Source organism: Zingiber officinale, chromosome 5A, assembly GCF_018446385.1.
Source record: "Zingiber officinale cultivar Zhangliang chromosome 5A, Zo_v1.1, whole genome shotgun sequence".
Taxonomy (NCBI): domain Eukaryota; kingdom Viridiplantae; phylum Streptophyta; class Magnoliopsida; order Zingiberales; family Zingiberaceae; genus Zingiber; species Zingiber officinale.
This window is the reverse complement of record NC_055994.1, coordinates 143,883,463-143,955,551: the sequence shown is the minus strand read 5'-3', so window position 1 is coordinate 143,955,551 and position 72,089 is coordinate 143,883,463. Positions and strand designations below refer to the sequence as shown.

The window sequence follows — 72,089 nt, the reverse complement described above, 5'->3', positions numbered from 1 at the left end:
GTCTGTCAGAAGGGCCATGCCCAGACATGGATCTGTCAGGAAGACGTCCATGAGGCCATACTGCTACTGTATCAACCTTTCCATGATGTGACGGCGAGATCTTCCATCGTGCAATCTTGTGTACGGCCCAACCATCAGACATGCCTTCTCTGACATCCCAGATCCCGAGACAAGCGAATAGGCCGCTCGACTACCTTTGTACCCTCGCCCTTATCTTGGCCGAACGGGCGACCCGCTCGGCCCTTCGATCCTAGCCGAGCGGGATACGGGCAACCCGCTCGGCCCTTCGATCCTCCTGCCTTAGCGTCGGAAACCCAAGCCCATGGATGGGTTATCTCTAGCTCCGCTCGGACCCTTCAGAGGGTGGGCCCCCCATTCTTACCGCCGGATCATTGTTTATTTGGTAAAGTAGAGAAAAATTCATAATGACAATTTGAATTTTGCATGTAATTTCCACTCATAAAAAAATTATGTTTTCACTTTCTGCATGTAAAATTTTATTTGCTTAACTCCCTCATACAAATATTGTGACTTAATTATCCCTTAAATTTTTAAGTACAAAAGGTCCAAAATAAATATAATTTCTCTTAAATTCAGCATTTTACATTAAAATCGATTATATTTTCTATTAAATTGAGTATACTTTTTTCCTGTTTTAATATAATTATTCTTAAATTCAACATCATATAAAAAAAATATAATATATTTTCTATCCAATTAAGTATCATTTAAATAAAATCTAATATATTCGAGTATATTTTCCATTAAAATTATCCTTAATATTTTTTAAGTATAAATAATTTAAAAATAAATATAATTCCTATTAAATTCATCATTAAACTAAAATTGAATATATTTTTTATTTAATTAAGTATAATTTTTTTTTCTATTTAATATAATTCCTCCTAAATTCGATATAATTTGAAAAAAATTTAATATATTTTTTATTCAATTAAGTATCATTTAAAAAAAATTTAATATATTTTTCATATAATTGAGTACCATTTAAAAAAAAATTAATATATTTTTCATCCAATTGAAATGGAAAAAAATTATACTCAATTTAATAAAAAATATATTAAATTCTAATTTAATGTACTAAATTTAAGAAGATTTATACTTATTTTTAAATTTTTTATACTTAAAATATTAAAGACAATTAAATAAGTATATTAGATTAGGGAGTGAAAACAAAAAATTTTGCCAATGAAAAATACATGTAAAATTATGTTTGTCAATAAGAACTATATACAAATTTTCCCTTTCTATGAATGAGATAAAGAAAGCCAGTAGTAATATGATTTCCCTTTTAGTTGAAGTTAAATTTTTTTTTTTACTATATATAAAATATAACTTTAACTTTTTACTATATAATATAAATATAATTTGACTTTTACTATATATATAATATATGGATTTATGAAATATGATTGAATTACATAATAGGAATAAAATTTCCTAAGTAAAGTATATGCCGGTATAGCTATCCACATATCTCATCTCATCTGTTTTTTTTTATTTGATAGATATCCCATATTGAGATTGTAATTCAAGAAACAACCAACAATAAATTTGTCCTGCATTCTTAGTTTTAAGTGTGAATTCTCAAAAAATATAATAAAATGTATAATAGCAAAAATATAATTCGGGCAATGCTTACTCCCAAATGTCAATAGATTAGAGACAGCTTTATCAACTCTAGCAATCAAGTATAAATACCAAAATTCTATACCAAAACGCTAACACAAAAACACTGAAAGAAGAAGAATAAAAAAAACAGAGAATTTGTAAACCGGAGAAAGATCATCTTCAGAGTTCAATTCACCTTTTTCCTTCTTTGAAAGTAAGCCTGAGCTTATATGGTCAAAAGCTAGCACTAAGGCGAGTAAGGCTTGAAGAATGAAGGCATCTCTGAAGATGATTTCTTCAAGAACAGTTTTCACTTTTTTGTCAAACAAAAACAAAAACAAATCAGAAACATACCTGAGGCTCGTGTAAAATCTGACGAGGAGAGAAAAGAGAGAATTTTTGACGGAACAAAAGGCATCATAACTGAAATCAGTTGTACATTCATTTAATTGTGAAAGAAAGAAAAAGCAATCACGAAGCATCCCAAAAAATGTCGATGAATGATGAATATAGCAAGCAAAGAGATGTGGGCAGCATAGCGAGCCGAGAACCCACAAAAAGGGCACTGGCTTTCTGTGATGCCATTTTTGATCTGCGATCTTCTTTTTTTAGCAGGATTTGGAGTGGATCCGACTCGACATGTCTCGTCTCGTCTCCAGAAACCCCAAAGCGGCGGAAAAACGACGGCGGAAGAAGAAGAAATCTCCTAGAGCCGCCTCGCAATCCGCCGAGATAGAAAGATCGGAAACTTTAGGGATTTCTGTGACCCGGGCCGTCTTTTATATCCATCCTAATGCTTTGTTGACCGTCCGATTGGTTCCTTCTCTTCCCTGCAGTAATTACATTAATTAGGAAGGACTCTAGAGAATTTTTAGATTAAAAAAAGGGAAATAAGTTAAAAAATCGTTTCAAATTTTATTTATTAAAATCTTATGATATGTATTTTCCACTAGTTTAATATATCTAATTTCTCTTATATTTTTTGTTAACTCCCTAGAAGTTAAATAAAAATTTAGCTCATTAATTTCATTTTGAAGATTTACATCTAGTCGATTTAAATGGGAATGAGTGAAAGATCTATGTCCGTGTTGTTGGGAATCAATGCTTCCTTCTAGTCGAGTTTGAAAAATATTGTTTGATCTATTGGCAATGCTGTTTAAGTTAGGTTTTACATGAGAGTTTTGAGAGATTACAAAAGTGAGTGCAATCTTATGATTCTAATCTTTGAGCAACATCATTGTAAATAATGTGTGATATAGCTAGCTAGTAGAAGATATCCCATATCTTAACAAAAACTCTTATAAGCTTTAGAAGATATTGATGCAGCATCACATGAGCTAGTTCTCTTACCAACTATGTTTCCTAGTGCCGTTTCAGTTCAAGAGGTAATGTGACGAAAAAAGGTTGCAATTGCAAATCATTGAATGATAGGGTGATGAAAATCAGTAAGGAATTCTAACGGTAATGAAAAGATAAAAGGTCGCAGAAAATATTTAAAAGTTGATAGGGACTATTACAATTGTAGGTAAAGTCACCTCGGTAGAGTCTGAATCAGACAGTACTATCTTGTGGCATATGCGACTAGGGCATATATATGGGTGAACAAGGGATACTAGAACTTCACAAGGCGGAGATTGTTGACGAATGACAAATGTGATAGATGTCATAAAAGAAAAATCTATTAAGATTTTTCATAATAAAATTCTGTTACGATTTTATATAACAGAATTCTGTTACGATTTTTTATAACAAAATTATTTATGATTTTACTAGATCTTGGGTTTATGCATTATTTATAGAGATCATTGTAAACATATTGTACAACAACAATCATAAGAATCATGGAATATGATTCATTTGTGTAGAAAGAATTCTAATAAAACTTCGACTGTTTTTGTGAAGTAGGCACGCCGCCGAACCACGGTAACTCTTATTCTTTCTTTTCTTCTTCTCCTTCCTCGTGTTTGCTCTCTTTTTATGAGTCTTTGTCTTGTTGCTCCGCAAGATTTTTTTCTATATTCCTCTTCTTCCACATTAAAGGTTGAGAGGTATTGTCCCCCTCTTTGCAACAATGGAGATCGAGAGAGGAGAACGAGAGCCATATTATATAGTGGTGTTGATTTTCAGATGAACAGTAATAGAGGAGGAGGAGAGTAAAATGGAAAATGAATTTAGTGAGGCTAAGTTGTTGGGATAATTCCAAAATCAAGTACTTAAATGGTAAAAATACAAAATCATCTATGAGTTTGGGTAAATTGCCAAAAATGTAAGTCTATTACCACTTTTACCAATTTAATGATTTAATTATTTTTTTAAGGTGTACGTATATTTAATAAAGAAAATGCTTAATAATCTAAGTAATTTTTCGAGAATATTAAATCATAGTTTTCTACCAATATTATTCAAGAAACACACGTTTTTTCCTATTTTGTCTCGGTTCTAAATTTTCTAAGTTACTAGATTTGAATAGAAAATAATAATAATTATTATTAAAGTATACGGTAACAAATCTAGAAATTAATGTTAATTTAGAATTTGAAAACTGACAAACTTTTGATCGAGACATTTATGACATTTTAGAATTTCAAATAATAATAATAATAATAATAATAATTATTATTATTAGTTTTAAAAAAACTACAAAACTAGAAATATTTCTAGAAAAATATATGTTCCGAGAATCTAGATCATATTCCTAATCTAGTTCTTATTCCTTAAATAGCATAGCAATATATCTGAATGTTTGCTGATTTTGTTGGATTTACAGGACATGGCAATGGTATCGATAGCACATCCTCCACCCGGTTTTGAGAATAAAGGAAAGAACTATTACACTATCTGGCGAACTGTATTTGAGATTGATACCAAATATATGCCTATCGAGCCCATCGGGAGAGGCGCTTATGGCGTCGTATGTTCATCGATCGACCATGAAACAAAAGAGAAAGTTGCTATCAAGAAGATAAACAACACCTTTGAAAATCCCATCCGTCCATTGAGGACTCTAAGGGAGATCAAGCTTTTGAGACGGCTAAAGCATGATAATATCATCACGCTAAAGGATGTCATGGTACCTCCCAACAGCAGATCATTCAAAGACGTTTACCTTGTCTTTGAACTTATGGATACGAATTTGTGCGAGATCATCCAATCACCTCAGCCTCTTTCCGATTACCAATGTCGATACTTCCTCTTTCAGGTATGCATTCACTACGATAATTTTAATCGGAAAAAAGACTATATATATAGAAGAATTTATTACCAACAATATAATCAATAACAATGAATTAATTTTCTTAATGCAGTTGCTTCGAGGACTGAAGTATCTTCACTCGGCTAACGTAATTCACAGAGACTTGAAGCCAGAGAACCTTTTTGTCAATGGCGTCGATTGCAAGCTTAAGATCGGTGATTTCGGACTGGCTCGTTCCATGACTCGGAGTGGCCAAGGAATGAGTTCATATGTTGCTACTCAATGGTATCGAGCACCAGAGTTGCTCGTTTGCTCAAATAGATATGATACTTCCATTGATATGTGGTCTGTCGGTTGCATTCTAGCTGAGCTACTTGGGCGCAGACCTCTCTTTCCCGGCACCGACGATATCAACCAGCTCGAGCGCATTGTCAGTGTTCTTGGCGTTAAGGGCGATGCTGATCTCAACTTCATTGACAATGAACATGCTCGTAAGTACATCAAGTCACTGCCACATAGGCTCGACATTCCTTTAGCTAGCGTATACTCCCATGCCAATCCCTTGGCCATTGACTTGCTGAAGAAGATGTTAGTTTTTGATCCATCAAAGAGAATCGATGTCACTGAGGCACTGCAACATCCTTATATGACTTCATTCTACGACCCCCTGTTTGAACCTGCTGCCGATGGCCCCGTCGATCTTGGTTTTGATGACGATGTCGAGGAAGACGCGATCAGAGAGATGATGTGGGAGGAGATACTTTTCTATCACCAAGAAAGAGAAGTTGCTTCCAGAGCCTAAATATTCTTTGCAAGTGATCTTCACACAACATTAGACCGTGTTATGAGTATTTAGCACAGAACTTACTGCTTTGATTCTCTACTGTGACATAACCTTGAAAATAGTTTTGATTGTGATTTCTCACTTTTTTTGTGTATGAATTTGTTGTACATGTAAAAAGCTAATTAATTTCTGTTGTAAGATTTGCAGAATGTGTGTATTACAACCAATTCAAGTTTTTGATGCTCAATTAGTAATTGATAAACTGTTGATTTTTGCGTAAATGAAAAATCTTAATTATGCTTCATAGTCGATGAAGGTTAATCAATTATACTGCTTACATTAAGGTGGAGTAGCCTAATTATCATATCGTCTCCAACTTTATGAAGGATGCATATATATGCTTATTGGGGTGGGAATGGGTTGGAACTTCAATTTACTTCAAACTTTGTACCATGACGTGTGGGCTCGATCAAATCATAGTTGAAATATTCCTCAATGGAGCACGAGTCCGTCCAAATCAAACCACATTCTAAGCTTCTGTGGTTTCAATCAAGAGGAGCTAACTCATACTTTATTTCACCCTGGATAGGTTTGACTAGATTGTGCTTGTGGGCCTTGTGTTTATAAACATGTTTTACCACCACAACATCACAATTGTATAGAAAATACTACTGATCTTTCACGTGCCATCAAACTTGGTTACAATATAATTCATTGTAGTAGATGAAGTCCTACAATTTCTCCTTCATCTTTATTCCCAATGGTCCATTTTTAATGGCTAAGCTTTATGACTTTAAATTGGGCTTAGTAAAGTAAATTCATCATAGCACATACGATCCCATATGAACAACCGCTGTAAACGATGACATATGAACATCACGATAAATCTGGATCAAAAATGCCTAATTAAATAGATTGTGTGCCTTGGTTGACCATTGATGTTAAAGGAGTTTTTTGACTGGTTCTGCAACAATTCGATCTCGTGGCAAGCAAATAGACTAAGTATACGGAAATGATAAAAGTATGAATAAAAATAACAAGTGCTTCAACCTAAACGAAAAAAATAAAATAAAATTTAGAGCATGAACCAGTTTCTTTCATCCAACCAATTAATTGTTGAAAGATTTTGTGTCCTATTTGCATCGACAGAGTTTATCCCCTCATCAACCGTCCGCAAACTGTTAACTAGCAAATCTTCATATTGATGGACAAACTTGTACAACCAACGCACAATTTGATCCGTGAGTGATCCTCTAGATTATAAGCCTGGCATGATCCTTGTAGCTAATTCATCATTAAGTCTCATGACAAAAAAATTAAATTTAAAAGTACTAATCCATTTTGAAAATTATAAATTATAGATTTGGTATGTGTGTTTGTGTCAACACTGCATAGAAATAAAATGAAAGAGCATAGTATTAAGTCCTAAGATGAATCGATAGCAAAAGGGTTGTGTAATTTTCTTCTCAGCTAAGAATAATAATACCAAAGTAGTTTGATTGACTTCGATGGACATTGTAATATATGCAATGTTTGACTTGGGGTATTTTAGAGCATAATGTAGCTTTGCCACTGATGTTGTGTTTACTTGGATGGATTTTTAAAAGAGCAGGATAGCATGATCTCCAAGCCTACACTACTCCACTCCGATGTTTACCTACCTCAAAAGAAGAGGAAAGATTGTATTAGGAATTGATTTTCTCGACATCTTTTCCTTTTTTTGTTGTCGTCTCAACCAAAAGTCAAGAAAGACATAAATAAGAATTCATGAAAAAATATGGATTATTAACTCATGCAAATGAGTCGAAAAAGAAAAAGCCTTGATATAATTGCTAACAAAATAATTTGAGGATTAGTAAAGTTCTTAATGACTCAAGGGTTTGGGATAAAAGATCATATTTTTTTTATTCAAGAGGATATCCCATAGATCACTAGTTGGGTTTGGGTTAGTTGAATCGAGTTGATTAATGTCTGTCCAACTACATGAATAGTCTTGTAAATATAAATGTATTGATTTCATCCTTAACAACTTGAGCTTTTGGATAAGTTAAAAGTAATTCAGTCAATTATATTTAATAAATTTGTTAGGACAGAAAACCAACATATACATCTATGATCTTAACAATATGTTCTATAGAATAAAATACAGAACCAAATAGATGAATGCTTGGGTTCTCTAGAACATATTGCTAATTTTAAATATTTTTTATGTAAAACAGTGCACAACAATCTTTGCTAAACTTTAGAATTATGAACATTAAAAGAGGGAAAAAAATACACCATGAAAGATCTTTGCATAATCTCAGAAAATGCTGCTCCAATTAGCATACAAAGGATCATCAAAAAGCTTTAAGAACCACCTGTACAACTTACTAACAAAGGATCATTGACTGAGGTTATTGTTTACTAAACAAAATATAGCAATTATCAAATAGATGTTAGGAGAAAATGTCAGTAGTACACAAAATAAAAAAAATTCTGGTGGTTTTTTAAAGATCGGTATTTCTAATAAGAAGAAACTCAGACCTGAAAGATCTTTGCAAAATAGAAACTAAAGGAGTTGTTGGTCCCCCTTGTCAGTCATGCTTATGATCTTAAGCAACTCAGGGGCATTTTCTTCATTTGGGAGAACAAAATTCTTAATAAACTTTGAATTTGGCAATATCAAGTAATTAAGCATTCTGAGTTTTGCACACAACCCTTTGGACTTCAAAATCTCCACAGCACGGAATCAAGGAATTATCCTCTTCTCCAAACTATACAACAGATGTGTTGGTTGATGCGCAATGCAAGAAGGCGTCAACCCAACTTCATTGATGAAAAACTCCATTTTTTGTGTAATTCTTTCTGGGACACGCATAACAAAGTCGATGCCATTCTCACTGCAGTAAGAATCTCTGACTCCGTCAATCCAAACTTCATCAGGAGCTTGAACTTAGTGTTGACTATATCTTGACTGACCTTTCTAAGTGAATAAAGGGTCCATAAGAACATCTTAGAGTGTCGAGGAACCCTGAACTCATCAGCTCTACGAACCAAAGCCCGTAGTGAATCCAGGCTCTGTATGATGAAGCTGGGATTACTTCGCACAACAAGAGAAACTCTTTCTTGAGTAATTGCTACATGAAGGGACATCGTGATTTGGACGAGGGGTTGGCACTCGCCACGAGAGAATAGAGGGGAGTGCTCCATCGTCTCCACTAGTCGTCTCCACTCCACTCACAACCACCGCATATCATCCATCATCCACTAACACAAGAGACAAGGATTCCCTTCCTCTCGACAATTTCATCTCCGACAACTCACAATCAGCGAGTGCGACAGAGGAATAGGATTGTTGAAACAAAGGGATCACCGGTCTCAATTCACCACCACAACTCCACTCTGACCGACGAGATTAGATCACTGGAGAAGAAACGGGTACCTTCCTTCTCTGGATTCCGATCTCGAGCCTCTTTATTCTTTCTCTAGCCTCAACATCGGCATCGGACCTCCACCCATTTCCACTACCGCCGAATCCATTCCAGCCTTATCGGAGTTGTAGAAGACAAGGACTCCCTACACCTTCAACAGATTCAGTAACACCTCCCACTTATCTAATTGAGCCTTAATTTACTCATCCACTAAGCCATTACTAATTGCATCATCGTCAAGCTGTTCTTCTACGATCCAGATTGATCTAAGCTTGGGGTCGTCATATCTCATGCTATGAGAATCCTTTATCATTAATTTTCCCCCATTTAGTTTGCATTTTGAGTTTCTAGATATTTCAAGTATTAATTTCAGTTGGTTAACATTCTACTTGTTCTTGTTATATGGATGTTAGACTGTGAGATTTCGATACTTAGCTATTCTTGCCTTTCTAGGGTTTGATCATTGCTTACTTGAGTTTACTTTAGTGCAGTAATTTAAATTAAGGTTGATGTGCGCATATTATATATATATATTTTAGGTATTTTTTAACATACATTTTATTGTATTTCATAAGTATAATCTATATTTATTGCATCATATTTCATTATTATATCATACTTTCATTGTATTTATTCGGAGATCTTTTCTTTCCTTGTCTCTTCCCAGGGCCATGAGGCAGGGTTATGTCTCTTCCCAGGGCCATGAGACACATCCATGTCTTTTACCAAGGCGATGAGGTAGGGCCACGTCTCTTCTGAGGGCTATAAGACACGGTTGTATGTCTTCCTAGAAGCAGGTCATGCCCCCCCCACTAGAGACAAAGTAGGCTCCAGTCTTGCCTTAAGGCATGACCGTGTCGCCCAGTAGTGGTCGTTCAAAGGGTAGTCGTGTGAAACCACACGACCGTACTCCTTCACTAGAGAGCATTCTAGGGCAGGCCATGTGAAATCACATGGCCATGTCCCCCATCCAGAGCTTATTCTTAGGGGATCGTGTGAAATCACACAACCATGTCATCTTTCTCGAGTAGATTCACGCTCAGGCCGTGCCAAAAGGCACGACTTGGGCAGAGAAAACAAGGGGGCCATGTGCCCCATGTATAAAAGGGGATTTTCTCACCTTTTCTCATTATCTTTGGATTGGGGCTCCACCCCCATTCCTTGGAGAAGGGTTCTCCCCCTTGGGGGAGCCCTAGATCATCTATCTTCATCGATTCATCCACCTCTAGAGCAATGATTGTAAGCAAGAAGACCGATGACGCATTGATAAGCTTTCTCCTTTCTTTATATCTTGTTTATTAAGTTTTACATTGCTATTTTATTGTTTCTTGATTATAAATCCTCCACAATGAAGTAGATCCTTCGATTCTTAGGATGTAGGGAATATTTGTGATGCGATGTTGATGTATGAACTATGTATTTACTTATTTTCTTATTCAATGAAGTGTTTATGACTTATTTTGGTATATTGTGTCTTGTACATGTTTGACAAAATGTATGTGTGGTATATGCGTATGGATTGTGGTAGCTTTATCACCTTGTAGAGGAAAAGTACTAGATTGTATGACCGTGGGGCCTTGTGATAGGTGTAGCCCTTTAAGCGGATTTTCTAGGACGATCCTCTTGAAAGGAGTCCGATTCACTACAAAGGAGTGTCTAATTAGAGTTGAGAGAGTTTCTTCTAAATTAATGTTAGAAGTGCTAGAATTGTATGACTAGGGGTCCCTGTGATAGAGGATAATCCTTTAACAAAACTTTTCATATTTCCTCTTCTACTTAGTTGCACTAATCTACCATTAGGAAGTAAATTGAATAACTCTGGATTGTATGGCTGGGGGGCCTTAGAGTAACTCTTTAATTAGAGTTTCTAGAGTTGCTTCTTTACTTAACAACATTAGAACTTAGGTAAACTCTTCGGCGTGATCTTCGCGGGGTTGAGCCAATCTTTAGTTAGAAATCCTACAAAGTGTAGACATTGAGGTAAAAAGATGAATAATGCATAAAGACATTAACTAACATCATAGTGAAACTAAACTCCTAGAATCATTCCCCCAATCACTCTCTCTCTCTCATTCTCTCTTGCCTTCAAGCTTTTCCCAGCCTTCAACCATCTAGATAATTCACCATGCGAACTCAACTAGTGTTTAATCAATAGTGTCTGTGGGATCGATATTTTTATTACTTGACGACAACCGTGCACTTACGGATTGTATACATCAAGTTTTTGGTACTGTTGTCGGGGACTGTTCTGATTAACATTAGTTGATTAGCATATGAGTTACTCTAGACTTGTTAATAGATATTTCATTTACTTGTTTGATTTTATTTTTGTACCTTTCTTTCTTGCCATTCAAATTCTATATTTTCTTTCTTGTTTTTCATTATATATTTTATTTCTTGTATTTAATTTTGTATTTTTGTTTTTTTCTCATAATTTTTTTAGATATAATAAGTTTTAATATGTCAAGCAGACCTTTAATAGAATTTTTCATATCCATGATTGCAAGATCAAGATCTCCCATTGATAAAAATTATGATTCAGATGATAATAAATTTGAGTACCTTTGTAGAGTGTATGGTAATGGTTTCATCCAGCCGTTATTTGTCACTTCTTACAAAAAGTTGCTAAGTACACTCCTACAGAACTTTAGTGTTTGACATAAACTCATGAATGATCTAATTTCTAGCACTGATAGCTATGATTTGGGCAATCGTCAGACTCAAAACTTTCAACCCCAAGAAATTCCCAAGCAGTATGAGTATTTCCAAATACAGCAACATATCTTTGACCCACCTTAGCACTACAATTAAGATTGGGTAGTTCATCAAAATTTTGATTATAGAAGCATGCAAGGTGTTGATCAATCTTTTCAAGCATCTCAGAGTCTGTCAAAATTTTAGGATGATTTAACACTAGACGGACTACATTAATCTCAACATATTGAGATGACTTCCTGGGAAGAATCCCAAGACTTTGAAACTCTTGCTCCCAGTCAGATGAAGACCACAACACAATTTTCTGAAGAGTTAATGGTGTAATAGGGGATCTGGTTTCTATGGACATTACAACAAATTGATGAAGATTTTTCTGATGAGAATGATTAATTTAAAATTTTTGATGAAGTTGTCAATCCTTTAGTTGATAATATTGATGTTAGTAGACTCTTCACCACTTATGATGATGATGTGGTGGATAAAAGATTAGGGACATGTACAATAAAAGAAACGTCTCGAGAATCACTTTCTTTGATCACAACCAATTGTCATTATAGAATTTGTAAGAATGAAATTGGTTGATGTTAAATATGTAGGGTCTTGTGTAGTAGAAGCAAAGCCCCAAGAATTACCACCTTTAGAGGCACCACCACTTGAGCTAGAGCTAGAGCCACTATAGACTATGAGGAAATCACATCCACATGTTTTGAACTCTTTGGTAACTCTCAGCAATGCAAGGTTAGCATTTTTAGTGATATTTTAAAAAAATTCATAGATGTACATGTAGTTGATTTTATTGAATGTGATTCAATTTTTGATATATACTCAATTCAGTATAATATGATTCTTGTTCTATCTTATATAGCATGCTTATGGGAGGTTTGTTTTTCCTTTGGGTGTGTAGGTCTTTGTGAGGCTAAAAATTGGAAGCTCAATCTAAATTGTCTCTGTTCGCCTAAATATTCTTTTAAGGAGACGAAAATGGAGAGTGTGATACTTCACTTTATAGCTCATGTGATGAAAGCTCTCTCTATAATAAGTGTAAGTACCCCGAGTTGATTTTAATGTGATCAACCAAGTTATGTTGGGTTATGTTTATTTTTGATGACTTGTGTCTAAATGTGCATGAGCTTAGGAAAACAAAAAGTCGAGCGAAAGATGTAGTAGACGAGAAGGATGCCACGGGAAATGAGTCTACAGGCTCGGTGCATTTGAGAGACGAGAAGCTACAAAAGAGTACACTAGTGGCGCGAGAAGGACGCGCACGACGGTTCGAGGGATGAGAAGCCATGTAGGAAGCTTAGTCGAGGAGAAGATCAGAGTTGGGTTTAGGTGAGTTCAACTCTGGACGGTCGGAAGCATAACCATAGGAGTAAAAGTTCGGAAGAGGTCAACTCTGATGTTGACCTTGGAATGAAGGGTTCTGCCATAAAAATCCGAGGTGCGTAGGTGGACTGGAGGCGCCTTGGGTGATTTGGCTTGCTTCTGTCGCTGAAAGGCGCTGAGGCGCCTCAGTTGAAAAGGCGGGGAGGCGCCTTATTTGAACTAAGGCACCTCTGTGCAAAACTCAACCATAGTAACAGCTACTCACTAGAGGCACATGAAATGGAACATAGGTGCCTCCATGCATCCATAGCCGTTGGACATATAATATTTGATTGGATAAATTTTGCTAATCTGGAGGCGCCTCAAACTTAACTAAGGCACCTCCAATGCCACATCAGCCAACAATAAAAAGTGTTCTGAGCACTATAAAAAGAACGAATGTCCTCTAGCTCAAACACAATATTTGTATTCGATTTTCAAGTTTATTTTGCAACTTTCTGAGCTGTAAATCAATATACGAGGCTTCTCTACCTCCGACCATGTCAAAGAAGGAGATTCTTGCTAGTGGTTATTTCTGTCTTGGATTAGCAACCTCCCCAGTTGTAAACCAAATAAATCGGTAGTCTCATATTTCTTTTTAAGCTTTTATTTTATATTAATTTACAAGTGTCTATTAACTAAAGTCGAAAGATTGAGAAAGATACAATTTATTTTCAGGGCAATTCATCCCCTCTTACTGACCTACATGGGACCAACATTAAGAGCCCTTAGTAAGAGGGTGTTGAAATAGCTTACCCCTCTAAGATTAAGATGTAGATAAATCTAATAAGGTAGTTGAGCTAATGACCTAAAACCAGTACTTTTTGGAAGGCAACCCAAGTTTTCTAGTTTCTATTTAAGTTTATTTTAATTTTGTTTTAGTTTTTTAACCTAATCTCTCTATTTAATTTCTCTTGTCTAATTTCTTTTTATAGGTTTCAAAGTGTGGAGGAATGTAAATATCAAATAGAGGAGTATTTTTAGCACATGAATGCCTCAACCATTTAGAGTTTATTACTTGGTAACTTCTATAACTTCAAAATCTCCTCCATGTTATATTTCTAGTTTTCATTGGGATAATAAAAAGTTTAAGTCTGGGGATGTGTTGAGTTGTAGTTTAATTTTTTTATATTTATAATTGCATAATAAATTTACCTAGTTGCATCATACACCATGTTATGATTGTTTGCTCCTTAATACAATTGTTCTAGATTTCTTGTGGTATATTGTTGACTTATAGTGCTAGTATATTTAGTGATTTATTATTTTTTTTTATCTATGATAGTATAAAGTGAACAATATTTTTACTATAAAAGTTTAAGTATTGGTCTTTTTTTAGGATCTCTTTACACATTGTCTAATTTTGATGGCAGATAACTCTGAAAATAATTATGATTCATAGAACTGGACTGGTACTTGTGTTTCTAAGGTGATCACTTAATTATATTTTGGTTATTAGATGATCTCGGATCATGACAATTCACTTTGAAAAATCAAAATCCCTTTATTTGTATTTATATATTTACATATGTGTTAGTGTTATACTTTTAAAGCACAAAAAAAAAATTATATGAATAAGAAATAGAAAATAGTTGTCGTGAGTGGAAATTAACAATTTATCCCTTTGAAATCGAGTTGGTTACTAGGGTAATAATATCATGTTTCTCTTAATTTCGTGTAATTTTTTGAGACCTTATGTAGTTTGAGAGATATGAACCATGTGAATGACAGGTTAATGTTTATCGTTGGGAGCATTAGAAACTATTGTATTGAGCACGGAGAATTATTACTTAGGTCATACTCAAACAACTTTATATCTTATTTATCAGTGAAATCATTTGATAGGATTCTACTGATTTACTAGATATTATAATGTACTATTTAGCTATAGAAATCTAGATTATAATTTTCGCTTAAGGGTAAATAAAAGTTTAAAATTTTTTCAGATGTCATGGATGGATTTACAATTCTAATTTAGGTTTAATGGAATTGTCTTTAACAGAATGTTTCATGTTTGCTTTCTTAAGGTACTTTTAGTTGTTCATTTTCTTAATAACAAAATTCCCTGTGAATGCTAAAAATCCAAAACCCTGAAACATTCAATTTACGATAAATCGATTATAAGATTTAGGACTCCTCAACTATATTCCTGGTGAAAAACGATTTAAGGCATCCCTCAAGACGGTACGATGGTTAAGACATAAGGTATTACCATATGAGGTCTTGGGATCGAAATTCGGCGTGACCAAGCATAACCTCCCCCATGTCTTGGCCATTTGCACTAATGGCTAGTAGCCACCCGTGATTTACCTCCTCCATGTTGGCCTAGGGATGGGTTGGCGGGGGCTGACCTAGGGACGGGTTGACGGGGCACTGGGGACGAGTGAATTGCCTTTTGCAACATGGTGAAAAAAGATTTAGATCATTTCTTATGTTATATTAGTATAATTAAGGAATTTGATAATTAATTATTTGTAAACATATCACGACAAATACGTTCTATCATCCACCAAATCAAGTTGTTGAAAATAGAAAAATGAGATTAGTTGATTGATTAATGAAGAAAAACTCAACCATCACCTGGGGCCATGGTTTGCGGTAGGATATCCAGATTATCTCCCAGACATCCGCGGTTCGAACTCCAACTATGATGTATTTGTACGACTTTTTCCTCCAAATGGAGGGTGTAATCAAAGGATGTTGGGCTTTTGGGTTGATCGCCGCATGTGCTTCCTGATTTACCCTAGTGGTCGGTGGGAAACTTTCGTGGGACCGGGCCTGTCACCCCAGAGATAGTCAATGAGGCTAACTGGGATTATCATTTTTTTTAAATCATTGATATTTATGCAGTGGTAGGGCATCCAGATTATCACCTAGGTACCCGCGATTTAAGTCTCAGCTATGACGAATTTTCAGGAATTTTTCCTCCAAATGAGACATATTGGGCTCCTGGGCTGGCCGCCGCAAACGCTTCCCGATTTATCCTGGTGGCCGGTGGGAAATTTGGACTGGTCATCTCAGGCTCGACGTTATCCATCTGATTAATTATTTTTATTTTTTTAAATCATTGATATTTTTATCCTAATAGTCAATGGATATTTTTAACAATCAAATTGATTTTATTTGATAGCTCAATTAACATTACCGATTAAATATATATTTATATTTACAGACTAATTAAAAAACTATTAATTTTTTAAAAATGACAGGTCAAACATATATGTGACAAGTTGCCAACCATAATTATAATTTTTTAAAAAAGGAATTTACTATCAATTTGCTTGGCTTATAATTTTTTTTAAAAAAATACTATATTTTTTTGACCCGTGAATGATATTTATTGACCATAATAATTTCTTTTATTAATAATTTATATTTACCAATTAAAATAAGATTATAGGAGATTCTGGATAAAAACTTTTACTAAGTAATCCTTTCTTTTATTTGTAGACATGAATTATCTTAATTATCTTATAGAGGAAGTTGGTAATCCTTAAATCTCAGACGTCGATGGTGAAACGGAATCCAACTATAATTATGTTGCTCCATCATTTTTTTCTGCAAAAGTTGTTTATGAATTGCATTCATCCGATTAAGCTGTTGAAAATAGAAAACATTCATTGATGAATTCACTGGTCAATGAAGAAATTAAACCTTGATTGTTTGTGCAAATTCACAAGGGTTATTTTGGGAGAAGAAATATGAGATATTGCGACAGCAAGCAGGTCTACTGTCAGCCTTGTAAAATCAGAATTGATGATTCACAAATGAAATCAAATTGAATTAAAGAAAAACTAATCATCAATAAATAATTGCTGAAGATTTACATAGATCTCATGGAAATGAGAGATGAGGGTTGACCGATCAATTTACTTACTTGTAATTGAAAAAATAATTTATTAATTTTGAAATTAAACGTAGTGGGCGCGCGAGGGTGGACAGTGGAATCTACAATTCTGATATAAAAAAAAGTCAAAACGTAATTTTAATAATTGATTAAATAAAAAAAGTCACCTTTTAAAACAGCAATTTAAGTTTTCTAAAAATAAATTAATATGGATTTTAGATAATGTTCTTCACAAATATTATTTTAAATAGTTAGGAAAATACTCTGGGCATGTTAGTTACAAGTCATGAAAGAGTAAAATCTTTGAAACACGTATAATAAATATCGGGTTAGCATTCATGTTTGTCTTAATCTATCCTTTCGGCTAAAACTATTTTTAACGCTCATGGATCGATTTACCATTCTAATTTAGGTTTAAAGTAATTGCCTTTAACAGAATGTTTCATGTTTCCCTTCTTAGGGTAGTTTAAGCTGTATATTTCCTTAGTAATAAAATTCCCATGTGAAATGTTAAAAATTAAATTAAAATACTAGAACATTATATTTACAAATAAATCTATCATATGATTTATCATTCACCAACTATATTTCCCTATGCTATATTAATAGTTTAGAGATTCGGTAGTTAATTTTTTTTAAACGTATCAAGACAAATACATTCTATCATCCACCAAATCAAGCAGTGGAAAATATAAAAATGAAATTAGTCAATTGATCAACGAACAAAAATGCAACCATCACAAAGTACTTTAAATCGTTGTCACCTGCTCCGGGGCTATGATGTAACGACAGAGTATTTAAGTTATCATCGGATGTTGGATTCTTGGATTGTCCGTTGCAAGTACTTCTTGATTTATCTTGATGGCCGGTGGAAAACTTCCGTGGGACTAGGGTGGTCATCTCAGGCTCGATGTTACCCAGCCTGGTTAATCAATTTAAATCATTGTCACCTGCCCCCGGGGCTATGGTGCAGCGGCAGGGCATCTAGATTGCCACCCAGATACCCACGGTTCGAGCCTCAGCTATGACGAATTTGTAGGAATTTTTCCTCCAAATGGGGCACGCAACTAAAGGATGATGGACTCCTGGGCTGCCCGCTGTGAGCGCTTCCCGATTTATCCTGATGGCCTGTGGGAAACTTCCGTGGGGTTAGGTCGGTCACCCCAGGCTCGACGTTACCCAACCTGGTTAATCATTTTTTTTAAATCGTTGTCACCCGCCCCCGGGGCTATGGGGCAGCGGCAGGGCATTCAGATTGTTACCCAGGCACCCGTGGTTCGAGCCCCATCTATGACGAATTTGCAGGAATTTTTCCTCCAAATGGGGCATGCAACTAAAGGATGCTAGGCTCTTGGGTTGCCCGCTGCGTGCACTTCCCGATTTACCTTGGTGTCCGGTGGGAAACTTCCATGGGGCTAGGCCGGTCACCCCAGGCTCGACGTTACCTAGCCTGGTAATTTTTTTTTTTAATCGTTGTCACCCACGAAATTAGTCAATTTAGCCCCCGGGGCTATAATGCAGTGGCAGGATATCTAGGTTGTCACCCAGGCACCGAGGTTCAAGCCCCAGGTATGACGAATTTGCAGGAATTTTTATTCCAAATGGGGCACGCAACTAAAGGATGCTGAGCTCCCGGACTGCCTGCTGCGAGCACTTCCCAATTTACCCTGGTGGCCGATGAGAAACTTCCGTGGGGCCGGGCCGGTCACCCCAGAGATAGTCAATGAGGCTAACTGAGATATCGTTTTTTTTTTAATCGTTGATTATGTCCCCGGGGCCATGGTGTCGCAGTAGGACATCCAGGTTGTTACCTAGGCACCCGCGGTTGACGTATTTGTAGAAATTTTTTCTCCAAATGGGAGGCATAACGAAAGGATGCTGGGCTTCTGGACTGGCCGTCGCGTGCACTTTCCGATTTATCTTGGTGGTTGGTGGGAAACTTCCGTGGGGTTGGGTCGGTCACCCCAGGGATAGTCAATGAGGCTAACTGAGATTATCATTTTTTTAATCGTTGATTAGGGTCTCCGGGGCTATGATGCCGCAATAGGACATCCAGGTTGTCACCTAGGCACCCGCAACTCGAGCCTCAGCTACGACGTATTTGTAGGAATTGTTCTTCCAAATGGGGGGGGCGTAACCAAAGGATGTTTGACTTTTGGACTGGCCGCCACGTGCACTTCCCGATTTACCCTAGTGACCGATGGGAAACTTCCGTGGGACCGGGTCGGTCATCCTAGAGATAGTAAATGAGACTAATTAACTGAGATTATTATTGTTTTTTAAATCGTTGATTAGGTCCCCGGGGCCATGGTGCCGCGGTAGGATATTCAGGTTGTCATCCAGACACCCGCGGTTCGAACCCAAACTACGGTGTATTTGCAGGAATTTTTCCTCCAAATGGAGGATGTAACCAAAGGATGTTGTGCTTCTAGACTAGCCGTCGTGTACTTCTCGATTTACCTTGGTGGCTGGTGGGAAACTTTCGTGGGGCGGGGCCGGTCACCCCAGAAATAGTCAATGAGGCTAACTGTGATTATCATTTTTTTTATTTTTATTTTGTTTTTATTTTTTTTTAAATCGTTGATTAGGCAGTCCCCTCAGGGTAGTGTAGTGGTTGAGACATGAGGTGTTGTCATATTAGATCATGTGACCAAACCTCGGCGCGTCCAAGCATGCCTTCCCTCGTGGCTTGACCACTGCACCAATGACTAGTAGTTATTCATATTGTACCTCCTCTGTATTAACCCAGAAATAAATTGATGAAGGTATTAGAGTGAGTAAATCATCTGTTACCACATTTAAATCGTTGATTAGGGCAACGAATTTCATTTTTTTTTACCGAATTTAAATCGTTGATTTTTTTTGGTCAATCTGGGATGTGCTACTGGGTGAGGAGCTACTCACGTTTCCGGATTTATCTAATGACCCATCTGACCAACCACCTCCAAGATTAATCACTGAAAACCCTAATACCTAAATTATAAAAAAATAATATAATTTTTGTTAAACTCATTATTGATTTTTTTTACAACCAAATGTATTTTAGTTTACCGATTAAATATATATTTATATTTACGGACTAATAGAAAAAACTATTAATTTTTTTAAAAAAAATGATAGGTCAAACATATATTTGATAAGTAATTACCAACCATGATTATATATTTTTATAAAAATTTACTATCAATATGTTTGGCTTATATTTTTTTTTTAAAAAAATACTGATTTTTTGGCCCGTGAATGATATTTATCGACCATATATCGCTGATTATCACCCGATAACTAGTGATTTATATTTAGCAATAAAAAAAAAGATTGTTGATAAAAGTTTTTGATCGGTAGACATGAATTATCTTGTAAACTAAGTCGGTAATCCTTGAATCTAATTAAGATGTCAAAGGTGAAACATAATACAACTATTTCTATGTTTCTCTATCAATTTTTTCCGTAAAAGTTATTCATGGATTGCAATCGCCTGATCAAGTTGTTGAAAATAGAAAACATTCACCGATGAATTCATTGATCAATGAAGAAAACCTTGATTATTCATTATTTGTGTTTCGTTTACTTACACTGACCAAGTTAAAAAGGGTTAAGTGTAAATTCGCTAGGGTTATTTTGCGAGCTGAAATATGAGATAAAACCAACCTTTTTTTCTTGGTAGATACCCGGCTTCGCCCAAAGAATTTGTCGGTGATCTACTCAGTGATGCAACAACAAGTATGTCTGTCAAATGAAATCAAAGTGAATCAAAGAAAAACTAATCGACAATAAATAATATATTGCTGAAGATTTATATAGATCCTTTGGAAATGAGAGATGAGGGCTGGCGGATCAATTTAATTACTTGCAATTGAAAAAATAATTGATTAATTTTGAAATTAAACGCAGTGGGCGAGTAGGTGGACAGTGGATTAAGTTTAATATGTAATTTTGATTAAAAGAAAAGTCAAACCTTGATTTTAACAATTGATTAAATGGAAAAGTCACCATTAAAATTAAACAACTTTTTAAGTTTTCTAAAAATAAATTAATACGGATTTTAGATAATGTTTTTCACAAAAATTATTTTAAATACTTTGGAAAATACTCTGAACATTTTAGATAATGTTTGTCTTAATCTATCCTTTCAGCTACAACTATCTTTAACACTCTTGATCTAACACATGTAAATGATTATTTTGTTTGTGTTTATACCAAGTGCATCATCTATGTTGGATATAATTTTGCAAAATAAAATCTTGGTGTCATCGATCGTTGAAAGTCAAGTTTGACTTCAAAATCAAAATCAAAATCAAAATCAAAATAAAGTCAAGTTTCGCGTAGATAAATCTGGATTATTAATATGCTCAAAATTGATTACGGATGAATGAGAAATTAATTGTTTAAAAATGTACTCAAATTAACATTAAGGTTAGTCCCACATCGTTAACCGGCGAGAGCCAGTGTTTCCTTATGTGTTGCTGTGTTAATGTTGTTAATACAAAAGCATAGGTGCTGTCTACCCTTGGGCGAGCAAGAGCTCGCACTTGCGAGCCCACCACCTGCCACGTGCGCAATAAGCACTTTGTTGGCGCATTGGGAGTTTTAATTTATGCTCCACATGGCGGTAACATGGCATGGTCGGGTGACACCACGTGGCGGTGACATGGCATGTCAGGTGACGAGGCAGTGCCTATGTGTTGGTGCAGCGGAGACCGGCAAGAGGGGGGTGAATTGCTGAAAAACAAAAACAAACGGCAAGAGGGGGGGTGAATTGCTGAAAAACAAAAACAAACTATACCCTCTCGGATTTCAACTCAGAATTTAAATCAGCAACTAAATTAATGAAACAGAAAAAGAAACACGAATGGAAAAGACTCAGAGATTTAACCTGGTTACAACCAAGGAGGTTGTTAATCCAGGACAGTAGAAAAGCGTAGTAAGAAAAATCTCCTTCTCTGAAGGCGGAGAAGCCTTTTACACTTTTGAAGCTCACTAGTTGCTTAGGAATTGCTAACAGATTGATTGCTTGAGTTGTTCTTTAATTCCTAGCTCCAGGGGCCTTTTTATAGCTCCTGGAAAGTCTATCCCGAGGGTCCAAGGCGCCTCCAACAAGGTTTAAGGCGCCTCCAGCTCGGTCAGCGGATAAAACTTTATCCGCAGCGCAAACGGTCAAAACAGATTGTTGAAGGCGCCTTCATGATGGAGGCGCCTCCAAGCCTGCTGGAGGCGCCTCCAAGTTGGCAGCACAGTTTCCAACTTGATTTTTCCAGCTTCCGATGCTCCGTTCTTTTGGGTGATTGCGGCCAACCGGAATAGGGCTCACCCGAACCCAATTCCCGGCCTTCTCCTCGAGCAGCCTTCCGTCCCGGCTTAACGTCCCTCGAATGCCGCGCACGCTCTTCACGCCCACCGGAGTACTCTTCCGCAGCTCTCTCGTCCTTCGGACGCACCGAGCCCGTCGGCTCCCTTCCCGTGCCGTCCTTCTCGCTAGCTGCGTCTTCCGCTCGACTTCCTGTGCTCCTAAGCTCCTGCACACTCAGACACAGGGATCAAACACAGCAGGACCTAACCAACTTGGTTGATCACATGAAAACTACCACGGGGTCCAACAATCTCCCCCTTTTTGATGTGCATCAACCCAAGTTCAAGTTAGAGTTAAAATAGACATAAAGAGTAATTTTAAAGAAAAAATTACTAAACTAACAAGTTAAGCATAATTTTTACAATTAGTAAAATTGCAACACTTTTTATAAAAGTAATAACAGAAATTTTAAATTTTTTTTTTTAACTCCCCCTAAACTTGTACTTTTCTCTCCCCCTTTGATCACAGCAAAAATGGGGTTAAGAAAATATGAAACAAATAAGTTAAGTGAAATGCATAGAATTTTTTAAAAAAATTCTAAGTTAAAAAAAAATGAATTTTTCCCAAAAGAAATTCTAAGTCAAATTTTTGAATTTTCAGAAAAATTTTCTAAGTCAATAAAAATTTCTAAGTCAATAAATTTTTTTTTTTTAAAATTTTCACAATCTGACGTTTTAGAATTTTAAAAAGATTTAAAAACTTTTAAATCATTATTTGATTCTAGTTTAATGCTTATTCAAAAAAAGTTAATTAAACATTTTCTTCCAATATTTTAGCTTCCAGGTCGTGGCGAGGCACTAGACCTTCTTGGTTATTGGAGCAACAATCACTTCCTTAGACAAAGCTTCCATAAAGAATTTCAATATTTAATTCTCTCATTTTAAGCTTTTAATTTTTGAAAAGTTAATTAAGCACAGATTTTGGAACCCAATAGAGGTTCCTTCCTTCAGGATTATTTAAAAATCTAGGGGGTACATAGTTTCTTGGTATTTTTCTAAGTTGACCTTGATGCTTCCTTATATACCAATTTAATTTACCATAAGTTCTAATTTTTTACTTTGGAAATTTCTTTAAGCATGCATCATTTTTCAATTTTTCAATTTCTAATTTTAAATTTTCATTTTCTGATTTTAGATGATCATACATTTCTAACGGGCATGCTCTTGCTAAGTTCAATTTAAGTTCAGCATTCTCTTTTTCTAATTGATCTAACTCTTTAGAAAGAGACTTGATAAATTTGAAAGATTGAGTTGGGGTTAGATTGCGTACCTTACGTACCTGGTCTGGTGACGCTCCCCCTTCACTGCTGCTTTCTTCTTCTGATGTTCCTCCCCCTTCATCGATGCTCATCTCTGAGCTGGACGTTTCTTCTTTCTGATGGTTGGCCATCAGTGCTAGTCCCGAGAATTCTTCGACTTCCGATTCGGAGGATGACGAATCTGACCAAGTAGCTTTCAGATTCTTGTGCTTGGAGGGTTCTGGTTTCTTGTATTTTGGCTTTGCCTTTTCTTTCTCCTTTCTCTTTAGCTTTGGACAGTCATCTTTGATGTGTCCCTCTTCGTTGCAGTTGTAGCAGCGAACCGTCCTCTTCTTTCGATGATGCCTCTGCGATTTAAATTTATTAGTACTAAAAAACTTATTGAAGCGTCTTACCAGTAGTGCCGCTTCGGATTCGTCGACTGAGGCTTCGGAGTCAGAACTGTTCATCTTTGCCTTTAAGGCAATGTTCTGACTTGTCTTCTCTGCTCCGTCGGGTTCTGAAACTCGAGATTCGTGAAGTTCAAAAGTTGAAAATAATTGTTCTAACGTACTTACTTCGAGGTCCTTAGAGATGTAGTACGCATCTACTAAGGAGGCCCACTCTGGAGTTCTCGGGAAGGCATTGAGCGCGTATCGGATGGAATCCCGGTTGGTTACCTCTTCTCCAAGGTTCGTAAGTTGCGTTATTAGCTCCTTGATTCTCGCTTGGAGTTGCGTTACCTTCTCGCCTTGGTTCATCCGGAGGTTCGTTAACTGGTTCCGGAGGATGTCGCGCTTCGCTAGCTTCGCTTCAGAAGTACCTTCGTGAAGCTCCAGGAATTTCTCCCAGAGATCTTTCGCTGAGTCGTAGCTTCCGATCCGATTTACCTCCTGCGGCGGCAGCACACTGAGCAGGAAATCGGCTTGCTCCTTCTTGCTCCATGTGTTTTCTTCTTTGTCATTCGGTGCTGCAAAACCATATTTCATTGTAATAAGAATATCAAAATCGGTTTTAAAAATACCTCCATTTTGCGCTTCCAGGTGGCGAAGTCTCCGTCAAACTTCGGGGGATGGATGTTTGCTCCGGCCATCGTCTTGATCGTAGTGCTTCAGTTGGCGGTTAGTCCTTCTGAGGCGATGCTCTGATACCACTTGTTGGTGCAGCGGAGACCGGCAAGAGGGGGGTGAATTGCTGAAAAACAAAAACAAACTATACCCTCCTCGGATTTCAACTCAGAATTTAAATCAGCAACTAAATTATTGAAACAGAAAAAGAAACACGAATGGAAAAGACTCAGAGATTTAACCTGGTTACAACCAAGGAGGTTGTTAATCCAGGACAGTAGAAAAGCGTAGTAAGAAAAATCTCCTTCTCTGAAGGCGGAGAAGCCTTTTACACTTTTGAAGCTCACTAGTTGCTTAGGAATTGCTAACAGATTGATTGCTTGAGTTGTTCTTTAATTCCTAGCTCCAGGGGCCTTTTTATAGCTCCTGGAAAGTCTATCCCGAGGGTCCAAGGCGCCTCCAACAAGGTTTAAGGCGCCTCCAGCTCGGTCAGCAGATAAAACTTTATCCGCAGCGCAAACGGTCAAAACAGACTGTTGAAGGCGCCTTCAGCAAGCCTGAAGGCGCCCTTGGAGGCGCCTTCAGCAAGGCTGGAGGCACCTTCAATCTGGAGGCGCCTCCAAGCCTGATGGAGGCGCCTCCAAGCTGGCAGCTCAACATTCCAGCTTGTTTCTTGCTCCACTTTGACTTCCGATGCTCCGATCTTTTGGGTGATTGCGGCCAACCGGAATAGGGCTCACCCGAACCCAATTCCCGGCCTTCTCCTCGAGCAGCCTTCCATCCCGGCTTAACGTCCCTCGAACGCCGCGCACGCTCTTCACGCCCACCGGAGTACTCTTCCGCAGCTCTCTCGTCCTTCGGACGCACCGAGCCCGTCGGCTCCCTTCCCGTGCCGTCCTTCTTGCTAGCTGCGTCTTCCGCTCGACTTCCTGTGCTCCTAAGCTCCTGCACACTCAGACACAGGGATCAAACACAGCAGGACCTAACCAACTTGGTTGATCACATCAAAACTACCACGGGGTCCAACACTATGTGGCACGTAACTGTGTAGAGAGCAATGATTGAATTGAGCGAACAGATGGTGATAGTCGGATCAAAGATTAGGACAGATCACAAGTAGATGCGATCTAGAGCGTCGGATTCTAATCATCAGTATTCTCATCCAAAATCTAAAATTTAGGGTAAAAAAATTACTTTATTAAATTTAGATATCCATTTTTCACTATATGATACATCAGCTTCCCTATAATTTACCAAAAATATATTTTTTTTTATTATTTTTTATCTTTCCTTCATATTTTTTATTATTAGATGGAGGAGAGAGACATTTTTTATTATTAGAGGAAGGAGAGAGAAATTTTTTATTATTAGAGGGAGCTAGTAGAGAGAAATATTATTTTAATGTTTAGGGAATGGAATCCATTCCCTAAATTTAAAAAATTACTATTCATAAAATGTATATTTAGGGAATGAGTAGGGTACCTGATGCGGATTGTTTTTAATGCAAAATGTAAAATTTAAGGTAATAGTTTAGTTTAGGGTAATTGATGTGGATCAAGATGAGAATATGAAGAGTTATAATCAAGGGACGAGATCATATCAGAATCTGAAGAGTTATATCTCTTATGGCTGAAATCAAAAAACATTTAAAGGATTATATCCTTTCAAAATGAATGATCTAGATCAGTCCAATACTTACCTCTTCACCCAATATAAATAGATCCCCCTCTCATTCTTGGAAATCATTCAGTTCGAAAAGCATTTGCATTCAAACCATTAATCCATCTCTTACATAAGAAGAGTCCAAAAAGCCTACGAGAAGGTTCGTCAGTCTCGAAGTTTGAAGTGCTACTATTTCGAGACGTCGCCGTTGTATCTTGGGAACGAATTACTGTTATCCGTAAGCATCGTAGCAGAGCAATATCGTTTTACGGAGATAGTGTCGAACACTAGCCTCGACGATAATAAATCAGTTTACTTCCTCCCAACAACAACCTCCCAGAAATCCCGACAGTCGACTAAATCGACTATGTCAAACACCGAGGAGGAGCTAACAATCTATTCATCCATCCCTCTAGCCAAAAAGTCCAACTTCCCTACCTATAAGATTCTACTTGTTCTTGTTACATGGATGTTAGACTGAGATTTCGATGCTTAGTTGTTATTGCTTTGCTAGGGTTTAATCATTGCTTACTTGAGTTTACTTTAGTGCAGTAGTTAAAAGTAAGGTCAATTGTTGTTCTTTTCTGATATTATGGATCGATTTACAATTCTAATTTAGGTATAAAGGAATTGCCTTAGAGTAGGGTAGTTTAAGTTGTTTATTTCCTTAGTAACACAATTCCCATGTGAAATACTAAAAATCAAAATCCTGAAACATTCTATTTACAAATAAATGGATCCTATGATTTATTACTCACCAATTACATTCCTTGTGAGAGACACTTTGGGTCATTCCCTATACTATACTAGTATAATTAGAGAGTTCGATAATTAATTATTTGTAAAAGTATCACGACAAATATGTTCTATCATCACCAAATCAAGTGGTTGAAAACATAAAAATGAAATTAGTTGATTGATCAATGAATTGGGATGTTGGCTGTCGGACAACGAGCCACTCATGTATCACAGGAAAGAGAAAAGGTTAAACAGAAAGCCCAAGGTACACCTTCATATAAGAAGTAGTAGACGGGTCACAAAAGAGGAAATAAGAGGCAAGGTTCACCGGCTACTTTTGGGGAGTCCTCCCGACCTCAGAAGTCAGGATGCTCGTCAGCTAGTTCTTCTCGTCCTTTTCAGTAGAACTAGAAGAATTATTCTAGTGTGCCCAGTTATTACTGGTGTGGGGTTAGTGGTCACACCAAACCCGATTGCCTTTTGGACTAGGTCGTATGTTACTATTGTAAACTTCTAAGGCATGTGAGTCGAGATTGTACTCTGAAGACACAGATGGAGGCTGCAAATGTTATTGCTCAGGGGAGTCGTTTCACACAGACATGACATCCGAGAGGATCTAAGACGACACATGGCGCTCCACATCAGCAGTGATGACCACCTTCTTGGGCTCAAGTATACCATATTCAGGGTCAAGAGCATCCAGTGATACCAACAACTATGCAGTATGCCACTGCTGCCTCGTCCTATTAGGCATATCCGACACAACAGGATTTTCCACTGCCACCTCAGTCTTATTCGGTGGTCCAGCCTTAGCCTCAGCCTTAACAATCGACTACCGCTCCTCCGGTTCAACCTTAGATTATTTCGGGGATACCACCATCGTGCCCGGAGGTGAGACGTGTTTATGCTATTACACGAGAGGAGGCATAGTGGGCCGAAGGATTAATCTTTTTGAATATTATTTCAATTTATTTTATTTTCGGTTGATCTATTAATAGATACTAGCTGTTTCCATTTTTTTATTTCTCGATTATTGGAGGTGGGGTCAGACCATCCGATACAAAAGACCTTGATATCTAAATTATTAAAAAAAAAAAGATAATTTTTGTCAAACTCATTGTTGATTTTTTTTAACAACTAAATGTATCATGTATTTAACAATTAAAAGGACAGATTAAAAAATATTTTTTTTTAAATGACAGGTAAAACATACATTTAACAAGTAATTACCGACCATGATTATAATTTTTTTAAAAAAATTTAATATCAGTTTGTTTGGTGAATGATATTTATCTATCATGTATTTCTGATTACAATTCGATAATTTTTTTTATAGTAATTTATATTTACTAATCAAAATAAGAGATTGTCCGTAAAAGTTTTTAGATAGTAATCCTTTATTTTGTTTTAGACAAGAATTATCTTAATTATTTTGTAGAGTAGGTCGGTAATCCTTAAATCTAAGACGTGTGAAATATAATACAACCATTTTTATGTTGCTCCATCAGTTTTTTTTTCCGCAAAAGTTATTCATGGATTGCACCCATTTAATCAAGCTGTTGAAAATAGAAAACATTCACCGGTGAATTCATTGATATATGAAGAAACTTTGATTGTTCATCTGTTTCGTTTAGTTACGTACACTGACCATTTGTGTTTCATTTACTTTCGCTGACAGTTAAAGAGGGTTAAGTTAAGTGCAAATTCACAATGGCTATTTTGGGAGCAGGAATATAAGAAATGTATGGAGTATAGGAATAGAGGGTGAAAGAAAGACGAATGGATAATGAAACGATTGCCTCCTCTCAACTTAAACATATATATTTCGTCCCCTCAATATGAAATTCCTAGTTCTGTTCCTGGCCCATCTAAAGAATTTGTCGGTAATCTACTCGGTAATGCAAGCAGGTATGGTGGCCTTTGTTGAATCAAAGAAAAACTAATCAAGAATAAGTAATTGTTGAAAATTTACATAGATCCTATGGAAATGAGAGATGAGGGCTGGCCGATGAATTTACATACTTGCAATTGAAAAAATAATTGATTATTTTTTAAATTAAATGTACTGGGCGAGCAGCTAGCAGTGGATTAAGTTTAATATGTAATTTTGATAAAAAAAAAAAAGTCAAAACGGTAATTTTAACAATTGATTAAATAAAAAAGCCACCATTTAAAACATCATTTTAAGTTTTCTAAAAACAAATTAATACAGATTTTAAATAATGTTCTTCACAAAAATTCTTTTAAATAGTTAGTAAAATTAGTTATAGGAGTAATCTTTGAAACACTTATAATAAATACGAGCATGTTTGCATTTATCTATCCTTTATTTTATAACCATCTTTAACACTTTCGAAAAAAATGATTATTTTGTCTCAACATTATCCAATCTGGTTAATCATCTTTAACACTCTCGAGCACACACATGCAAATGATTATTTTGTCTGTGTTTATTTGAGGAATTGGCGAATTCTAAGTGCATCATAATATCATATATTCATCATCCACCCCTTTAGCCAAAAGTCCAACTTTCCTACATATATTTACTTCTGTCTCTAAGGAAACATCAGAAGTTCATTATAGTTTAGTTGTTCTTGGTCAGCTATAGCTATCTTTGATCATTCAATTTCAGGCACCTCTTCATCAATTTCAGACACCAATTTCTCCATTGAATAATCCTTGCTCCCAAACAAAGAAAGTAATTGTTACATCATTTTGACGTCTTTCTCCTTACATTCTTGGCCGAGGGTGTATGTTGTATGTGACTTTCAAGTAGACTATGTGTAAGTTGGAGAAGAGATGCATGAATCAAAAGTGAGATCATCATCAAATGGAATAATTGTCCTTGGTGCCAAATTGTAGATTGTCGTCCTTGGTGCCAAATTGTAGATTGTCAAGTGCAGAGTGGTCGGAAGTTGAGTCTAGGTGCACGGGAGAATCTGAATGCCAAATGCCATGGTTGTTGAGTTCCGAGTTGGTCGAGAGTTCGAGCTACCTCGGGGGACTATGCTAAATGCCGTTGTCGATGGACTGAGTGTCCTGAATAATCCGAGTCCGAATGGATTTATGTACAAGCGTCGTCCAAATGTCGAGTCAATCGAGTTCGAATGAGAAATTATTAAGATATATGTTTGATATAATTTTTTTAAAATAGATTCTTCCTTTTACGACGAAGTTAAAAGGTTACAATGAATATGATAGACATCTATTTTTCAGGATATAAAGATAAAATCATAATCTCAATCAAAGTCACGTGAACAACAAGATCCAATTCTAATTTTATACCCATGGAAGTATAGAACACGTATTAGTCAACCGTTGACTTGATATTTTAATAGTATAAGATCCCTTATTAGCCAATAGCGCTGGATCATTAAACTAATTTAGTTTTTTTAAAAAAAGTATTATAAGAACCATCAAATCAAATGATAGAAGTAGATAAGCTTCGATTTGAATGACTTCACACTGAATGACAAGAACTTCGGTGCTTCCTGTTGTCGGATTCGGATCGCTGAAATCCTCACGGTTGCGGATTTGGCTCACTACTCATGTTCACAAATTACCGCCATTAATTTTCTATTTTTTTTATTACTAATAATATATATTTTTCTTTTTCCCCTCGTCAGACGTCAGCCGTCACATTCTGCCTCCGGGAGAGAGAGCGAGAGGAGGGGAAAAGAGCGCCGATCTCCGCACGCATCGATCGGTCTTCGCTGCATATCCTAGAGATCAGAGAGCTCAAGCCCGGGGTTTCGTTCGCTGTTCGGCGGAGATGAACATCTTCAGGTTAGCGGGCGACATGACGCATCTCATGAGCGTCCTCGTCCTCCTCCTCAAGATCCACACCATCAAATCGTGCGCTGGCAAGTTCTATCCCTATTCTTCTTTTAATCCTGTTCGAATCTGGTTCCGGTTTGGTCCTAGGATTCGTTGATGAGAGGAGAGATCTTGGGTGATCCACTTTTGTGAGTCTTCTTGCGCGGGGAGTGTGGATCACGCCTGGCATTTCAGTTGGGTTGAGATTCTGAATTGGTCTTTAATTTTGCATTTGGTTTAGATTGATTGTGTAATTTTCGTGTCCGGTTTGAGATAAATGTTTTTTTTTAGTTTTTAATGGGGCAGATGGTGGTGTGCTGGTGGTCTTCTAATTACATTTCTAAAATTTTCAACGACGAATATGACCCCTGGCAGAGGATTTCTAAGATCAAAGCATGGTTTTTTGAAATGCTTGGTTTACATTCATCATATTTTCCTTTAATAAATTGCGGGTGGCATTGAATTTCACTACAATGGTATGACCTAAGATTAAGCTTAAGCACATGAATTATCTAAGAAATAGTTAGAGTCAATGCTAAATGTAACCACATGGTTCGCTTCTTTTACTTACCTTCAAATTTTCGTTTATTACTGCACATGTGAGATTAGGATGGGGAGCAGCAAGTTCCGCAGATTTAGGCATGCGAACACACTTTAAACATTAGTATTTGGTGTGAAAAATGCTCCCGGTTCTAGAAATATATACCTTCCACAAGATTGTAAGGGGCATTATAGTGAAGATATTTGCATCCTATTTGGATTCTAATATAGACTCATGAGAGTAAGAGAAGGTTATATATTAACCAAAACCTTCTAAATTGTCTCAGCCTTATCTTCATCATGATAAGACAGGTTAACAAGCCTCTCCAACTAAGTTTTGAAAGCAGAATTTTTGTATAACTACTGTAATACTGTATACTTTAGGTATTCTTTCATCCAATGTTTTAAAAGTCATTTCCAGGCGACAGATAGTTATCCAATGTATAATCTATATGATGTATACAGAAGCATGTGCTGTCAGTATTAAAAAATAAAAATATTTATATTGATGACAAATGACTGACTAAAATTCATCAACAAACTATATCAGTCAATCCATCTAATTCATAGTTCCACACACACAAAAAAAATCAATTTTACAATGTAAAACATATAATATAACAATATAAAATAGGTTATGTTTATTGTACATTCATATAATAATATCTGAAGTATTTATCAATTGCCAAAAAACTGTTTAATGCTTCAAGTTGCATGCCATCACAAAAAACTCAATCTAGTGTTTCACTATCACTATAATTACTCATATTTAGTGGAGAAAACCATCAAGAAAAACCCATATTGAGCTGTTGATCATCCAAGGAACTGAATTAATTTTGTTTTATTTTCACCACATAGATGGCACACCTAGCTTGCCTAGGCATTTGAATCACCCAAAAGCATATTGTACATGCTATGCGGTCCCTTTATTTAAAATGCTTTTTAGAACATTGTTATCTTCAGTACAAGTTAAGGTTTTGTGATAGCTTTGTGATTTCTATTTGTATTTGAATAGAATCTTGAGCCAATTCGATGTCTATCAACCATAGTATGAGTTAAAGGAATCATTTAACTCATGAATATATTGTTTAGAGTCATTGTGACTGCATTCTATAGATTTTGAAAAAAAGGCTTTCTTACCCGAGGCTTCCTAGAAGACATGTTTCCAAAACTCCAAGTGGTTATCAGTTCTTTAGAAGTGCGATTAGCAAATCTTGAGACAGGCCCGAGTCTTATGTGTTCGCCTTAAATGTTGGATAGTAAATCTCTTGCTTGTGGAAGTCTGTTATTCTCCTTATGTTTGAGAATATCCCCCTAAGAGATGGAAAATGAAGTGGAAGAGGTTATGTTTCTTTTGCTTCCCATCCACAAATGACTATAGTTCTATTAGTATAACCTTTTATTTATTTTCAATGATCATTGAACAAGCTTTGACGATAACCAGTTGGCTGATTTTATTATATACAAGCCTTTTTCCTTTCACCAAGGAAATATATTTCAATCATACACTACATTGTTGTATTAGAAGATATCAGAATCAATCAAATATATTCCTTTTCTTTTATTACTCTGCCTTTTCCATGGGCTTAAATACCTTGTTTCTGATTTGGTTCACTTTCTTTTATTTGTTGTTTGTGCTCTATCTATTAATTCATAATTCAGCATCTACCTCATAGCTAATCTTCTTTGGGTATATATTTCACCTTTGTTTCATTTACTGTAATTGAACACTTTGTGATTCTTGATACATATGTCAAGTTGGTTTTATTGTGTGCATATAGTTTAACAAACTCATTTTACACAGGCATATCTTTGAAGACCCAAGAACTTTATGCTCTTGTTTTTGCCACTCGTTACTTGGACATATTTACTGATTTTATCTCAGTGTATAATACAATTATGAAGCTTATATTCTTGGGGAGCTCATTCTCAATTGTCTTGTACATCCGAAGACACAAGATTGTTCGCAGATCTTATGACAAGGACCAAGATACTTTTCGACACTTTTTCCTTGTATTGCCTTGTCTACTATTGGCCCTAGTTATAAATGAGAAATTCACACTTAAAGAGGTCAGAAACCTCTCTGTTAGGTCATTCTTCTTTTAAACAAAAATATGTTAAATATGCTGTCTATGATGATCTTTGGACAAACCATTTTATTTTGAAATTGCTCACGCCGTCTTCTATCTAATTCTTTTCTCCTTTTGTCCTGCAATTTTCTTTTCATAACAGGTTATGTGGACATTCTCCTTATTTCTGGAAGCAGTTGCAATACTTCCTCAATTGGTATTGTTGCAGAGGACAAAAAATATTGACAACTTGACTGGTCAATATGTTTTTCTCCTAGGGTAAGGTGTCGGCCCAAAATTATGAAATTTTGATTTGGGTATTTGCATCCTCCCATAATGGAATTATTTGTTTTTTGAAGATAAGCGCTTAACTGATTTGTTATCCATGCTGCTTTGTCACACCTATATTGTAAAAACCACATGCATTTATACATCCTTAGTATTTATAATTAGATCCCTAATACTCAGTCTATTCAAATTGGCTTAAAGATATTATCAAAATCCTATTTGCTGCAAGTATACTAGCAAATGCTAGGACTTCTTAGGGACTTAGCAAGTCAGCTAGCTAACTCATGATGAGTTGACAAATCTTGTGACATTTGATTGGATTACACCTCCTTGACAATTTGACAATCAATCTTTGAAAGATTTGTCCTCTTGTGGAACACTGGACTTGGGGCTAATATGTATTGTAGCTGAGTTCTCACAATACAACTTCATTGACCCTTTAGGAACATGCCCGAATTTTGTCATCAGCTATTTAACCCATCAACTATTTAACTTGGAAAAGTTACTGCACCTTAGTCCTGTAGTGAGATACTCTGCCTCTACACCCACTTTAGATACGACAATATGTTGTTTGCTCTATAAGAAAATCAGGTTCTCTTCTAGAAGGATGCAATAACATGATATGGCTAAGGAGGCTATTAATAGCCTCATATGCATCTTTTATTTGTAGAACCTACCCAGTCAACATTTTCTAGGGAATTTCTTTAGACAATGTAGGGACTTCTGTTTGCATGTCAAACCATTGTTCCTCTAAGCAATAAACCATGGAGGTTTTCATCAAAAAAATAAACCATGGAGGTTGCTCCATTTACACTTGGTAATTTAGAGGAAGACATTCTTGCCATCTAATTAGCGTTGCTTATACTTGGATGGCAAGGTGAGGAAGAGTTGGATTAGAGCAATCTTAGCCATATGTGAGGTGTCAAAGTAATACTGTTGTTGATAGACTAACGTGTATTTCTTAGCCTCAAATTAAACCTTCAATTTATCCACAATGCCAGTTGGTAATCTTCAATTGATTCACAATGCCAGGAGTAAGAGATATTAACTCTTATGTATCATTAGAATGGAAAGTTTTTCATCTCTATGACCATAGCTCGTCTTCATCCTGGATGTGAGTGCATCTCTGAAATAGTTTTTGAAATATGAGAAGCTAAAGAGAAATAAATGTAAAATATCTAGGTGATAAGGCAACATAAGATAGATAATGAAAAACTGGATGTGAAGTAATAGAGTTGCAAGTACCTTTATGGAGAGTAATGAGAAGATACAAATTTGAGGCTAGATCCTGGGTGAGTAGTAGAATCTTGTGGAAGTGTACTATAGATCCTCAACAATAGAGCTTTGGGTTTGGTGATCCTATAAGAGAAGGTAATGTAAGCACCTTAGGGCTTAGTCATATATTTAGAAGTAGATAACGACGTCTGAAAAAGATAGTGGACTTAAAGAAGGTGACATCGATAGAGAAATATGTTTTGTAATTTAAGCGAGTTACAACAATCTCTTTTGAGAGTAGTTAAGGAACACAAACTTAACTACTTTTGGTAACGAGCACGTCCAAATACCTTAGGAAGAATATGGAAACACATGTAGTTTATAAGGTAGCATGTAGAAAGAGAACTACATTATCTCAAAACTCAAGTAGAAGCCTCGTGTGAATGAAAAAGTCTACAAATAATCTCAACCAAGTGGTGCTTCAACCTTTTATGCACATCATTATGTTAGAGTGTATAAGGACAAGATGATTGCTAAAGGATGACTAATAGATAGAGGATAGAGAGAAGACTAAAATATTCCCATTATTATGGATGCATCAAATTACGTTCATATCTTGTCACAAAAGGAACAAAAAATTGAATTGATTTCAGAATGATATTTCTTTAAGAGAACTACTTCATTCTTGGTTAACCAATAATAAAAGTAAATCAAAATGATCACAACTTGAGTAGGACCTGAATATTCGAACGAAACTAAAAAAAATGGTGTGAAAGGACTTTGTAGATGCTCTTGGGAAACATAGATCTAACATGTTCCCCAATTAACAAGACCCACATACAACACTCATAAGATGGGATTAAATGACTGTTTTTAAAGATTAGGAAAACTTGAATGACTGGTGACTGTGAATATGCTGGTGAAAGCTTTGAGGATTTTGTCACAACAACATATCGAGATGGCGTAGATAGTTGATACATACTCTAGCATTTATGCTTGAAGCCAATCATGTTTCTTGTCTCTGTGAATCCTGAAACAGAAGTATAAATAAACATTATGATGCAACTTAAAGATGTAGTAAGCTTATAGATTGATAATAAATTCGGAGAAATTTAGAGACTTAAAGAAAAGAAAAATGATATGGACGGGGCAACAAATCCTGGGTCTAATGCAAGTTGGTAGGCGCCTTAAGGTTCCAAGTGCAAGGCTCAGGGGAATAGAACATAAATGCAGCAGAAGCATGCTCGTAAGGTGAGACATTTGATTAACAATAGGCATTTGCCACTACTTGGACCTGAATAAGACAAGTATATTAAATTATTAGGAATTATGATAGTAGAACTAGAGCTAGAGGAGATGGAAGCATGGGAATAATGAGTATTTATGGTAGACTGTTTCACATAAGGTGGTATGTAGAGGATGACCTGATAGATAGTCATAGGGGGAGAAAAGGTATTTGACATGACAAAATTTTCTACAGTCGCTACATTTAGGCTTGCTCTATCCACTACTACAATCTCTGTGGCTCCCTTGTCGGCATTCTCCACTAACATGACATGACTGTTTAGATGACAACTAAATGGTCAAAGCAAATTGTCTAATGTGGGGGTTAAATGGAGGTACTGATGTGATGGACGCTTCAGGATCATCATCTAGTAAGGGTGAATGGCAAGGGTGAAGTGAAGATGCCTCCTAGGATCAAAGTTTGTACATGTTGTAACAATCTACTTGGACGAACTGTGTGGAAATACTTGTTAGGAGTTTGTCAATTCTGCATAACTTTAAGATTTCATGAGAAGATATTGTTATCAACAATGTTCTAGAATTGACCAATATTATATATGGTCATATCTGTGTTAGATTATTGTAGCTAGAAGAGACTCCCCAATATGAATCACATTTTAGGCTTGAGAGATATCACTAGTGCTCAAATTTTGAGCCAGTGTCCTTAGCTTATAGCAAGAGAAGAAACATTGAAATATGCTCATGATCACTGGGATCTATCAAGTGTCATAGGAGGGCAACTAATTGTGAATCATTACTCTCCCAAGGGTTTTTTGTCAACTAAGGAATCTCAATTGGTCTTGACCCATGAACCAAACCTGAACTGAACTATACTTGCCTAAGAAGCATAGTTTTTCCTGTTTAACTTCTCCTTGGTAATCGTTATGGATCGATACAAGACTTGTGGTAGGAGGCAATTTGGTGGTCGTCGAGTAATTTGACATTTTAAGTTGAGGGGAGTTTTCAGAGGTTCGCCAATTAAAGGAAGTTTTATTGTTCATAGGAGAATGTTGCTCGTTGTTGGAAAAAAAGGAGAGAGTTCACTAGTCAAAGACAGGATGTCAATCAGTGGAATATTGTTTGAAAAGAGAGAAGACACTTTGTGATTAGATTGATTTGGTCGCCAAATCTGGTCGCTATTAGAGGCCATGCGTAGGTTGTGAGCGAAAGTTGGCTTGTGTCGAGAGTAGTCTTGGCCATGTTGATCAAGGGTGGTTTGTCAGTTTGCGAGTGAAGGTTGGCTTGGAATCGCTTGGTCAAGAGTAGTCTTGACCATGTTGAGCATTGGTGGTTTGCCAGTTTGCGAGTGAAGGTTGGCTTGGAATCTAGTAGGTAGGTCTCAAGTGGAAGCAACATGCCCGATGGTATTGCAAGGAGAAGGAATGCTGTCAATGGGGTTATGCGAAGATTCTATTTTTTGGAACAATCGCCATTGAAGACAGAAGGATCAATAGCGGCTATGACTGTGTGTAAGCTAATCAAATAGAACTTAGAAAACAACTTTCACTTGTTGCTTCTTCATTGAAATAGAACTTATTAACGCAATCTCTTGTTGCATTCATAGACTTGTCAACCTAAATCTGATAGGTTGTGACATCTTCTATTTCATACATCTTAGGTTTGTGCTTTGCTAAGCACTGGGTTTTATCACCTATATAATCGATTTAGACTTTCCTTGTTTCTGTTTTTAATTTGTTTTGTGTTTATGAGACATTATTCTCATCAGGTTCGCATCACTGTAGGTAGTTACTAGAAACTTATACTACATACCTGAATTATAATCTTTGTACTGGACTAAAATTGTTATTGTTGCCTGATTCATGTACCGTAATTACAAATAAGCTTCAGACGTAGATTTAGAGAACATGTATATTTTTCTTCTGTACTTAATTGAAAATTCAATCTGACATGGTACACTTCTGATGCAGAGCGTATAGAGCATTTTACATCTTAAACTGGATTTACCGATACTTCACTGAGCCTCATTACGTTCATTGGATAAGTATGACTCTTATCTCATCTTCCTTCATCCTTTTCCATGAAATCTAACTTATTCTCATCTGGCCTTGGATTGTTGCTGCAGCATGGATATCTGGATTAGTGCAAACACTGCTTTATGCTGATTTCTTTTACTATTACTTCAATAGGTAAATAATCTGTTCTTTTTCTTTGAACTTTTCATAATTGTTCATTTGGCTTCTTTGCCGAGCATGAAGAGTTTGATATCATTCGCAGTTGGAAGAACAATGTTAAGCTCAAGCTACCAGCATAACTTTGTCACTTCAAGGCCAACTGTAGTAGGATCTAGCCGTATGAATCTGGAAGGCTTCACTACTGTAAAGCATGTTCTCTTGTTAGCCGTTCTAAAGTGCCTCATCTTGTTAGCAAGTCACATTCATTTTTTATTAGGTAAACATATGTGAATCATGTGTTGTCATTTTGTCCAACACTTGGAACTCGAACTGTTTGGTTTGATTGTATACTGAAGCTCAGATCTGATGTTTTATACGTTTAGCTACGATTGCAAATTTGGTAAGTTCCAGGTGTCTTGTAGCACACTGTATTTGATAATCAAAACGCTATTTCAATTTATATATTACCTTTCAGTTTACTCTATATTTGAATCTTATTCATTTCCTTGCATGCGTGGTCTTTTGCATTTCACAGGCATCACAAACTTGTGAAGCTAAATTCAATTGAAATGTTTCTTTTTGCCTTGAATCCACCACATTAGTATAGCCAAACTAGAAAAGATCTGATCCAGTATTGAGCGAAGAAGTGTTCTATGGGTTTATAAATATATCCTTGTTTGTCTTGAAATTACTCATCGATTTAGAAAATTATTTGACAATGTGAAATCAATTTCTAAAATTATTTGGCAATGCAAATGATCATCATATACAAACACCTAACTTGAATCACATTATCAAATCCCATCACAAGGAGTGACCAACAAGATTAAGATATCACATCAATAGATCAACTATTTTAAAGAGGAAGCATATCACCAACGTATCTAAATTTTATCGAAACTAACAATGTTCCATCGGATGTAGTACAATGATAAAATATTTTAAAAATAATAAAATATCAAAATTTAAATTTTAAATAAGATAAATATTTTAAAATATAACTTTGGAATGTGCATAACGAACAATGGATTATGTTGTTCCACGTTCCGCGCCTCCGCACCGCTGGCGACTGCCTTATCCGATTCCCTCTACGCCTTCCACTCATTTCCCTTTCGCCTCCCTCTCGCTCAATTCGATCCTCCCGCCTTAACCCGACTCCCTCACCCTTCCAACTCGAAGCTGGACTACTCGTAGCTAGCGCTGCCCTCCCTCCATTTCGCCTCTTGTTTTTTTCAGGTTCGGACCCGCATTTTTATGATTTCTTCAATTATGTCGCCATTAAGTATGAATTCGACAGGAAAGGCAGATATGTAGCTTTATTGTTTTTGGTTAGAATTAGGATGGTTAGGAATGAATGCCCTTTTTATGATTTTGATGACCGGGACGTTTCCAACTTGTCAAAAAGGAAAAGTATGTGGCATGGTAGAACGTTTTGTGTTGCCTTGACATGTATAGTATGACAAGGTTCACTCGTTGTTATCTGTTAGAGCTTAGCGGTATAGTATGCAGTAGGTTTTGATGTTATTATTGTGTAGTCTTATCGAAGCAAAAGGTAGAGAATTTATTGGTGAAACACAAATTTATTAAATGTGATTTCTTTTTGCTTATATTATATTGTCAAAGCCTCTCTAGACAAGAAAAAGGAGAGAAAACAGTGACAATGTAGGATACTAGAGAGAAAAGCGAATAAATTAAAAACATTGTTTTTTATACGATTGGATGCCATTCTTGGAAGTAGATTTTTTTTTTTAATCATTAATTGAGGATTTTAGGTGCCGTGCAGTTTCAGAAAGGTTCCTGCTTCATTTAAATGTTGCTACTATGAAATTTTCTTACAATATTTTGGGGCTTAGATTCAAATTGGTGCTAGAACTATTTTCAACTTTGGGCTTTAGAACACAGAGTGGTTTTCAAACTATTGTTTTCTCCAATCTGTGGCTACAAGCTGAATGTAAAAAATTCACAAGATTGGATGTCAAAAGGTTGTACAGATTAGTTCTTTTGCTTATTTAGTGTATAGTGCCACATTGCCACCTTACTATGTATTAATGCCAAAACAATATTGAAAAGTCATTAGTATCAATGTTCAAAATCTTGAGCCATGTCAGAGTTTTGATCTTTGACTGGAATAATACTGTTTTGCATATGGTATAATTGGTTTTAGAATAACGATTTACATTGTTACGGCATTACATAATATGATAAGATATATGTATCTGTTGGCATTGAAAGAACAAACAAAAGAATTCTTGGAGTTGAAAAGGCTGAGATAGTGCCCTTTTCCATAAGAATGAAAATAAAGAAGAGTGGTTTACATTTACTAATTCATTGAAAAGTTTGGGTTGAGAAGTAGCAAAGTACCGTGAAATAAAGTAGTATGAAGTTATTCTCAGTTTGGTAATTCACAAATTCTCAAGAGATAAACCTATTGATCCATCACCATCATCACTTTAGATGTTAGAAAACCTTACCATGAAAAAAAAAATTAACGCTTTAGAATTATTTAAGACTATTTCGCTTTATCTATATGTGATTCCCTTGTAGTAGCCTCATCTTCAAGCAATATTATCATCAAAGAATTTATATTCAAAGCTATATCCTATTAATCTTCAAGGAATAAGCAATGATAAAATTGAATTGATATACTTATTTAAACGTGCATGAATAGTGATGTTTCTTAAAAATTCTGAAAACTGTCTAGGGGCATCCTAGTATTTTGGTCCATTTTACTAAATGTTTCATTAAACTTATCACTCAAAAGATTTGCTCATACAAAATGTTTATTTCTATCATGGTGAAACATCTTCAGTTTCTTTTGCTCATTTTACTTTGTTGCATCTTATACTAAATGTTTCAACTCTACCATGCTGAAAATCTTCAGTTTCTTTTGCTCATTTAGTGAACTCTGTTACATCCTATATGAAATATTTCATCTCTATCATGTTGAAACATCTTCAGTTTCTCTTCCATTTTGAATACCTTTCACCTACAATTAGTTTTTGAATGAAACATTTATATCTGAATAAATTGTTCTCCTTTTGCATTTCTAATCCTTTCTAATACGATTCCTCTTATTTAACTTGGATTAGGGAACTCAACCTTTCACTTAGTTTCTAAAGGCAGAAGAATAAAAATAGCTCATGTTGATTGGTTTAAAAGGTAAAAAATGCATGAGCTGGGTTTTAAACCATTACCCTTATTCACAAATGATAGGGAATGCTACTTACAATGGACTACCTCAAAGAACCAACAACATTTTTATAGAACCGCTTATCATGATTTCCGGAATATCCATTCAAAATAATTTGGTATACATGCTTTTCTTATAGTTTAAGAAGGCAGTTCATGGAACCTTCCCTGAATAGAACCCTTTGTTTTCTAGACTAAGTTTCTTGCAGAAACATTCTCATGATTTCCATTTTGATTTATTCATTAAATTTTTGATTAAATGGCAGGACAAAAGGCTTGATTGTTGTTGTTGTTGTTGCTAGGAAGAAAGAGTTTTGGAACATGCGAACATCTACAATGCAAAGATTAAAGCACCATGCAAGCTTGTGTTTTTAGGTTGCCTTGTTAAATTTTGGCCATAGGCATGAGGTCTGGTCTCTCGACAAATTGTTTTTCCACTGAGGGAAGCTTTTTAAATCATGTCATCAAGTACAATAGGAAATTGGGGAGTGTTTGCTGGTACCGTCACTATGCTACAGAAAAATCATGGTCCAATAGAGGAGCATCAAGGATGAATATTTGGCCTAAATCTCAGATGAATAGTGGGAAATTGGAGTGCAATGAAAATGCTGTCTCTGTTGGGAGGAATATTGTTGCAGCAACTATATTTACTGCATTTAAATCTAGTTCTGAGGTATTGTCCAAAGATGTAGATATGAAGAAATAAAAATAATAAATTGACAACACTTCTCTTAATAATTGTTTTATATGTTTTTACAGAATAATGGGATTAAATTGCCAAGGTCACTTTGGTCTCCTATTATTAACCAATGGCATCGTTTGGATCTGATGATTATCTCAGTATTCTTATCATGTACTGTTCTATTTGTTCCATCAGTTGATGCAGCTGATGCCCTCAAGACATGCTCTTGCCTTCTGAAGGAATGCAGGTATTTCAACTTCGGCTAGCATGTAGAATTTTCTTCCTTCCCCATTTTTTTGTTTTCTCTAATCACCTATTTACGTTTCCTGTTTGAATACCTTTTCTGAATTTTGGAAAAAATTTCACTTTTCCCTTAGAGTTCCCAATATATTGCTCTCCCCACAACCATGAATTCAGACTCCAATGATTAGGAAATTACATTTTTGTTTGTATGGTTTTGAAAACCTCTTGACCTAATGAAAGTTTAGCGAGGGTGAGTGGCAAAATGAAATTTTCTAGAAAAGAAATAAACTGCTCCTTCATGACTCAAGAAAATTCAGGTATTCTCATTCTTCATCGTGAAGCAGTAACTGCACCATCTTGCGCCCCAAACCCATTTCTAGTTATCCAGTTAAGCCCTCTTTTGAGTCCCAATGTCCCATTTGATATCTTGTGCCAAACCATTTAAAGTAGAGTATATCTGTCTTTCTTTGTCCTTTTCCTCCTTTTCTTAGTTTCATGAAAACCAGGGCATAATTCCTTCCTTTGCAACATTTTCAAGGTAATGTTTTCCTTTCAATTTCCAGTACTTATAGCTTATTTTCTGATACAGTAGTTGTGCTTTTCCATATCTTGGTGTAGGCTAACTGGCTAAGTTTGCACTTGCAGTTAGATACTAGCCTAATCCTCGTTTTTGGTCATTAGTGTTGCTGAGTGTTGAATTGTCTATATTTGACCTACCATGATCTTCATGATTATCATCACCTCTCCTGGAAAACCTAGATGACAAAATAGGGAGAGCTAATCACCTCATCTCTTGTCCAAATGTCCATATAAGTATTCAACTATCAAGGAACCATTAACTTGAAAAAATAGATACTAAAGCATCATGGAGATAAAGGTCATCGGGCTTTATCTAAGACTGAATGAATGCACAATGTGTTCGTTTCACACTCTTACAACACAATATTGATTCATGTTTATTCTATTATCAGGGTGGAATTAGCTAAGTGCATTGCTAACCCATCTTGTGCTGCAAATATTGCATGTTTGCAGACCTGCAATGACAGACCTGATGAGACTGAATGCCAGGTTATTTGTGTTTGTTTAGAGTTGTGCATGCTAGAATTGCATATTCTAGAAGTGAGCCTAACTGACCTAACTGAGTTTTTATTGTGCAGATTAAATGTGGAGACCTCTTTGAAAACAGTGTTGTCGATGAATTCAATGAATGTGCAGTATCAAGCAAGAAATGTGTTCCAAGAAAGTCTACTGTAGGCGAATTTCCAGTACCTGATCCATCTATTCTTGTCAAAACATTTAATATATCAGATTTCAGCGGAAAGTGGTTCATAACAAGTGGTCTGAATCCTACTTTTGATACTTTTAACTGCCAGTTACATGAGTTTCATGTGGAATCTGACAAGCTTGTTGGAAATTTGTCATGGAGGATAAGCACACTAGATGGTGGTTTCTTCAACAGATCTGCTGTCCAGAGATTTGTACAAGATTCTTCACAGCCTGGGATTCTATACAACCATGATAACGAGTACCTCCACTATCAAGATGACTGGTCTCTCTCTCTCTCTCCCCCTATATATATGTGTGTTCATCTGCTTTCGCTGGTTATGCTCATATATTTTTTTATTTGCTGCTTTATAATCATCTAGTGAAATAACAATATATCTCATTGCTCAATGTAAATACAAACAAATGACAGATAAAAGATGTTTTTCTCTAAAACATTTTACTTCTCTTGGTATTAAAAATATTGTATCTGTACTTGTTAGAGCCTAATATGAAGAGGTTTATGCTGCACCTAGTGCACCTTTGATGCTACCCTAGGAAATTATAAAAAGCAAAGAACTAATTTCAGTTCAACTTTGACCTTTTGATGGTGCATACTTTGATTCACTATCTCCACCACTATGCCACTGTTGAAGTTCATGAGGAGGATTTTTTTAAAGTATCAAAAGTTTATCAAACACTAATATAATCTTCCCAAATATATAGTCCTATTAATCTAGAGGCTTATGCCAAATGTGTGATGGGGGTATGGAAGTGGCTTTTAAACATTATCTTTCTTAATGCAACATGAGTAAGACGTAATGCAAGGTTAAATATGTGTCTTAGCCAATAATCTCAAGATTCATGTATCTCAATTGGCAATCTCACAAGAGAAGAAAAATAGAATCTCTAAATAAGTAACCTTGATTGAATGAATTAAATAATGGGATGGCCCCCTCTATATACTCAAGACATAAGTATGCACTTGATATGCTTAAAGAGGTTGGTGTGTTAGGCACCAATCCATTAACACTCCTATAGACTCTTATGGTTGAATTGTTACAAAAGATATAGCGGCACCCAAAAAGAACACATCATATATCAAAAATAAATAAATTCCATAAGCAAATTGATCTGTCCTCTATTGCATAGCCAACATTAATTGCAGTTTGTATAAAGATTGATTGCCTCGCATATGTGATACCCCTACTCTACTCTTGATGTTTTACTAAATAAAAAAGGACATAGATATTGATTATTGCTTTATAGTGTCATCCAATGAGATCACAGTCTTATTTTCAGTGTATGATTGTCAACCCACTCCACACATTTCTCTATAATTTACTTTTTGTTTTCATATCTGAGTTTTTTCCCTCGAATTTCTGCCAATTAAGTTGCAAAGCTTACTAAATGGATGTCATAATCTGTTCCACGCCGTTTGCAGGTACATTATATCATCCAAGGTCGAGAATAAAGAAGATGACTACATATTTGTATACTACCGAGGTAGAAATGATGCCTGGGATGGATATGGCGGTGCAGTTGTATACACCAGAAGTGCAGTATTGCCTGATAGTATAGTTCCTGAGCTAGAAAAGGCAGCAAAAAGTATTGGACGAGACTTTAGTAATTTCATCAAAACAGACAATACCTGCGGCCCAGAGCCTCCGCTCGTCGAACGGCTGGAGAAAACAGTTGAGGAGGGCGAGAAAACAATCATAAGAGAAGTCGAACAGATAGAAGAAGAAGTTGAGGAGATAGGTAAGACTGAAGTGACATTGTTTCAGAAGCTTTCTGATGGATTTATGGAGCTTGAGAAGGATACAGAGAACTTATTGAAGGGGCTAAGCAAAGAAGAGATACAGATATTGGATGATCTAAAGATGGAAGCAAAGCAAGTGGAGAAAATTTTCGGTGGGGCTTTGCCAATAAGGAAGCTTCGATAACTAACTCAGAGAAAGTAATCTATGAAGATTGAAAGGCCATTTTCCATTTGGTTTCTCAATGTCAAGCGATTAAAGAAAGGCCATTTTTCATCATCAAACAAGATATCCAGGTTATCCCATGGCACACACCATTGCTACACTAAACTGAAATAGAGAGTATCGCATGTACAACCTTCGATCTTCTTGAACTTTTATGCTTCTTCCAAAATCAATTTTATCAGTAAATTTGTAATTATTTACTCAGATGTCATATAGGTAAACTGTGATTATTCAACAGTGGATTAAAATAACTGATACATAGATAAATATAAATAAATAGCTCTTTTGGGTTATCAGAAAATGAATTGATTTTTTTTTTTTAAAGTAAATGATGAGTCTGCTCATATTCATTGATGTATGATTTCAGATATATATGCCATACTGCTGCAATGTTCTAAGCAAGTAGAACTGCTGAATGAAACTTGAATACTTGTTTAACTAAACTTGATTCTCGATCCCTACTTGGATCTAAATGAACTCTACCTTGTTTTTTCTTTTCCTTTGTCCCTTTACATGTGCCCTATATAAGATCCTCACTGCTTAAATACAGTGAGTTGCATGTTTGTTTTCCCTTCTAAAGGTAGACAAAAATGGAAACAAAGCATTCTATCCAGTGCCTTTGAGATAAATATGAAGCAGAAGATCGAGTTGTGCATTCGACTCTCAGTTTAGTAAACCATACATGATGAAGCTTTATTTAATTACAAGGAAACAGGAAGCAACATCTATTGTGCATTCTCATTGCTTTTAAATTCATGCTTCCTCTTCCATTTTATCATCAAGCTTCTCTGCACACGATGTGCAGTCGAGGATCATCGGCTCCGATCGAGACCTCACCAAGTCTTTAACGATAGACTTTGGAACATTGAGTGCCAGTGCCAAAATCTCTTTGTCGATAGTCTGAAGCACCGAATTCTTCCCTACCAGCCACTGTGGTGAATTCTTTCTGGCGATGCCGCTGAATCCTACAAATACAAGGCTACCATTGTTGTAGGACATATGGCTCATCGGTAGATGCCCCGGCACCGCCACCACATCCCCTTCCTTCACCCTGAAGTTAATCTCTTTGCATTGGTACATGTCAATTGGTGCCTGGTTGGGACAAACTACTTGCACCATTCCCTGTCCATGGATCACTATAGCAATTTCTGATGCACTTGGATTCCAATGTGGCCCTGTCATAGACCCCTGATTTATCGCGAAACTCCTTGTTAATGTTCAGATATACTTTGCTAGAAGAGTACTTGAAGAAACTTGCCTTGCTCAAGTTGACCATGAAGGCTTCAATGTGGGAGCTCTCGAGAGCCTTGAGGTCCTTGTGGGTCAAGACAGTGCTCCAGCCGTTGCAATTCTCGACATCGGGTTTGGCCTTGAAGAAGTTGAATTTCTTATTCTTGTTCTTTTTTGCCAATTCATCATGTGTATCACTCGTAATTCTTCTGATCCAAGTATGTGTTTCCATCATCTCATTGTTATGCAGAAAAGGAATGATCAAAGGAGGCTTTTCTACCCTTTTGATGGCTTCGATGGTCTCCTCAGAAACCTTCATATCAAATGGACAAACAAAAGAAATTAAAGCAATCTATTGAATTTAGCTCTAACAATCATAAACATATAGCAATATGCTTACCCCAAATCCTTTTTGGAGGATCTTTGCCGCGAACCCACGAATGAGATCGCCGATGATCGAATAAGCTTCGTTCGATGCTTTCTACATCCATGTGAGTTATGGTTTCAAGTGATACAGATGGAAAAATAACAAAATCTCACTGCAGAAATAAAGGTTCAACACTAAACACTACTTATTTTCAGAGTAGAAAGATCTATAGGGGAAAAGGCCACAACTTAGAACTTAATAAGGATGCATTGATCATCGAAACCCCAGATTTAAACTCTATGAATCAGATGGAATAAGTCGTGATGGGTACCATCAAAGCAAATATCTGTCTACTATTTCAGAGCTTCTATTAGGAGCACTCATCACAATCATCCAATTTGATACCAAATGAAGTTGATATATGTGCTATCAGCAACAGAATTAGATAGAAAGTGCTGAAATCATAAATCAGAGCTCTAAATCAAAGGCAAGAAATTAAGTGACTGTTTTTGATTAAAGCTAGCTTATAGTGAAAAACTACCTCGGAGTTCCCTTCATCAACATGGTTGAATAGGAGATGAATTTGGAGGCTTTCCTCAGTGAGGGAAGGACGACTTTGTACATAAAATACGCTACCCTTTTCCACGACAGAGACGTCACCCCTCTCCACGTCCATGTGCTCTACCCTTTCCTTTTCATCCTCTCTAACACTCGTATGTACTCTGCCGTTGCCGGAGTGGACGTAGAAGAGCATATCAGCATGGAGTAGCACAGGGAGGAAGAGCGAGCTGGGCTCCATGGTGATGAACTCCAGATGGTACCTTCCTCTGGATTCGTCGTTCACGTCGACGGATGTGATGCTTCCGGCGTCGGTCGACACCACTGCTCTCCTGCTCTCCTTCGTCACCAGCAGTGGCGCACTGACGCCGCCGCCACGGAGCTCTGCAGCTCCACTGACGGCCAGGAGGAAGAAAGCTGCCACTGCCGCAGCCACAAGCTTGCGAGCCATTTGCGTCGGCAACCAGCTACCCGGATTCGGAGGGAAGATGGTTTAGATGGTGGAACTGGAAGGTAGCAGGTGGGCAGGGTAAGTGCATGGCGAACGCGTTGCATGGGAAGGCCCGTGATTTTGAAACGTGGGTGAGCTCTTCGTCTCGACTCGCACCGAGCATCCGCATGGGAGCTCTATCCTACATTTTCTTACAACTCCCTAGGAGTATAAATGAGTCAAGCCGCTCGTGAATTATTCGAAGTTTGATTCGATAAAAGTTTGTTTGAGCTTATTTAATGAAACTTGTTAAGATAAATAAACCAAACTCGAGCTTCATAATATTTGACTCGATAGCTCGTGAACATGTTCGTTAAGCTCATGAATTAACTTTTAAATAAAAAAATAATAGTTTTGATATTAAATTTATAGATTTTACACTTTCTTATGAAAAACATAGATAAATATATTAAATTTATTTATTAGAATAAAATTATAAATTTTAACAAGAATATTATAATTTTTTAAAAATATATAATTTAGTTTTTAATAAATATTTAAATTTATAATTTATATTTATTAACCTCGTTTAGGCTCGATAAAAGCTCGAATAAGCTCGTGAGTTCGGCTCGGCTCGATTACACTCCTACAACTCCCTTAGCTCCACGGACTCAGCTGATGGTTGGGGTCGAATATAATTTAAAGTAAAAAAATTATTTTATTAAATTTAGATAATGATTTTTTAAAATTTATTTCTTACTATTTATAACTATATAATTTAGAAAATGAATAATATTACTAATATAAAATTTATTTAACTACCCTATCCAAAATTTTAAATAAAATTTTTAAATAGAATATTTGACATGGATACTTCTAATTATCATGATTTAAATTGATAGAGCATTGGATTGTTTTTATTTTTTATTTTTTTTAAAAAAACTAAAATTTAAAAAATCATTTTAATTTATGAATCAATCAACTAGAAATTAATACTAGTCATCTTAGGTATTGAGTCAACGAGGGAGTCCTCACAAAATATTCCACTCGCAAATGAAAGGGTTCTATTTAGAATGGAGTGATCAATTGAATGTAACTCTAGTCGTTTGAGATAGTTTGATTTGATAGGGCAATTAATGGAATTGTGCAAATTAGTTGCTCTCTATTTGGAACTCAACGTAACTAGGGTAGTCGATTGAGTTCAGTTGAAGCAAGTAAAGAAGACACACAATAATGAGGGTTGAATTATGAAAATGAGATCACACAAGTAGAAAATATAATTAAGCACAATTTGCTAACTTTGACAAGCTTCCTTTGGTCTCTATTTATATCTTCCAAGTTCTAAATTTATCTTCTTTTTTTTTTTATCTCTAACACATCAACTTAACCATTTTAAGTTGACTATTTTTTTGAATGCCTCATCCTTTTGCCTAGTAATGGATCTATTAGTTGACTCACCTTGACTTAAATAGTCTGTTTTACCTAGCAACAATCCTTTAGTCTAGTCACTCAATTCTAATCGATTGAATTATCCTTTGAATCCTCTTAGGGAATGACTGCGATAATAATAGTGACCTGCCAAGTCTCTTGGATCCTCTTGAATTATCAAAATCACTTGATCAATTAACAACTTGGAGCATAATTACACCTATTGGTCTCCTCTCTTTATTTTAGACTCTACCAAAAATCTAAACCCTATTTTTTTTTTATTTTTTCTAGAGCTAAATCAATCATCCCCTAAATTTACCAGTTCAAAAATTAAATTTTCGATGCCAACTAAAAAAATATCATGTATAAATCTTAAAGCAAGTACTATATATATATATAATTAAAAAAGTACTCGATTAAATTAAATGATGACACACTTAAACTAAATCAAGATGGTTATAGAAATTCTAAGTTAAGTGAAGCCACTCATTATTGGAACTTTAAACAAGATGCGCGCTAAAAGCAAAATACTTTGCGATTTAAGCACAAAATGTGTCATACATCGAAAAAGTCTACACAAAATTTGGATTCTAATTCGATCAGCATGCCAAATTCCATGTCATTAAAGGATATATGTTTGTGTCATTTTACCAAACATGGCTTTCTATGTTTTCCACTTCATATTACTGGTCGTATGAATAGATTTGTTTCATGTTCACAAACAGTCATTTCCAACTATTAGTCTCCACTGAGATATAGCTCTACTTCCAAAGCATGGTGAAGAAGAGACCCTTGGAATCCTAACTGTTACTATTACTTTCTCTTTGTCATCAACCAAGACCGCGATGAGCATTTAAGGAGTATGAGAAGTCCATCAATGCCCTGCCTGCTTTGAATTCAATGGCGTGCATGGCATTTACCTCGCCACTGGATCTTCTCTGCAACTGGTGTTTGTTGTCTTTATTCGTGAGTTATTTCCAGCTAGCTAACCATGACTTGATAATATCAGTGGATCATAAAGATAAACAAAAACTAAAGAGAACCAATCGAAAGTTGACAGATATGGCCATTAAATATCACTCCTGCAGGGGCTGCTGCAACTTTAACTGGATGGATGCTTGAAGGAATAAGTAGAAGAATAAAGTACCTGCAGATTGTCAAATCAGAGAGCAAGTTGCAAAGATAAGAAGGCAAACCTAACAAGCATCATCTGGGTGTTCAAATGCCATGGGAACTCAACTTTCTTTTCCATTCAAACAATCACATCTATGTATATATATCAAAGCTCACCTATCAGTATTTACAAAAGCAGGAGGAATCCATGCAAAACTGAGGGGTTCACCTTTTACATATGGCTGGTGTATTCCTTTCTCTCTCTGAGGGAAGCTTCGACGTTCACACCCACGAACCCTAACGAGCAAAAGCAGATGTGACAACTGAGGGCCGGGGTCAGGGTTTTTTATAGGGGGTGTCGTTGGGGTGAAAGGAAAAGTTACTGCATGTAGAGACATTGATTGAAGAAGTAGCCTTCTGTCTAGCAAAAGATAGTGTCATAAATACAGCTCCGGTATAATTAGGTCAAGTCTTGTCAATATAAAAGTGTCTCTGTGCATGTTAAATGAAGAGGAAGTTGTTAAAAGCAAGGGGTTCTCCGAGTTTTTACTTCCATTGCGTGCCACTATTAGATCTGATCAATGTTAGGAATCGACGATTCTACGGTTCGTCCATTTTTAACGGGTCGATCCTTAACTTACTTTAATTGTGATGATTACTATTCACTATTTAAAATCACGGATCACGATGCAATACATGATCCATCACAATTAAAAATTATTATTTTATTTTATTTAAATTATAAATTTATAAAAAAATTAAAAAATTACACTTATTTATGTACCTTTTTAAAATAGGGATACAAACGAACGAACTGAATCAAATCGAATATGTAGAAAAATCTAAAATTTAAATTTAACTCGATGTAAGTATATTTGAGTTCGAAGTTAAGAAAATTTAAAATTTTTAGTTTGAGTTCGGTTTGAAAGATTCGAACATATTTATGAACTATTTGAATTATTATTCGAAAGGTTTGAAATTTATTTATTTAATATATATTTAATTTATATTAATAAAATATTAAAATTTATGAGCGGCTCATGAACTATCGAATAATATAATTTGACCTTGAGTTCGGCTTGAAAAAAAATTTGAACATGTTCGAGTTCGGCCTAAATTCGATAAATTAGAATATAAATCAAATATTTTTCGAGCAGGCTCATAAAGATCGTAAGCCGACTCAATTCATTTGCACCCCTACTTTAGAGTACAGAAGATCAAAATTCACTTAATTTTCTTACCTTTCAACCATTTTACCTTAATAAGTGGTATATTGGTGTTGCTACTTCCTATTCTCGTAGTATTTGTTCCTTCAACATTAAATTCTTCGATTTCGTCATTTGAAAATTGTATTATTCTTTAGATTTTTTTTCGACTCTGTCCAATCGTAGAATAATACTTGGACTTCCCATGAGTTGGGAGACAAATTCGATCGTCACATCCAATATATTACTGCCGGCATTGAATGTTTGTTCCATAACAACTATTAACATCGAACAAACAAAAATTTCTTTGTCGATTATGGAGAGGACGAGAAATCTTTGAGCTTTTTGTGACCATCACTTTAGGAAATCAAAATCCGCTTCACTATTTGCTTCATCAAAATCAAAATCAAAAAAAGTTATAAAATAATTCTTCATATGTAGAACTTGAGAATCCTCTTAAACGTTTCATCCGTTCTTTTAATAAAATTTGTGGCTAAAAGGGCGTTAAGGCATAGCAGATATACTTTTTTTAAAAATAAAATTTAGGCTTTTGTACCACTATTAGTATTTTTTTTTTAATTTCAGAAATATCCGTTTGTATTCCATATTTTATACTATATTCTTTATAAATATCATATAAATAATTTCCAATACTATGTATAATATTATTAGGATCAAAAGAATAATCTTTAAATAGAATTAAAGCATCATAGTACATAGCTAACATTTTTATAAAACTTCAAATTTATATTTAGGGTCTAAAATAAATAAAACTAAATAAATTTTAAGAATAGAAAAAAATATTTTTTCTATTTCATCTTCGTTGCTAATACACAAGAAGATAAAAATTCATTGGTATTATGTTTATTTAAAATTAATACTACACTTTAAAATTCTCTAAAACTAAATAAGAAGTTGGATAATAAAAATTAAAAAGTTATTCTGTTGTATCATTAAATATTTTTTAATTTTCATAAATATTACGACAAATATTTCATTATTGTTAAAATAAATACATATTAATATTATTAATATTTTATATAAAAAATGAACATAATAATTCTTTATATTGAAATACATCTTGTAATAATTGATATGTTAAATTACAATTTGTTGGTATATCAAGTGAAAATTTTTTAGATCTCATTTTATTATTTTTATAAAATCTATCCCCATTGTTTCATTGTAGATAGATGCGACCATAAATAGAAAATAACCGTTTTAATTGGTTTAATATAACTTTTTAAAATTCTTAATTCATCTTGAACACATAAATTTAAAATATGACATATACAACAAATATCAAAAAATAAACAACTAATAATAGATTGACATATATATTTTAGTTCATCTATATTAGTGGTATTAGAACTAACCAGTATTATCAAATGATATTTAAAATATTTTATGAGTTAATTCATATTATCTAAAATTAAACCTAATAATTGTGAGATGTCCTAAGCAGTATGTGATTTATCAAAAACTCTATAATCTAACAATCGATTTAGAGATTTTAGGAATTATCGATCCAATGACAAGTCACACTCGTATATGAATATGTTTGCCAATGATCATTCAAAATATCATAACATAAAGAAACTTTATTATTTATTTTACTAAATTCTTCAATTAAATTTTCCTCTTATTTTATTAATTTTTTAATTAGTGTAGTTCTAAAAACATATTTAGCAAATGAATTAAAAGATTCATTAAAAAAAAATTAAAAGTACATTTAGATCCAAAATTAAATGAAAATATTCTACTGAAACAAATCTAGCTAATGATTTTCTTAATTTATTATCATAATATAAAAATAAATCAAAATCAGTACTTCCGCTAGTGGAAAATCTAGATAATTATACTTGAGAATAATCGATTCCATATTTTGTCAGGTATTTCGCTTCTACATGTCATTTCAACGACCTATTGACACCACTAGCTTGGAATTTGTAGGAAGCATTATACTGTTTACAATTTGCATAGAATTCTCTCGACGGAAAAGTGACCTTCTCAAAATATATATATAAAAAAAAGAAGATTTTAAAGGAGGAACTTCTTAAACCTTAGAAGTAATTGCATTAGCACTTCCCTATATTTCAAATGTCGAAAGTTACTCAATCTCATTAGCGATGGATGAGCTCATTTAGATTCACTATTTCCTTTCCCCTCCGAGATCGAGATGATAAACCTCCTCGGCTTCCTTCCATTCTTATCGGAAGTGGAAATTAAAAGTATGTAGTGATGTCGAACAGGATAGCGATTATCCAACGAGCTAATGTGAAGGGGATTTAAGGAGAAGAAAAGAAGAGAAATAGAAAAAAGCAAAGAGAAAGCTACCATTTTTTAGGTTTTACCAAAAAAAAAAGGAAACTTTATTAAGAATAACGGATACTGCTTTAAACAGCTAAATAGACACTTATATAGAAAAATCTTGACTCATAATAGGCAAAACTTTCAAAAATACCCTGACTCATAATAGACAAAACTTATAAAAATATCCTAAATACTATAAAAATATAAATTACTTAAAATAGTAGAAAAATATGTTCGAAGCCTTCAAAAAGGCCTTAAATGATGTTTTTAGGATCCAAAATTTTGAGGTTATGGGTGTTATCCAATAACAAATATAGGTCTCTGAACGAGCTTCGATTCAAGCCTAAGAGCCTCTTGTTCTGATACCCGAGTCAAAAGTTATGACTTTTTAAAGTTGGGTAGGTCTTTTAGGGTTGATTCTGCATTAGTCACCCTAGGTTGAAAAAAACTTATCCTCGAGTTCACATTAGCATTCCTCGAATAAGGAGTTAAGTGCTTTACATTGAATACATTAGAAGTCTTCAAGTGACTAGGAAGACACAATTGGTACACATTGTCATTAATCTTCTGAAGTATCTCACACGCTCTAATATTTCAATCTTTAAGCTTTTTGTACTTTCCCACAGGAAAACGATTATGAGTCAATATAGCTCAAACAAAGTCGCTAACATCAAAAGTATATGACGACGATGATGGTCAACCTAAGTCTTGTATTTAGTGTTGCTCTCTTGAATAACTATGAAGATGCTCTGCCATCGTATCTACTCTAGGATTGAATCGTCTTATACGTGGGATAGGGGCTAAACTCAGTACCCCAGATGGGGTCTGCCCATAGACAACCTTAAAAGGACTCAAATATGTGGTCTTATTTCTTGATCTGTTGTAGGCAAATTCTACTGGAGGTAATGCTAAATCCCACTATTTTGGATTAGTTCCTATCAAACACCTTAGAAGATTACCCAAACTTTGATCCACTATCTCAGTCTGTCCATTTGTCTCTAGATTGTAAGCACTGCTAAAATTCAATTACATTCTCAATTTTTCCCATAAACTCCTCCAAAAATGACCAATGAACTTAGTATCATAATATGAAGTCATGAATTGAGAAATGCCATGTAAAGATGGGCAATCCAGACAACATCCATAGTCTTCTTGCAAGTTACAAAATGTGTCATCTTTTAAAATCTGTCAACCACAACTAGAATAGAATCCGAGGCTTGTTGGGTGAAGAATAGTCCCAATACAAAATTTATATTGACATCGAACCAAAGAATTTAAGGAAAAAGTAAGGGAGCGTACAAGCCTGCATTGGTGAGAATCCGTTTAGACCGTTGTATACAGAACATTGGTCTGCATAGTGAACCATATTACTCGTTAACTTGAGCCAATAAAAATCAATAGAGATAAGAGCTAATGACTTAATTATCAAGTCCAAAGTGCCTCTCATTATGAAGCTCACTCATAATCTACCTCAGTGAACAATCTAGAATACACAATTGTAATCTATGAAACAGATGGCTATTATATAAAACAAAATCGTGACAGTTGTTGGTGCAATATCCCTCAGGTCAAGGTTGACCTGGGTAACCAAGCTGAGTCTTGGTTTGGGTTTAGATGTTTGACAATAAGATATTGATTGAAGAAGAGTCAAGTAGGTCAAGGTTGACTGGATACTTGACTGGGAAGTCCTAACTGGGATGTTAGGCAAAATGAAAGACCTAGTGAGTGAAGCTAGGCAGTATGAAAGTCCTGGTGAGTGAAGCCAGGCAGAAGAAAAGTCCTGGTGAGTGAAGCCAGGCAGAAGGAAGTCCTAGTGAGTGAAGCTAGGCAGATGGAAATCCTGGTGAGTGAAGCCAGGTGAAAGTCCTAGTGAGTGAAGCTAGGCAGATGGAAATCCTGGTGAGTGAAGCCAGGTGAAAGTCCTAGTGAGTGAAGCTAGGCAGATGGAAAACCCTAGTGAGTGAAGCTAGGTGAAAGTCCCGTGAGTGAAGCCGGGCAGGAAAAACCGGATGGATCAAGGATGATCGGACATCCGGTGTTGGGAAGTAGGTCAAACGATTGATCGGATACTTGGCATGAAAGAAAAGTCCAAGTAGGTCAAAGGATTGACCGGATACTTGCAGAGAAAAGTCCAAGTGGGTCAAAGGGATTGACCGAACACTTGGTAAGGGAGTCCTAGCAGTCAAGGGAGTGACTAGATGCTAGGCATGACATACCAGTCAAGGTTGACCGGATATTGGTTTGAGAGGTTTGAGACTTGGTTTTGGACAAAAATCAAGTCGGATCGATCGATGGATCGATCCAGGCTCTGATCGATCGGTGGATCGATCCACACGTCCGAGATCAGAGCCTCGGATCGATCCGTGGATCGATCGAGGTCCCAATCGATCGCTGGATCGATTGGGGGGTCCCAATCGAGCACTGGATCGATCTGTGGATCGATCCAAGCGCGTTTCCAGAGCACAGAGGCGCTCTGGATCGATCCGTGGATCGATCCAAAGCCTCCCCGATCGATTGGGAATATTCTAATCGATCGGGATCCGACCGTTGGCGTCGTTTATAGCTGCAGGCGTGTGATGTCTGCGGCACCGCTTCTACGGTTTCATCTCAGATCTTCGCCAGCTCCTCCACAGCACTCTCAAAGCTCGTGATCGCCAGTTCTTGAAGGTTCTTGGAAGCTCTCCGAGTCAAGAGGCGGATCAAAGGCAAGAAGAGAAGCTAGGGTTAGGGTTTTCTGCATTCATTGTAAGCTTTGCGCTTGTATTTTGTTTCCCTTTCCTTCTTCTTGTACCGAGAGTCTTGTAGGGCTTCTCCGCCCTTGGTAGTTACCATAAAGGAGAGTTTTATTTAGTGGAGGGTGTGTGTGTTGGTGTGGATCCTTGGATTAGTCACCTCTTGTGAGGTGGATACCAAGTAAACCAACCGTGTTAGCGTTGTTGTATTTGTTTCTGTATTTTCCGCTGCATATTCTTGAAGAAACAAGCAACGCCGAGCAACGAGTGAACGCGACGAGCTATTCACCCCCCCTCTAGCTACTTTTGGTCCTAACAAGTGGTATCAGAGCGAGGCCGCTCTTCACAGGAATCATCGCCGGAAGGGTCAAGCATAACAAGAAAAAGCTAGAGGGTGAAGAAGTTGGAGCAAATTCTTCAAGTTCAAGATTTTATCAAGCTCAACTTCAAGATGCAATTCCAAGATGGACTTGGATTTGACACAAGGGTGGCTCCACCATATTCATCTACAAGCTTTGATTCTTGGAAATCAAGAATCGAAAATTTTCTTATGATGGAGATAGAGCAATGGTTTGCTCTCATGGAAGGTTTTGAAGCTCCAACGAACTCCAAGGGAAAGCTTCTAAAGAAAAGCAGATGGAGCTCAGAGCAAATTCAAAGGGGCGAGGCAAATGACAAAGTGACCAAGCTTCTGGTCAACTTATTGCCTAGCCACATCTTGGCTCGAGTTGGAGAATTCGAAGATGCCAAGGAGCTTTGGAGCAAATTGGCCAAGCTTCATGAAGAGATCCCCTCCACTGTACAAGATCATGAAGAATCCAAAGAGGGTGACTCTTTGGAGCAAGACCAAAAGGAGGATTCCGAGGTTGATAGATGCTCAACCTCCAAGAAGAAATCCAAGATGTGCTTCATCCTCAAGGGAATGCAACGAAGGGAACAAGGAGGGAGCATACTCCTTGTTTCATATTCAAGATGATGAAGCCTCCACCTCTAGGATTGAGGGGGAGCAATCCTTGGTGACACCAGATCAAGAAGAAGGAGAAGCTTCTACATCCGGGTCAAGAGAAGAAGAGGAGGAAGAAGCTTCTACCTCCACAAGTCAAGAAAAATCAAATGGAGGAGAATCAAGGTCCTATCAAAAGGAAGTTTCTACCTCTGGATCCAAAGAAAAAGATGCCACCCCTACAAGCAAAGGTATGAATATTTCAATTAATAATAAAAATCATATAATATGTTTTGAGTGTAGGGAACATGGGCACTACAAGAGCAAGTGCCCTAAATTGGCCAAGAAGAAGGGCCAAGTGACACAAAAGGGCAAGGTGAAGCCCAAGGAGACCACCCCCGGGACAAAGAAGAGCAAGGAGCACATTGTGTGCTTCTTGTGTCAACAAAAAGGGCATTACCGAAGTCAATGCCCCAAGGGGAAGAAGATGGTCAAGGCTCAAGGAGGCACTAGTCAAGGGGGAGCCTCCAAGGTAAAGAAGAAGGTAACATTTATTGAGCCTACCCCTTTACATTATGGTAAAAAGCATGATAGTTCTAACTTATATCATTTTAATGCTATTTACCATGAAAATAGAAAGCATGATAGCGTTAAAGAAAAACATATAGCTTTTCATGCTAAAACCACTACACCTAAGGGTAGGAATGTAGGTAAAAGTCTGGGCAATAACTCTAAAGATTTTAGATACAAGGCCAAGAACAAATATGCTCATGAATCAAATGAAAAATCTAAAACTAAGGACTTAGTGATAGAAAATCAAGTCTTGAGGTCAAGGCTTGATAAAATTGAAAGGACCCTAAAAAGGATGGAAAATATCCTAAAAGGGCAAAATGAGCATAGCCTAGGTCTAGGAGCACAAAGGTCATCTAATGGCCATAGAGGTTTGGGATACAAACCAAAGGCTAAGAAGGATGTGCTCTCTTACCATAGAGTTCCATATAGTTATGGAACAAACCCTATGTCTAGTGGTCAAGCCAAAAATACTAGGGAAGTCATCCCTAAGAGTATTTTTGCAATAAATGTGACTAAGACTTCTAAGAAGTCTAAGAAAGTCACAAACAAGGTCACAAGGGAGGTTATCCCTAGAGTTGACCTAGAAAATGTGACCAAGGCTTCTAAAAAGCCCAACAAGGTCACTAGGAAGGTATCTAGGGAAGTTATCCCTAGTGAGTACCTAGAGCATCCAAGGAGCACCAATAGGTGTTGGGTTCCTAGGAGCATCTTCTCTACCCCATAGATGGGTTAGAGAGTGTCAACTCCGATTAGAAGGGTAGTTAACCCAACCTTGAGGAAATTGACACTCAAGGAGCATTTTCAAGGTTTTAGTTAACCTTTGAAAATGAAATGGATCTATTGATTACTCCTTGAAAGAGTAAAATGTGCCTAATGGTGGAAGAATTGATTTTAATCTTAAATGACACATATTGGGAAATTCATAAGAACTATCAAGTTGGGATTTTGGTATGTTCTTAGGCAATTTAAGGCAATCCGGGCCTTAAATTTAAAAGTGCTACTCTTGAGGAAAAATGGAATATGCCAACATTTGAGGACATGTTTATTTTCAATTGGCATACATTAAATCAAGGAAATTAGAAATGCCAAATTTAGGTTTTGGCATTCTCTTGTAGCACTTTAGGGCAATCTAGGTTTAAGTTGTAAGTTTAGCTAAGACTTTAAGGATACTTAGATAGTTAATCTAGGTATATTTTATTTATGCTAAATCTTGCCATGATTGTTTGCCCATAATATGCCATGACATCATGTCTAGTTTTGCATTCATGTTTTATTATGAAAAATCCAAAAATACCATGTCATGACATTCATACATCATGTAGTAATAGGATATTTTCTTTTGAAAATTATTTTCTTTTGATGTATGCCATAACATAATCATGCATTAAGTTTAATTCCTTGTAATTAAGGACAAATGGCATTTAACGACACTTATTGACAAGTGACATCCTAGGTGGATGTCTAACATTTCTAAAATGCCTAGATAAATATGCATGATCCCTAGATTAGGGCAAAAACCAAAATCTACATCTCACAAAGACTATAAGGTGACTTGTATGTGTTTTGTCCATATTATATACAAGTGAGATGTTAGGATGATGAACAAAACTCAAGATGTTGATTTAGTGCATTCTTTTGAGTTTTAAATTCATCAAAACACATAGTTATGTGTTTTCCCATCATTGGGAAAGCTAATGTACAAGTCATGTGCATTATGCCCAAGGAACATGATGGGATATTGGTTTTGAAAATGTTTTCAAAATGATTTTGGAGAACCTTGGTGAAGGCTATATTTTGATAGTAATCACCATTGAATAGTTAGACACAAACTTGAAGAAAACACTAAAGTTTTTGCAAGTTCTCAAGTTTGTGTCAATCTTTGAAAATATGATGTATTTTCATAGAAAACTATTTTTCCGTGATAGTAAACGCCTAAATAATGTCTACACGAAATTTCATAATTTTTGGATTTTGTAGAATTTTCTAAGGGTTTCAGTTGACTGAAATGGAATTTCAGCAACTATCGAGTCTCGATCGATCCATGGATCGATTGAGTTCTGAATCGATCCATGGATCGATTCAAACGGCAATTCCCGCGGTCATGGATCGATCAACCGATCGATCCAGGAGTCTGAATCGATCGGTGGATCGATTTAGAAAGGTTCAATCGATTGGAACCCAACTTCAATCGATCCAAGTTGGTTTTTGCTGGGAAAGACTGATTTCAGCATCTTTGAACCTCTTTGAGTCTAGGTAACCATTCCAAACCCTTTAAATACATTTGTATACATACAAAGGGTGTTTTCATGTTGAAAACAAGGATGGATTGGTTAACGAAGACTAAGTAGAAGTTTAGGTTGAGGTTGTTTCAAATTTTGAATATTTGAACCTCAAAACTTCTAAATTTGGGTTTCCTAATGTTTTAGGGATTCCAAGTCATTGTTGGTGCAATGACAGAAGTTACCACCATGTCTTTAGGGGGAGGGACTCTTTAAAGACATGAAAATTATTTTTCATGAACCTTGGAAGGTGGTTAACCTTCTGTTGTGAACTTGCTCAAGGTTGAGCATTTAAACTTGAAATGGGGAGAAATGGGGAGTGGATATCCTCATTATTTCAAGTGGACACTCAAGTGGTAGATAATGCTCAAGGTTGGGTAGTTGTCTACATTGAGGAGAAGTTAAGGATAAATGAAGGGTATGAGACCTTCATTATCGTGTTGATCAGAGTGATGTTGTGAACAACGATGAGCAACTCTTCGGGGAGAGTCTTCAACAAATGGATTTGTTGAAGTGTGCCCAGAACTGGAGCATAGGTTGATGTGTGTCCAACGATGGGTTGATGTGTGCCAATAGGGGAGAATGTATGGTTAAGCTTAGGCCTTCATTACCTATGGGAAGGTCATAGGGGAGAATGAAAGGACTCATGAAGGGAGTAGTTAGGCTTTCATTACCTAGAGGAGTTTGCCCTCTTGGGGAGAATGAAGAGCTTAATTTATGCTTTCATTACCTAGTGGCATGAAGAAGGAGGCTATGGGATTAGCCTAACTTACATATGGGATTGTAAGTGTTATTGTGGTATTGTCAAACATCAAAGGAGAGATTGTTGGTGCAATATCCCTCGGGTCAAGGTTGACTGCAACCAAGGTGAGTCTTGGTTTGGGTTTAGATGTTTGACAATAAGATATTGATTGAAGAAGAGTCAAGTAGGTCAAGGTTGACTGGATACTTGATCGGAAGTCCTAACGGGATGGTTGGCAGAAGAAGAAAGTCCTAGTGAGTGAAGATTGACTGGACAGTTATAGTGAGGAAGTTCTAGAGAGTGAAGTTAGGTAGTTAGGAAGTCCTAGTGGTGAAGCTAGGCGGATGGAAATCCTGGTGAGTGAAGCTAGGTGGGAAAGTCCTAGTGAGTGAAGCTAGGCAATGAGGAAATCCTAGTGAGTGAAGCTTGGCAGTGAGAAAGTCCTGGTGAGTGAAGCTAGGCAGTAGAAATCCAGGTGGGTGAAGTTTGATCGGACATTTAGTGAGTAGAAATCCAAATGGATCATGGATGACCAGACACTTGACACGAGACGGTAAGTTCAAGTGGGTCAAGGTTGATTGGACATTTGGCAAGAGGAGAAAAGTCCAAGTGGGTCAAAGAGTTAACTGGACACTTGGTGACGAAGTCCTAGTAGGTCAAGGTTGACCAAATGCTAGGTAATGAAGAGCCCTAACAAGTCACAGTTGACCTGATATTGGGCATGGGAACCCTAGACTTGAGCTAAGCAAGTTAGGGTTGGTCAAATGATCACCTGATCGATTGAGCCAGAGCCCAATCGATCGATCGATCGATTAGATCCGTCTGATCGATCGGTGGATCGATCCGGACTGTCAATAGAGAGCCTTTGGATCGATCCGTGGATCGATCAGAGGTCCCAATCGATCGATGGATCGATTGGGGGTTCCCGCGATAAGCGCCGGATCGATCCGTGGATCGATCCGAGCGCTTCGATCCAGGCGCTCTGGATCGATCCGTGGATCGATCCAAAGCCTCCCCGATTGATTGGGAATATTCGAATCGATCGGGATCCGACCGTTGGCGTCGTTTATAGCTGCAGGCGTGTGATGTCTGCGGCACCGCTTCTACGGTTTCATCTCAGATCTTCGCCAGCTCCTCCACAGCACTCTCAAAGCTCGTGATCGCCAGTTCTTGAAGGTTCTTGGAAGCTCTCCGAGTCAAGAGGCGGATCAAAGGCAAGAAGAGAAGCTAGGGTTAGGGTTTTCTGCATTCATTGTAAGCTTTGCGCTTGTATTTTGTTTCCCTTTCCTTCTTCTTGTACCGAGAGTCTTGTAGGGCTTCTCCGCCCTTGGTAGTTACCATAAAGGAGAGTTTTATTTAGTGGAGGGTGTGTGTGTTGGTGTGGATCCTTGGATTAGTCACCTCTTGTGAGGTGGATACCAAGTAAACCAACCGTGTTAGCGTTGTTGTATTTGTTTCTGTATTTTCCGCTGCATATTCTTGAAGAAACAAGCAACGCCGAGCAACGCCGAGCAACGCCGAGCAACAAGTGAACGCGACGAGCTATTCACCCCCCCTCTAGCTACTTTTGGTCCTAACAACAGTGATCATCTTATACCTCCTAGAATAACCTTTTGAATGAAGGATCAACTGTGTACATATCTAAAAAAACCTCAAAGTCTGTAACTTTGGTACTCATGGTGGTAAGTAATGAAAAGCGATGACTTAAGACATCTTGACACTATTCAGACTCTCGACTTAGTGTCTCAACGTAAAGGTAAACTCCTGTAAATAAGCCATCAACTTGGCATTTCGCCTACTCAGCTTATGCTGACCATTGATGTAGTTCAAGGCTTCGTGATTAGTAAACAGGGTGAACTCCTTTTGTACTAGGTAGTGACTTCAATACTTCAAGGACAAAATAATGCCATAGAGCTCTAAGTCATGGGTAGAATAATTCTTCTTTGATCCAAACAGCTTCTCACTGAAGAAAGCAACTGGATGTTCAGACTGACTCAAAACATTCCTTATACCAATGCTGAATGCATCACAGTTGACCTCGAATACTTTGTTAAATCAAGAAGTGCTAAAACTGGTGTCTCAGTCATCTTCTGCTTGACTATTGAAAGCTAGTCTCTACTTCCTCAGACCACTTGAAATTCCATCCCTTGAGACACTCAGTGATGGGAGAAATAAAAGTACTAAAATGTTTGATAAATCAGAGGTGGAAAGAAGCCAAACTATGGAAACTTTTGACATCGTGCAAGGTCCTTGGCTGAGTCTACTCCAAGACTACATTTATCTTTGCTTGATCTATGCGCATACCATCAGTAAACACAATAAAACCAAGAAAAATTACCAATGTAGTAATAAAGGAACACTTATTCTTGTTGACAAATAAACACTTAGTTTTCAGCCTTTCAAAAATAACAAGAAGGTCATCAAAGTGTAACTCCCATGTCAGACTGTAAACGACAAGGTCATCAAAGTAAACCACTACAAACTTTCCCATAAAGAATTGTATGATTGGATGCATAAATCTCATGAATGTGTTGGACGCATTGGACAATTCATCTCCAGGCCTTATTCTGATCTAGTGGTAGCCGCTTTTAAGATCAATTTTTGAGAAGACCTTAGAACATGATAGTTGATTCAACATGTCATCTAAGTGGAGAATTAGAAATCTATACTTAACTATAATCTTATTAATGAATCGGTTGTTATCACACATACTCCATAAACTATCCTTTTTAGCACTAGTAGGACAAAAACTGTACATGAGCTCATACTCTCACATATATAACCCTTTTCAGAAACTCTACCACCTGATGTTGTAATTCTTCAATTTCTTTAGGATCAAGGTGATATGTTGGTTGATTAGGCAAACTCGATCCTAGAATAAGATTAATCTGATTTTGAATATCTCTCATGGGTAGTAGACCAGGAGGAAGATCTTTTGCATCAATTCGACAAATTTCACTAGCATCTGTTGTATTACAGTCGGTAAGACAACGTCTATGGCTATGCCATCATTTTGGCAAGACAACAAAGCATAGACAATGTCTACATGCTCCATCTCATCTAAAAACTTGGATATAGAAAGAAGATTAGTAGTTTTGTCTACAAAAATAGAAGTGGTTTCTTCTCACCGTAGCACCAATTGATATGGAATCTATAAGTAATAAAATATTAATTCACAGGGACTATTGATTAAACACTATCTGAGTTCGCAAAGTAAGTTATTTAAAAAGTTGAGTTTGTGTGTGGTCATGAGAATAAGAGAGAAAGAGAGAAAGGTTTGGAAGAGGGCCTAGAGCACAAGTGGTTAGGGAAAGAAAGTGGTCAAATGAAGAAGTTGAATTGGGGGATGATTATAGGATTTCAGTTTCACCACAATGATTATAAATACTTAATCTATGTTTGATTTTCTATCCTTAATGGATATTTATGTAGGTAGGCTATCCTATGGTATTCGATCTAAACTTTTGGGACAATACTGACATATCCATTCCAATTCGTCATCTACTTTCAAAGCGACAGAGATAAGGGATTGCTTTCTTAAGAAGACCCTTGTCACGTGATCCCACAACTCCCAAGTTACCTTTTATAACTGTGTGGCGGCGAATTGGAACTGATCTATTAAAATCTATGATAACCTATTATTCTTCGTGGCATACCGATCTATTTTTGTAGGCAACTCTTCATGTCTGAAGTTTCTATGAGTTAGAGGATTGAGCTCTCCTTTTGGTTCATCCTCACACCTCATGGGATATGAATCTTGTGTTGGGATATGCCCGATGCGGGTGCATGCTAAAACACATTTAGTAAACATATGTAGCAAAAAATTAAACAATAATAATTCCTAATTATTATATCACACACACCACACGCATACAAGGATACAACATGCCAAACATGATCGCCTAATTAAAATTTTATAGGAAGTAAATTTATGTTAGGTATACTTTACAGATGATCTGTAATGATAAGGGCATCAACCATAGCGATGTTGTCGAACCTCGTCTCTATTCGTCTCCACGTCGAGTTCCTCAAGACAACTCCTTGAATACAAGCCTCTCCTTCGGAAGTTACTAGCCACGAGCAAAGAAGAGGGATCAAGAGAAAGAATAAGAGAAGCACACAAAGGAGAGTTTTTCTCCCTTGTGGTGGTCACGACAACAAGAGGGAGAGCACCCTCTTGTTGGTACCGGGAGAGAGAGGAGAGGGAGAGGAGGATTGGGTTTTCAAAAGTCAATCAACCAAATAATGAAACTTGTATCTAATTCTCTCCCAATTACATCTATATATTAGAAAGCTCAAATCTAACCTATTATCCCTTAACAAAAAATTAGTCATTAACCCTTTGATTTGGTTCACAACAAAACTAAGTTGGTTCATGACTAATTCATGATTAAACTAAATATGGTTCAACTCTACCATAAGAGATGTAGCCCATCCACGCTTCCATTATGACAAATATTTTCATATTTATCTTATGTATGGTTTAACCAAATATTTATCTCTGAGACTTACAACAATCACTCAAATGAACTAGTTAACATAGCTAGCATCCACGTTTAACTCTTGATATCCCAATGTCTCCAGCCAGTGAGAAAATAGTTGCTTGGCGAAACAAGGAGTATAACCCATGCTAGTTTTACAGAATTGATAATGCCCGAATGTATTAATTCGACAACTAGAAAAATTCCAATATGTTCATAATTGTACATGTAGAGATAATCACTAGTTGCGATCCAATCATAATTTCTCTCATGCTATGAATTGTATTACGGATATTCAGTAAATATGTTTAAGATAATTAAACATATAATATGCACTCAAATAATCAATCTATATTTAGTAAAAACTGTAGGGTGATTGCCTTAGGATATCCCTCAAAATCTAACATCTTATGCTTTTGACATCAAGATCATGTGCACATAGTACACTTAGGCCACAAACACACATGCCATTGAATAAGAAACATTCAAATTTAATAAATTCGACAAAATAGTATTTGTTGGGGCAATTTCCCTAGGTCAAATTTGACTAAACTTGAGTTGAGTCAAGCTTGAGTCGGGATTTGAGTTTTGATTTTTGACAATATAAGGAGATTGCTGGAGCAATCGTTCGGTTATGGAGATGGTCAAAAGGTTGACCAGGTTGATGAGAATACAAGTCAAGTAGGTTAAGGTTGATAGGAGACTTGACTGGGAAAGTCCTAACTGGATGTTAAGCATTTGGAAAGTCCTGGTGAGGAGTCAGGTAACGGGAAAGTCCTAGTGAGGAGCTAGGCAGGAGAAAGTCCTGGTGAGGAGCCAGACAGTTGGAAAGTCCAAGTGTGTTCTTGGCAAAGGAGAAAGTCTTGGTGAGGAGCCAGACAATGGGAAAGTCCTAGTGAGGAGCTAGGCAGGAGAAAGTCCTGATGAGAAGTCAGGCAGTTGGAAAGTCCAAGTGTGATCTTGGCAAAGGAGAAAGTCCTAGTGAGGAGCCAGACAATTGAAAAGTCCAAGCATGTGGTCTTGGCAAGGTAAGCCCTGGTATGACTTGGCAACGAAGACCCGACAGCTAGGATAAGGCCGAAGGAAGCTCCTAAAGGCAAGGCGTGAAGGATGGGGAGATATCCGAGGGACGCAAGGCTGATGGAGGAGGCTAAAAGGCTAGTTCGAGGTTGGTCGGGTGTGGCCAAATGCTAGGCATGGAGACCCAACAGGTCACGGTTGACCGAAAGTTGGGTTTGGGACTTTGGACTTGAGTTTGAGTCAAGTTCAGAGTGTTCAATCGATCGGGCGATCGATTGAACAGGGTCCAAATCGATCGGTCGATCGATTTGGACTGTGCTCCGATTGTGGGAAGGCCCAATCGATCGGCCGATCGATTGGGATATGAAATCGCGAGCACAGAGACTTTTCCAATCGATCGGGCGATCGATTGGGAGACGTCAATTGATCGGTCGATCGATTGGGCAGCAGAAGCTCTCACGCGGACGTGAGAGCAAAGAAAGGCGCTGAATTGATCGAGCGATCGATTCAAGCAGTCCCAATCAATCTGTCGATCGATTGGGAAGTGACCGTTGCGCAGGATGCAGATGATGGACGACTGCAATGGAGCAATCGATTGAGGTTGATTTCAATCGATTGGAGGCACTATATATAGCCTGGGCGGAGCATTTTCTTCGCCAGTTCTTTGCGAGCTTTTTCCTGCGATTCTTCTCCGATCCTCACGACAATTTCTCTAGCATTCACCGCCAGTTCTTGAAGGTGCTTGGGGTGCATTCCCAAGGTTCAAGAGGCAACAACAAGCAACAAGTAAGCAAGAAGAAGGGTGTATTGTAGTTATATCTTGTAATTTCTTCTTGTGTGAGTTGTGTTGTTGTGTGTGGATTTGTACGAGGCTTCTCCGCCTCCGGCTGCGACCGAGAAGGAGTTGTTCTTAGTGGAGATAGCGTGTCGTGTGTGGATCCTTGGATTAGTCACCTCTTCTTGAGGAGGATACCAAGTAAATCCTAAGTGTTAGCATTGTGAGTGTTTATCTTCGAGTATTCCGCTGCACAACAGCAAAACGAAGCAAACCGACGTAAGCGCGACGAAACGTTATTCACCCCCCTCTAGCGGGCACATCGGTCCCAACAGTGTTTACATATCAAAAGGTATAATTCCTAACCCTAGAATTTGGAGATCTACTCTATGGAGAAGAAAATACAACAAGAGATAAAAAATAATAATCTATATCTCAATATATGAAATGGTAGTAAGAAGAGAATGCTTATCAATACAATGTTGGAATTTGGAAGTAGCTCTTAGCTCCAACTGTGGACGGATTGTCTTGATGGATTAAGATGGTTGCTCTAACGTTTCCCCTAGAGGGGAAACCCCTCTGAAGAGGTCAGAGCCCCCTAGTCCTAGATTATCCAAAGAAGAATTTCCTTCACCCTTTTATATCTCCCCCAAGCTATTCAGATTTACAGATTTTTTGGGCTTTGATAAATGAATTTTATGACTCTTAAATCCAATTTTCTCGGGTTGGACCCTGAATCAAAGTTGTAGATCTTGAAATTATCTAACTTTTAATATATTATATGACCCGTGGCTCAAATTGAGCTAAAAGTTATGACTGTTTGAAATTTGGTCTGCAGTACAGTATAGGATGCTGACACTATCGTGCCTGCTAGCACGACCAACCCATGTTTAGCTCTAGAAAATCTCTAAATTTGACATGGCCATGCCTGACTAAATGGCCAAGCTATATTGGAGGTTGTTGGCTCCATTTTAGTATTGTTTTGCACTCGATTTTTTTCCATATGAACATAGTCGTGTTATGAGACACGACCAGAGTGTGTTCCTTGATTAAAACTTTATTTTCATTATCTTTTGAATGCCTGTGTCTTCCTGAATGCTTCGTGTGTTGACTCGATGATGAGACTCAATAATGAGGCATGACTGGTCAATGTTGAGCCTTTTTTCGCTTCATTCTTCACCTTTTTTGGCTATAGGAGCATGCCCATGTCTTAGGAAACAACTAGAGCGTGCTCCTTGCCCCAACTTTACATTTCAAGGGATTTATGCTCTATTTTTGCTCTAAAAATATGTCATATCAGTGAAAATAAGCAAAGAGTAGTTCTTCGAACTAAAAGAGTAAAAGTAATAAAATCAAATGAAAATTGGGTGTGTGAATGGAAATCATGCTCATGAAATGGAACAAGATATATATGCTAAACGATGCTTAAAACTAGGTATATTCTACACACATCACCCATACAATCTTCTTTTCTTTTATGTGAATGGTATAAGTATTCTTTAGTTTGTTGTTGATAACACTATGATCATAGTGCCAAGGTCGTCCCAATAATACATGATATGCATTCATGTTACCACATCGTACCAAACACTATTAAAATATTTATTGCCAATTGAAAAAGGTACGAAACATCGCCTATCTAATGTTATCTCACTGTCTTTATTCAGCGACAACAATTATATGTCTTAGGATGACGGGTCTGTCTTCATCTATAATTTATAGACAGCCTCCTCGGATACTATGTTCTCACAACTTCTGTTGTCGATGATCATCTTATAGACTTTATCTGCGATGGTGTAGGTAATCTAAAAAATATTAGTTCTTAACCACTCATCGCTTGAATTGCCCTTGGGAGTTAGCAGACTTTTACGAACGATAAAAGTCTCATGACCATCACCATGAAGTATGTTGTCAGCTTCATACATCGGTTCACTAATTGTTGTTGTCTCTCCTTCCACATCTCCCTCGATCAATAAATGTTTACTTTTCTAATTAACAAGAGCAGGTTTTCTGTATTGGTTTGCCCTATGTTTCTCTTCACCACAACGACAACACCTAATAGGGACCTTAAAATTAACTTGTGGTGGTTGTTGCTGTGAAGGACAAGAATCATGAGGGCGAACTGTCAACTATTTGGTTGCCTCTAACCACCAGTTTTTTATTTTGCTATTTTTCAACAACTAGTGCATGTTGGTAGGTCTTAGAAACCGTCCACAATGCATGAAGATTGCGGACATCTTACAAGGTGGGTGCGACCCCTTAAATATCAAGCAACTATCTTCTCCTTCGTCTCGGATAAGTCATTCCGAGGCAACCAATTGGTCTAACTCTTCCATATAATCGTCTATCGATCTCGCATCCTTTCTCAACACATGAAGTCATTGGAACATAACTTGGGTATAGTCGAAACGAAAGAAGTATTCCCTCATCTTTTTCTATATATTCTCTCAGTCAGTTATTTAGAGTTTGCCTTGCCTATCTTATGAGTGCCGCAACTGTTCTTACCATGCCAATGCTCACCCCTTGAGTTTGATGGCAATAAACTTTACCTTCATCCGATCTAGAATTACCATATAATCGAAATCCGCTCCACTTCGTTGATCCAATCAATGAAATATTTTCCTTATAACATATCATAGAATTTAGTCAGATCAACTCGAAAATCGAGGTCTTTATAGGACTCCTCTTGACCACGACATTCCTAGTATGTAGCTTGCCGACGATAATAGTTCTCGAAGGAAAACTCAGATCCACGATATGAGATCTCACTATCCTCAAGATTTTGAGCCGCTGCTGCTAGATGCTGAGTTAAATCTATAACTTGCCTTTGTAAATCCTAAATTGTCATCATGTCTTGAATGCTACGATTATGGTTCTTGACTTCCTCAATTAGAACCTGTCTATTGTTGCGACTACAACGACCTTCCATTAGATTTGACTCGCTCTAATACCAACTAACATCAGGCAGGATAGTAATTTTCCTACGGGCTAACATGAAAGAAAATTTGAGAAGGAAAGAGTCTCAGGGCTGTAAACAAGCTGAGCCGAGCCGAGCCGAGCCGAGCTTTGGGGTGTTCAAGCTTGTTTGATAAGATAATCGAGCCGAGCCGATCCGAGCTTAAAATGAACCAAGCTTTTGAAATGAGTGTTCAAGCTTGGCTTGGTTTATTTTTTATGAGCTTGAGCTTGTTTGAAGCTTGGCTTGAGCTTGGTTCATTTAGATGTTATCAAGCTCTCAATTCAAACTTGGCTTGAGCTTGGTTCGAGCTTGGCTTGAGCTTGGTTTGAGCTTGGTTCGTTTAGATGTTATCAAGCTCTCAATTCAAGCTTGGCTTGAGCTTGGTTCGAGCTTGGCTTGAGCTTGGTTTGAGCTTGGTTCGTTTAGATGTTATCAAGCTCTCAATCCAAGCTTGTTTGATTGTTTAAAACTTTTAATTGTTTGATTGGTTATTAATATTGATAATTTAAATTTATTTATTTATTTTATTATTTATTTAGCATATTGAAAAGAATTTTATTAATAAATGTTGTTCGTGAACATTGTTCACGAACGTTGTTCACGAACATTGTTCACGAACGTTAACGAGCTGAACACATATGTGTTCAAGCTTGTTTGTTTAGCTTAACGAGCTGTTCAAGCTTGTTTGTTTAATTAATCTAATGTATATTGAACGAACATAAACAAGCTCTTACCAAGTCGAACACCAAGCTTGTTCACGAACGCTTGGTTCATTTACAACCCTAAGAGAGACTGAAAAAATAAAGAGAAATATGTCATTCTCTAGGTTTTACCAAAAATAAAATGTTATTAAAAATAAAGGATAATCTCTCAAATAGCTAAAGAATGCTTATATAGACAAATCCTGACTCATAATAGACAAAACTGCTAAAAATATCCTAACTCATAATAGGCAATACTTCCAAAAATACCCTAAATATCATAAAAATAGAAATTACTAAAAATAATAAAAATATGTTCAGAGCCTCCAAAAGGCCCTAAACGATGTTTTTAGGATTTAAAATTTTGGGTTATGTTATTCTACCTAGTAACAAATCTAGGTCTCTGAATGAGCTTTGATTCAAGCCTAAGAGTGTCTTGTTCTGATATTCGAGTCAAAAGTTATGACGTTTTGAAATTGGGTAGATCTTTTAGGGTCGATCTTGCTTCATGTAGAGATTGTGGAATTGAGAATGAGA

At 36.6% G+C, this 72,089-nt stretch overlaps 4 protein-coding genes across 5 annotated transcripts; 3 read left to right on the top strand and 1 right to left on the bottom strand.

Annotated features, from left to right (window-relative positions):
• Positions 1-4,405: 4,405 nt before the first annotated feature.
• On the top strand, positions 4,406-5,624 carry LOC121980118 (mitogen-activated protein kinase 3-like). Its single transcript, XM_042532084.1, has 2 exons — positions 4,406-4,828; positions 4,935-5,624. The coding sequence occupies exons 1-2, from the start codon at positions 4,406-4,408 to the stop codon at positions 5,622-5,624; spliced, it is 1,113 nt and encodes a 370-aa protein (XP_042388018.1).
• Positions 5,625-30,611: 24,987 nt separating this feature from the next.
• Positions 30,612-38,801, top strand: LOC121982203 (ER lumen protein-retaining receptor-like). The gene is made up of 6 exons (XM_042535163.1): positions 30,612-30,860; positions 33,158-33,423; positions 33,586-33,701; positions 38,138-38,211; positions 38,293-38,356; positions 38,445-38,801. The coding sequence occupies exons 1-6, from the start codon at positions 30,770-30,772 to the stop codon at positions 38,479-38,481; spliced, it is 648 nt and encodes a 215-aa protein (XP_042391097.1). The 5' UTR covers positions 30,612-30,769; the 3' UTR covers positions 38,482-38,801.
• A 595-nt stretch (positions 38,802-39,396) lies between these two features.
• LOC121982202 (violaxanthin de-epoxidase, chloroplastic-like) lies at positions 39,397-46,004 on the top strand. 2 transcript variants are annotated; one of them, XM_042535161.1, is made up of 6 exons: positions 39,397-39,577; positions 41,833-42,203; positions 42,290-42,459; positions 43,427-43,523; positions 43,613-44,004; positions 45,163-46,004. In XM_042535161.1, exons 2-6 carry the CDS (start codon positions 41,934-41,936, stop codon positions 45,662-45,664), a joined length of 1,431 nt encoding a protein of 476 aa, XP_042391095.1. In that variant the 5' UTR covers positions 39,397-39,577; positions 41,833-41,933; the 3' UTR covers positions 45,665-46,004. The 2 variants fall into 2 exon arrangements, with proteins under 2 accessions (XP_042391095.1, XP_042391096.1); XM_042535162.1 differs by having other exon boundaries at positions 41,797-42,203.
• Positions 46,005-46,456: 452 nt separating this feature from the next.
• Positions 46,457-48,309, bottom strand: LOC121980117 (vicilin-like seed storage protein At2g18540). Its single transcript, XM_042532082.1, has 4 exons — positions 47,842-48,309; positions 47,334-47,414; positions 46,890-47,246; positions 46,457-46,825 (listed from the first exon to the last, which is right to left on the bottom strand). Exons 1-4 carry the CDS (start codon positions 48,307-48,309, stop codon positions 46,457-46,459), a joined length of 1,275 nt encoding a protein of 424 aa, XP_042388016.1.
• Positions 48,310-72,089: the final 23,780 nt, after the last annotated feature.

Bases quoted from the DNA above. Each gene is read 5' to 3' on its own strand.
- LOC121982202 (XM_042535161.1), top strand. From the start codon at position 41,934: ATGAGGTCTGGTCTCTCGACAAATTGTTTTTCCACTGAGGGAAGCTTT. The intron at 42,204-42,289 runs GTATTGTCCAAA...ATGTTTTTACAG, and splicing joins CATTTAAATCTAGTTCTGAG to AATAATGGGATTAAATTGCC. The intron at 44,005-45,162 runs GTCTCTCTCTCT...CGCCGTTTGCAG, and splicing joins CTCCACTATCAAGATGACTG to GTACATTATATCATCCAAGG.
- LOC121980117 (XM_042532082.1), bottom strand. From the start codon at position 48,309: ATGGCTCGCAAGCTTGTGGCTGCGGCAGTGGCAGCTTTCTTCCTCCTG. The intron at 47,247-47,333 runs GTAAGCATATTG...TTTGATATGAAG, and splicing joins TCCTCCAAAAAGGATTTGGG to GTTTCTGAGGAGACCATCGA. The intron at 46,826-46,889 runs GTCTATGACAGG...ATCCATGGACAG, and splicing joins AGTTTCGCGATAAATCAGGG to GGAATGGTGCAAGTAGTTTG.
- LOC121980118 (XM_042532084.1), top strand. From the start codon at position 4,406: ATGGTATCGATAGCACATCCTCCACCCGGTTTTGAGAATAAAGGAAAG. The intron at 4,829-4,934 runs GTATGCATTCAC...TTCTTAATGCAG, and splicing joins GTCGATACTTCCTCTTTCAG to TTGCTTCGAGGACTGAAGTA.
- LOC121982203 (XM_042535163.1), top strand. From the start codon at position 30,770: ATGAACATCTTCAGGTTAGCGGGCGACATGACGCATCTCATGAGCGTC. The intron at 33,424-33,585 runs GTCAGAAACCTC...TTTTCATAACAG, and splicing joins AGAAATTCACACTTAAAGAG to GTTATGTGGACATTCTCCTT. The intron at 38,357-38,444 runs GTAAATAATCTG...TATCATTCGCAG, and splicing joins TTTTACTATTACTTCAATAG to TTGGAAGAACAATGTTAAGC.